A 72,089-nucleotide genomic window follows, 5' to 3' on the forward strand; every position below is an offset into this window, starting at 1 on the left:
AATCTTTCAAAACTCTTTAGATTCTGGAGTAGTTCCTGAGGATTGGCGGGTAGCAAACGTAACCCCACTTTTTAAGAAGGGAGGGAGAGAGAAAACGGGGAATTACAGACCAGTTAGTCTAACATCGGTAGTGGGGAAACTGCTAGAGTCAGTTATTAAAGATGGGATAGCAGCACATTTGGAAAGTGGTGAAATCATTGGACAAAGTCAGCATGGATTTACAAAAGGTAAATCATGTCTGACGAATCTTATAGAATTTTTCGAGGATGTAACTAGTAGCGTGGATAGGGGAGAACCAGTGGATGTGGTGTATCTGGACTTCCAGAAGGCTTTCGACAAGGTCCCACATAAGAGATTAGTTTACAAACTTAAAGCACACGGCATTGGGGGTTCAGTATTGATGTGGATAGAGAACTGGCTGGCAAACAGGAAGCAAAGAGTAGGAGTAAACGGGTCCTTTTCACAATGGCAGGCAGTGACTAGTGGGGTACCGCAAGGCTCAGTGCTGGGACCCCAGCTATTTACAATATATATTAATGATCTGGATGAGGGAATTGAAGGCAATATCTCCAAGTTTGCGGATGACACGAAGCTGGGGGGCAGTGTTAGCTGTGAGGAGGATGCTAGGAGACTGCAAGGTGACTTGGATAGGCTGGGTGAGTGGGCAAATGTTTGGCAGATGCAGTATAATGTGGATAAATGTGAGGTTATCCATTTTGGTGGCAAAAACAGGAAAGCAGACTATTATCTAAATGGTGGGCCGACTAGGAAAAGGGGAGATGCAGCGAGACCTGGGTGTCATGGTACACCAGTCATTGAAAGTGGGCATGCAGGTGCAGCAGGCAGTGAAGAAAGCGAATGGTATGTTAGCTTTCATAGCAAAAGGATTTGAGTATAGGAGCAGGGAGGTTCTACTGCAGTTGTACAGGGTCTTGGTGAGACCACACCTGGAGTATTGCGTACAGTTTTGGTCTCCAAATCTGAGGAAGGACATTATTGCCATAGAGGGAGTGCAGAGAAGGTTCACCAGACTGATTCCTGGGATGTCAGGACTGTCTTATGAAGAAAGACTGGATAGACTTGGTTTATACTCTCTAGAATTTAGGAGATTGAGAGGGGATCTTATAGAAACTTACAAAATTCTTAAGGGGTTGGACAGGCTAGATGCAGGAAGATTGCTCCCAATGTTGGGGAACTCCAGGACAAGGGGTCACAGCTTAAGGATAAGGGGGAAATCCTTTAAAACCGAGATGAGAAGAACTTTTTTCACACAGAGAGTGGTGAATCTCTGGAACTCCCTGCCACAGAGGGTAGTCGAGGCCAGTTCATTGGCTATATTTAAGAGGGAGTTAGATGTGGCCCTTGTGGCTAAGGGGATCAGAGGGTATGGAGAGAAGGCAGGTACGGGATACTGAGTTGGATGATCAGCCATGATCATATTGAATGGCGGTGCAGGCTCGAAGGGCCGAATGGCCTACTCCTGCACCTAATTTCTATGTTTCTATGTTTCTATGTATTGATTTCCAACTCGTACTTGTATTGACCTCCCAAATAAAAAATCCTTAATCCATTTAAATATACGACCTTTAATCCCCAATTTACCTAGTTTCACTAATAACCCTTCTCCCCACATCATATCATATGCTTTCTCAATATCAAAAAATACAGCTACTACACTTTCTCTATTAATTTGTGCTCTCCTAATTTCAAGTTCTAAACATATAGCTGGATCCATGGTGTTTCTCCCCTTCCTAAAACCACTCTGGTAATTGGATAAATATCCTTTATTTTCTACATAATATGTTAACCTTTCATTTACCATTTTTTCCATTACTTTACATATGTTGGATGTTAATGCAATAGGCCTATAATTCCCTGGGTTTGTCAGATCTTTACCTGGCTTTCCTATTGGGATTACTACTGCCTCCTTCCACCTTTGCGGTAATTTCCCACCCTCCCACACTTTATTATAAAATTCTAACAAAAATCCTTGGATGTTTCACTGAGATGGTTTAACATGGTGTAACAAATCTGATCTTTACCTGGTGCTGACATCTTGGTTTTTCTAAGAGCTCGGTTGAATTCTGTCTTTGTGAATGGTTTGTTTAGAACATCGTTAGTGTCTTCCTCATGTCGTATTAACTGTCTATTCTCTGCTATGGTATTTTCTTTTCCTTTTCTTCCTTCTTCACTAACATTGTCTGAACTGTGAATTTTAGCAAAAGATTTTGCCAACATCTCTGCTTTCTCTTCGTCTTTCACTGCTGTAATTTCACCGTCAGTTAGGATTGGATATTTGTATTCTCTTTTAATTCCTTTCATTCTCCTTATCATTCCCCAAACTTGACCTACTTTTGTCTCCCTTCCCACTGAGTTACAAAATGTCCTCCAAAATTCCCTCTTTGCATTTTTTATTACTCTTCTTACACTTGCTTACAACCTTTTGTATTCAATAAGATTCTGAAAATTATGATTTCTTTTCAAAATTTTAAAAGCTTTATTTCGACACTTAATTGCTTTGTCACATTCCTTAGTCCACCATGGTACACTCTTTTTGTTGTGCTTACCTCCTTTCCTCTTAATGGACTTTGTTGCTGCCTCTAAAATGGCTTCGCAAACAGAAATATTTAAATTATCCACATCTTCATAAATATCAATTTTTTCCATTTCTTGATCACTAATAGTCTTAAACTTCTCCCAATCAGCACCACTAAAAGACCACTTTGTATTCTCTCTGTATTATACTCCTCTAAACTCACTCCTACTACTATTTCTATCGGGTAGTGGTCACTTCCTACCGTTGTTCTTCGAATTACTTCCCATGAACAAACACCCGCCAATGAGTCTGACACTAGTGTGAGGTCTATGGCTGATTCTGACCCTGTTCTGATGTTGATTCGTGTCCCACTTCCATCATTAAGACACACAAGGTTATTCTTCTCCATTAAATCCTCAATCACCATCCCATTTTCATCATTAGAATCATCCCACAACGTGCTATGAGCATTAAAATCACCACAACATATAACTTTCCCCCCTAAATACCCAGCAAGTTCATCCATCAACTCCAATGAAAGCCTTTTACACGGATTATAAAAATTAACAATTTTAACCTTACCTTCTCTTATCCAAATTTCCACCACTAAATATTCTAATTCTGTTCCTTTCACCAACAATCTATTCTGTATTCCTTGCTTTATAAATATTACACATCCCCCTCCACTTCCCTCCCCCCTATCTCTACGGATACTATCATAACCTTTGATGACAAAGTCTAATGAAGGCTTAAGCCAGCTTTCTTGAATACATATGACTTCTGGTTTCTTCTTTAACTCTTTAATGAATCCTTTAAACTCTTGTCCATTTGCTATTATGCTCCTTGCGTTCCATTGTAATATAATCAATTTGACCTATCACCAGAACCTTCCTCCCTTCCATCTCCTTCAAGCTTTTTATTGATACTCTCCCATGATACTTCTTTTAAACCCAAAAACATCTCTGCTCCCTTAACAATGATTTTTATTTTTTCTGTTTTGTGTTTAACCTGATCAGTACAGTTGATTACATATGCAATGAAAACAATTAGCTTATCAGCTGTCAGTTATGTGTGAGTTTTGACTGCTTGACTTTCCTCTGATCTCAAAAACGGATGATTCTCTCTCCCATTAATATCCACTCTTCCCCTTTGTCCTTGCACCTTCTTCACTGCCTCTGAGTAGCTTATGTTACTTACTGTTTTCACTTGCTGAATCTCCACAGCCCTCTTCCTGACTTCACATCCCCCATACGTTACCCTGTGCGGTCCTCAGCAATTGCAGCATTTATCCTGCATATTTTCTCTGCACTCTTCAAATCTATGCTCTCCTCCACACTTGGGACACCTCTGATTCCCCTTACACACCGCTGCTATATGTCCATACCTCTGGCATTTATAACATCGGAGCGGTGGAGGGATATAAGGCCTCACTGGAAAGATCATGCATCCGATTCTCACTTTTTCTGGTAGTTCAGTCTTCTGAAACTCCAGAAGCACAGACAAGCTCTCTACCCTCTTACCCTCCACTGTCCTTAACAATCTCTTAGCTACACTCACCTGGCCACCAAAAATACTCCGTTTGAGTTTCTCCAGGTCTTCATCTACCGGAATACCTGTTATTACTCCCCTTGTCACTCTACTCTCACCCAGAGTCTTTCTTTCACTAACCATCTTCTTGCAAACACTTTCAATCTTCAGAGCCTTATTTTTCTGCTCCTCCGTTTTACATATTATTAACAAGTTCCCGTCTCTCAAAATCTTAGCTGTTTCCACCTCTCCTACCTTCTTCTTTAGCTCCCTGGATAAAGCTATCGGACTTAAATTGACATGCTCATCTTCCTTTCTAAATTTCAGTATTATTTTAACCTCCTTCCTTTCAACCTTTTTCCGAACCGTTCTCCTATCCTCTTCTTCTGAACTGTTCCCTTCAAAACTCCTTTTGCTGTTTTGGCCGAGCTCGTTTTGCCTGATTCCTCCTTCTCCTTGATCCCTCCCTACTCTCCGACTAGACACTGACGTCCAGTCACCAAAAGCCCTATCATCTTGATCTTCGTCATCCTCTAATCCTACTTGAGTTGCCATTTGATCCAGTCACAAACCAGTTTATGCCAACCGCCAACTCCTAGTCCCTCTCTCCCTTCCACACGGGAGCCCCGCGGCGGCGCTGAATGAATGACCGCCGACTCTGCCGACGAGCCGAGACTCCTCCTCCGGCTAGCCCCTCCGCCTCCGTCGAGTGTTAACCCAGATGAATTCACTCTCATTAACTACAGCCACTCCCACACCAGCAGCAGCATCTATGGTCTTGCCCCGCTTTATAATCTCTGCCCTCGCCCACGGCTCGGCTCATCCCGCCTGGAGGGCCACGGGCGCTCATCACGGAGTGATAATAAAGGTACACGCCGAAACGTTGCCTATTTCCTTCGCTCCATAGATGCTGCTGCACCCGCTGAGTTTCCCCAGCAATTTTGTGTACCTTCGATCTTCCCGCATCTGCAGTTCCTTCTTAAACACGGAGTGATAGTAGGCAAAGCTCCGCTATAAGATCTTTGATAGTAGGTGTGTTGCAAAGGTTAGGTATGTCGATGTTGCGATAGTAGGTATGTCGCTGAAAATCTGTCCCAGCCCGTGTGCGCGATTTTTGGCGCCGTTTCGAGGGGGGCGGGTTTAATACCCATTCTTAAGGGGTTGGACAGGCTAGATGCAGGAAGATTGTTCCCGATGTTGGGGAAGTCCAGGACAAGGGGTCACAGCTTAAGGATAAGGGGGAAATCCTTTAAAACCGAGATGAGAAGAACTTTTTTCACACAGAGAGTGGTGAATCTCTGGAACTCTCTGCCACAGAGGGTAGTCGAGGCCAGTTCATTGGCTATATTTAAGAGGGAGTTAGATGTGGCCCTTGTGGCTAAAGGGATCAGAGGGTATGGAGAGAAGGCAGGTACAGGATACTGAGTTGGATGATCAGCCATGATCATATTGAATGGCGGTGCAGGCTCGAAGGGCCGAATGGCCTACTCCTGCACCTAGTTTCTATGTTTCTAATACGCGACTCAGCCCATTGCATTTTGCAGGAGTAGCCTATCTTGCTCTGCTGTAAGATCTTTGAGTTCCCCTAGGCTGTTCAAATCGAGGATGTTCAGCCTAGTTAATTATTAACGAAAAATCGCTGGAAGATTCCCTCGCTTGAGCTATTATTAGTTTTAAGGGCTTTATTAAATTGTTATAGTAGGTTAAAAATTAACCTCTAGACCCCCGACCGCCGGCAACCGGCCGGATCTCATACAGGGGGAAACGGAAGGTAGGCTGTTTATTTTTACGTTAAAAAGGGCTTCTTAAGATCCCTTTATACAAAGTTTAAAGTTGCGAGAAGCTAATTTTGGGCCCATTATATCCCGCAGTATCATCCAAGTAAGATTATTTTATATTTGTTTCAGAATGCTTCAATCTATGATAACTGAAAATTTCATTCAGTTCTTTTAATTTTTAAGATAGTTATGGGCTTTTGACTGTCCACGATCACAGCTTTTTTGTTATGTCCATAGAAAATCAATAGAGAACAAGATGCTAATTTCCGAGTATGAAAATGGCCATAACTTTTTAAATACTTGAGATATGAAAGTGAATTAGGTGTCAAATTAAACTTCTTTTTATGCTTTATCTGATGGGATAAATTACAGACTTGATTTTTAAAATCTCAAAATTTTGTAACATTGCTAGTGATAGGGTTCTGTATCGTCCGGTATCCTTCACTCTCCCTCTTCTCCTCCACCTCCACCCTCTCTCCCCCTTCCTCTCTCTATCTCAAACCCCCCTCTCTCCATCCCTAACCTGTTCCCACAATCCCTCTCCCACTGTCCCCCCTCTCTCCCACTGTCCCCCCTCTCTCTCCCACTGTCCCCCCTCTCTCCCACTGTCCCCCCTCTCTCCCACTGTCCCCCCCCTCTCCCACTGTCCCCCCCCCTCTCCCACTGTCCCCCTCTCTCCCACTGTCCCCCCCCCTCTCCCACTGTCCCCCCCCCTCTTCCCCACTGTCCCCCATCCCACTGTCCCCCCCTCCCCCCCTGTCCCCCCCCCCCTCCCACTGTCCCCCCTCTCTCCCACTGTCCCCCCTCTCTCCCCCTCTCTCCCACTGTCCCCCCCCCTCTCCCACTGTCCCCCCCCCTCTCCCACTGTCCCCCCCCCTCTCCCACTGTCCCCCCCCTCTCCCACTGTCCCCCCCCTCTCATTCCACTGTCCCCCACCCCTCTCCCACTGTCCCCCCCCCTCTCCCACTGTCCCTCTCTCCCACTGTCCCCCCCTCTCCCACTGTCCCCCCCTCTCCCACTGTCCCCCCCCTCTCCCACCTGTTCCCCCCCCTCTCCCACGTTCCCCCTCGCTCCCACTGTCCCCCCCCTCATCCCACTGTCCCCCCCCTCTCCCACTGTCCCCCCTCTCTCCCACTGTCCCCCCCCTCTCCCACTGTCCCCCCCCTCTCCCACTGTCCCCCCTCTCTCCCACTGTCCCCCCTCTCTCCCACTGTCCCCCCCCTCTCCCACTGTCCCCCCCCCTCTCCCACTGTCCCCCCTCTCTCCCACTGTCCCCCCTCTCTCCCCCACTGTCCCCCCTCTCTCCCCCACTGTCCCCCCTCTCTCCCACTGTCCCCCCTCTCTCCCACTGTCCCCCCTCTCTCCCCCACTGTCCCCCCTCTCTCCCCCACTGTCCCCCCTCTCTCCCACTTCCCCCCCTCTCTCCCACTGTCCCCCCTCTCTCCCCCACTGTCCCCCCTCTCTCCCCCACTGTCCCCCCTCTCTCCCACTGTCCCCCCTCTCTCCCACTGTCCCCCCTCTCTCCCACTGTCCCCCCCCTCTCCCACTGTCCCCCCTCTCTCCCCCACTGTCCCCCCTCTCTCCCCCACTGTCCCCCCTCTCTCCCACTGTCCCCCCTCTCTCCCACTGTCCCCCCTCTCTCCCCCACTGTCCCCCTCTCTCTCCCACTGTCCCCCCTCTCTCCCCCACTGTCCCCCCTCTCTCCCCCACTGTCCCCCCTCTCTCTCCCACTGTCCCCCCTCTCTCCCACTGTCCCCCCTCTCTCCCCCACTGTCCCCCCTCTCTCTCCCACTGTCCCCCCTCTCTCCCCCACTGTCCCCCCTCTCTCCCCCACTGTCCACCCTCTCTCCCACTGTCCCCCCTCTCCCACTGTCCCCCCCCTCTCCCCCACTGTCCCCCCTCTCTCGCAGTGTCCCCCCTCTCTCCCACTGTCCTCTCTCTCCCACTGTCCCCCTCTCTCCCACTGTCCCCCCCCCTCTCCCACTGTCCCCACTCTCCCATGGTCTCTCCCACAGTCTCTCCCCCTTCCCCCCTCACTCTCACTGTTACCTCAATTCCTCCCTCCTCTCTAGTCCTCCATACCCTCACTCCCTCCACAAGTTGCTTCCCTCACTACTCCCGTTCCTTCACTCTCCTCGTCCCTCCCTCCCTCCCTTCACACCAGCCTGTTCACTCCCTCTACTCCCACTGTATTCCCTCATCCCCCTGCTCCCTGCATCCCTTCACTCCCTCCCACCTCTCTAGTCCACCTCACTTTTCCCCTCCCCCCTTTCTCTCCCTCATCTCTCCACTCTACTGCCACTGGGTTCCCTCACTCGCCCTCTCTCTAGTTCCCCCCTCCACATATTCCCTCACCCCCTTCAACGACTCGCTCTCTGCTTCAGTTCGCAGCTTTATTTTAATTCAAAAAATACTTTATTGAGGTTATAAAAATTATAAAGACAGAATATTCACCAACTTGCACAAGTACTGAAGTGTTTCCATCACCATTCTTTGGCAAAGGGAACGCCAATAGGCGCTGGGTTTTAAAATTAACTAGACTACGTTGGGTCCCTGTCACACGGGAGGCCTGGTCCGCCAACAACGCAATATTCCCTTCGAGCCTGCACCGCCATTCAATATGATCATGGCTGATCATCCAACTCAGTATCCTGTACCTGCCTTCTCTCCATACCCCCTGATCCCTTTAGCCACAAGGGCCACATCTAACTCCCTCTTAAATATAGCCGATGAACTGGCCTCAACTACCTTCTGTGGCAGAAAATTCCACAGATTCACCACTCTCTGTGTGAAAAATGTTTTCCTCATCTCGGTCCTGAAAGATTTCCCCTTTATCCTTAAACTGTGACCCCTTGTTCTGGACTTCCCCAACATCGGGAACAATCTTCCTGCATCTAGCCTGTCCAACCCCTTAAGAATTTTGTAAGTTTCTATAAGATCCCCCCTCAATCTTCTAAATTCTAGCGAGTACAAACCGAGTCTATCCAGTCTTTCTTCATATGAAAGTCCTGACATCCCAGGAATCAGTCTGGTGAACCTTCTCTGCACTCCCTCTATGGCAAGAATGTCCTTCCTCAGATTAGGAGACCAAAACTGTACGCAATACTCCAGGTGTGGTCTCACCAAGACCCTGTACAACTGCAGTAGAACCTCCCTGCTCCTATACTCAAATCCTTTTGCTATGAATGCTAACATACCATTCGCCTTCTTCACAGCCTGCTGCACCTGCATGCCTACTTTTAATGACTGGTGTACCATGACACCCAGGTCTCGTTGCATCTCCCCCTTTCCTAATCGGCCACCATTTAGATAATAATCTACTTTCCTGTTTTTGACACCAAAGTGGATAACCTCACATTTATCTACATTATACTGCATCTGCCATGCATTTGCCCACTCACCCAGCCTATCCAAGTCACCTTGTAGCCTCCTAGCATCCTCCTCACAGCTAACACTGCCCCCCAGCTTTGTATCATCCACAAACCTGGAGATGTTGCATTCAATTCCCTCGTCCAAATCATTAATATATATCGTAAATAGCTGTTAATGATTTGGACGAGGGAATTTTGTCCCTTAATTCTCAAATCATGTCCTCTTGTTTGAATATTCCCCACTCTCAATGGAAAAAGCTTATCCACATCAACTCTGTCTATACCTCTCATAATTTTAAAGACCTCTATCAAGTCCCCCCTTAACCTTCTGCGCTCCAAAGAATAAAGACCCAACTTATTCAACCTTTCTCTGTAACTTAGGTGCTGAAACCCAGGCAACATTCTAGTAAATCTCCTCTGTATTCTACATCGGTGAGACTATGCGGAGGTTGGGCGGTCGTTTCGCCGAACACCTCCGCTCGGTCCGCAAGAACCTACCTGACCTCCCGATGGCTCAGCACTTCAACTCCCCCTCCCATTCCCAATCCGACCTCTCTGTCCTGGGTCTCGTCCATTGCAAGAGTGAGCAACACCGGAAATTGGAGGAACAGCACCTCATATTCTGCTTGGGGAGCCTGCATCCGGAGGGCATGAACATTGAATTCTCCCAATTTTGTTAGCCCTTGCTGTCTCCTCCCCTGCCTTAGCCCTCGAGCTGTCTCCTCCCATCCCCCAACCCTCGGGCTCCTCCTTTGTTTCCTTCCTTCTCCCTGCCACCCCCTATCAGTCTGAAGAAGGGTTTCGGCCCGAAACGGTACCTATTTCCTTCACTCCATAGATGCTGCTGCACCCGCTGAGTTTCTCCAGCATTTTTGTGTATCCTCTGTACTCTCTATTTTGTTGACATCTTTCCTATAATTTGACGACCAAAACTGTACACCATACTCCAGAATGGCCTCACCAATGCCTTGTACAATTTTAACATTACATCCCAACTTCTATACTCAATGTTCTGATTTATAAAGGCCAGCACACCAAAAGCTTTCTTTAACACCCTATCTACATGAGATTCCACCTACAGGGAACTATGCACAGTTATTCCCAGATCCCTCTGTTCAACTGCATTCTTCAATTCCCTACCATTTACCATGTACGTCCTATTTTGATTTGTCCTACCAAGATGTAGCGCCTCACACTTATCAGCATTAAACTCCATCTGCCATCTTTCAGCCCACACTTCCAAATGGCCTATATCTCTCTGTAGACTTTGAAAATCTATTTCATTATCCACAACACCACCTATCTTAGTATCATCTGCATACTTACTAATCCAATTTACCACACCATCATCCAGATCATTGATGTACATGACAAACAACAGTGGCCCAACACAGATCCCTGTGGCACCCCACTAGTCACCGGCCTCCAACTTGACAAACAGCCATCCACCATTACTCTCTGCAATCTCCCATTCAGCCACTGTTGAATCCATCTTGCTACTCCACTATTAATACCCAGCAATTGAACCTTCTTAACCAACCTTCCATGTGGAACCTTGTCAAAGGCCTTACTGAAGTCCATATAGACAACATCCACTGTTTTACCCTCATCAATTTCTCATGTAACCTCTTCAAAATATTCAAGAAGATAAAAGGGGAGGTCATTTAAGACTGAGGTGAGAAAAAACTTTTTCACCCAGAGAGTTGTGAATTTATGGAATTCCCTGCCACAGAGGGCAGTGGAGGCCAAGTCACTGGATGGATTTAAGAGAGAGTTGTATAGAGCTCTAGGGGCTAGTGGGGTCAAGGGATATGGGGAGAAGGCAGGCACGGGTTATTGATAGGGGATGATCATCCATGATCACAATGAATGGCGGTGCTGGCTCGAAGGGCCGAATGGCCTCCTGCACCAATTTTTTATGTTTCTAAGATTAGTCAAACATGGCCTTTTAGGCACAAATGGCTGATCTCTTTGATATGCAAGTATCTTATACCAAATGTCCGATGCCTTTGATATGTAAAGTCCTTGTACCATATGACAAGATGCCTTTGATGTGACGAGACCACAGGCGCATCCTGTAGTAATCTTTATTCTCTGTACCTCTGACCATGACTAATGTTTGTGGAATGTGCTAAGGTGACAAAAAAACACTTTAATACGATGTAATTCTGTGGTTCAGGGAAGTGGATGAGGACAGTGAAGTGTCTGTGTTGCTCACTTGATTAGAGTTCTCCCTCCCTTCCATCGGCCGATAATAAGTAAAGTTTTGAACTGGTCTACCAAATGTTTGTGAGTTGTCTGTGTATTAAGAAGCGAACCTGTTTAGTTATATGAGTAACTTTTTAATAAAGATTCTGTACTCTTAAAATGTCACCTTTAAATGTCCTCCATTTCTCTACTACATTCTTCCCATAAAACAAAATGTCCCAATTCACTCCTTTTAAATCCTTTCGCATCTCCTCAAAGTTAGCCTTTCTCCAATCAAAAATCTCAACCTTTGGTCCAGTTCTGACCTTCTCCATAATTATATTGAAACTAATGGTATTGTGATCACTGGACCCGAAGTGCTCCCCAACGCATACCTCCGCCACCTGTCCCGTCTCATTTCCTAACAGGAGGTCCAGCACCGCCCCCTCTCTAGTAGGTACGTCTATGTATTGCTGCAAAAAACTATCCTGCACATATTTTACAAACTCCAACCCATCCAGCCCATTTAGAGAATGTGTTTCCCAGTCTATGTGTGGAAAATTGAAATCTCCCACAATCACTAGTTCAAGTTCACGTGAGTTTATTGTCATGTGTCCCTGTATAGGACAATGAAATTCTTGCTTTGCTTAAGCACACAGAAAAATAGTAAGACATTTACTACAGTACAGATAAATGTGTCCATACACCATGATATATATAGCTTGTACTACCTTGTGCTTACTACTAATATCTGCTATCTCCTTACATATTTTCTCTTCCAATTCTCGCTCCCCATTTAGCGGTCTATAATACACCCCTATAAGTGTTGCTACACCTTTCCCATTTCTCAGTTCCACCCAAATAGCCTCCCTAGACGAGCCCTCTAATCTATCCTGCCAAAGCACTGCTGTAATATCTTCCCTGACTAGCAATGCAACACCTCCACCTCTTGCCCCTCCAATTCTATCACACCTGAAGCAACGAAATCCTGGAATATTTAGTTTCCAATCAGAGCCATCCTGCAACCATGTTTCACTGATCGCCACAACATCATACTTCCAGGTGTCAATCCAGACTCTAAGCTCATCCACCTTTCTTACAATGCTCCTAGCATTAAAATATGCACATTTAAGAAACCCCCCGCCTCTTATTCTCTGTTTATTATCTTTTTCTTCTTTCTCCCCTACATGTTGGGACTGAGTGCTTCCTTTGCCTCCTGCCTCACACACTGACTGCTAGCTTTCCCTATTTGAGTCCCTCTCCCCAAAAGTTCTGGTTTAAAGTCTCCCCAGTAGCCTTTGCAAATCTCCCCGCCAGGATATCGGTTCCCCTCGGGTTCAAGTGCAACCCGTCCTTTTTGTACAGGTCACACCTTCCCCAAAAGAGGTCCCAATGATCCAGAAACTTGAATCCATACCCACTGCACCAGTCCCTCATCCACTCATTTATCCTCCACCTCGCTCCATTCCTACTCTCACTGTCGCTTGGCACAGGCAGTAATCCTGAGATTGTTACCTTTGCAGTCCTTCTCCTTAACTCTCTACCTAACTCCCTAAATTCTTCTTTCAGGACCTCTTCTCTTTTTTTACCTATGTCATTAGTACCTATATGTACCACAACCTCAGGCTCCTCTCCCTCCCATTTCAGGATATCTTGGACATGTTCAGACACATCCCAGACCCTGGCACCAGGGAGGCAAACTACCATCCGGGTCGCCTGTCTGCATCCACAGAATCGCCTATCTGACCCCCTGACTATAGAGTCCCCTATTACTATTGCCCTCCTCTTCTTTTCCTTACCCTTCTGAGCAACAGGACCGGTCTCTGTACTGGAGGCCCGGCCGCTGTCGCTACCCCAGGTAGGCTGTCCCCCCCAACAGTACTCAAACAGGAGTACTTATTGCCAAGGTGTACAGCCACCGGGGTACTCTCTAGTCCCTGCCTCTGCCCCTTGCCCCTCTACCTCCCGTGGTCTTGGAGTGACCACCTCTCTATAACTCCTCTCTATGACCTCCTCACTCTCCCTGAGCAGACAGAGGTCATCCAGCTGCTGCTCCAGGATCCTAATACGGTCCCTTAGGAGCCTCATCTCGACGCACTTGGCGCAGATGTGGACGTCTGGAAGGCTATCAGACTCCATGACTTCCCACATCTGACATCCAGAACAGTGAACTGCCCTGGCACACATACTCCCCCCTTACCTTAATTAAGGAGTGCAAAAAGGAACTGCAGATGCTGAACCCAGGAACAAAATACAAAGTGCTTCCCCTTCTATCCCACCTTGCCCATCACCCCAGACCCCTTCTACCTCCCCTCCCTACTATCCCTACTCCACCACCCCTCTCTTCCCTCCTCCCTGTCTCTTCCCTCAGCCCGGCCGCTGCCTGGGCTCCCCCCTTAGGGCGGGGCTGCTGTGGGTCCGTCCAAAAGTAGAAGAGATACATCTGCGCACTCGCGGTTTTTAAGATTTTTAAACCTCGCTAACTTTTACGACATTCAACAGATCGGAAGGAAACTTGGTGGACTCGCAGCAGAGGAGAACGGTGAATGAACTGGCGAATAATCGTAGCGCTGTCGCAAACCGTTTTTGCGCAAATAGTAAGACCGCGCAAACCGGAAGATAACACGATCAGAGTTTTAGTTATGTTCAGATTGTAACCGGTTTGTGTGCAGAGACGAGAGGGTGCTCTGTCCCCTCCCCCACCCGTCTCTCCACACTCACCCCCTTCCGTCACCCCCACTCCTCTGTCATCCCACCCTCTCACCACCTCTCAATCTCTCACCTGATGTCTCTCACTCCTCTCTCTGTCTCCCCCTACCCCCCTCTCCCCCATTCCCATCCGTCTCTTCACCCTCCCATTTCCCCCCCTCCCCGCTAGTCTCTCCCCCTCCCCCTCCCTGCTAGTCTCTCACAGCTCTGCAGCGTATTTATATGCAGCAGCTTCTCCATGTATTTACAGATGCTGGTTGACCACAGATTTGTTGATGCTTAATCCATTCCTTGGGGCAGCGGCTATTACAACTGTTCCTGGAGAACATGGATAGGTGACATTTCGGGTCGGGCTCCTTCTTCAGACTGACACTATATTAACAGAAGAGGGGGTGATCAGGAGATGAGTGGAGTAAGTGACAGAGGCTCGGGAACATAAGGAGATAAAATAGTGTCAGATAAGGAGAGCGGAATCTATATGTGCAGCTTTAAGCGACATTGGTCAGGTAGCATTTGGAGTATTGCATACAGTTCTGGTCACTCCATTACAGGGCTGATGTGGAGGCTTTGGGGAAGGTGCAGAAATGGTTAACCAGAATGGTTTACAAACAAGGAACTGCAGATGCTGGTTTACAAAAAAGGACACAAAATGCTGGAGTAACTCAGCGGGGACAGGCAGCACCTCTGGAGAGAAGGAATGGGTGATGTTTCTGGTCGAGTCTGAAGAATGTCTGGACTCGAAACGTTACCCATTCCTTCCAGCATTTTGTGTCTACCTAAACAGCTCCTATTCACGTGGTGGTGTGCCAGCAGGCTGGAGGAGCGGGCAAAGGCCTTGCCACAGAGCGGGCAGGTTAAGGGGCGCTGGCCGGTGTGGCCTCGCCGGTGCTCCAGCAGGTGGTCAAGGCAGGTGAAGCCCTTACCACAGGATGGGCAGGGGAAGGGATGTTCACCGCTGGGTTGAGGGGACTGTGGGGTTGGAGCGCCACGTCTGGCTTCGCCTCACCCTCCCAACGTAGTGCAGCCCATGTAGTGCCACAGGAGCGCCTCGCCCGTGGCCCCGTCGGTCAGTCGGCAATCTGGCCATCTGTCCGACCTTCGGACTATTGCTTACCGACGACACCAACACCCCTCCCTCCTTCTCATGGCCGATCAGCGGTTCATGAGTTGGATGGGGTGCCGGACTTTGTGAGCGTCCCGGGCAAAAGCTCTGTTGGCCCACCGGCTGAGCTTTGTGTGTAGTCCAGCACCCGGGCCAACTCATCATTCACCCAGTCATGGCCGAGTAACTCAATGAATTGCCGTCGGGAATGTGTCCCGTATTTTGATCATTTGTCCCTTATTTGGAAGTGAGAAAAAGTTGGCAACCCTAATATATACACACTGTACCTTGTTTGTCTCTCTCGTTGTGTACTATGTTTACATATTCTGTTGTGCTGTAGCAAGGGAGAATTTCATTGTTCTATATGACAATAAAACACTCCTGACTCTCCCCCCCCCCACTCCCCATCTCTCCCCTCATAGTGGAGAGGAGGAGGTGGGGAGGTAAGAGGGGTGGGGTGGAGGGGGGAAGGGGGAGTGGAGGAGGAGTGGAGGAGGGGGGGAGTGGAGGAGGGAAGAGGGGAGGGTCAGGCAGCATCTATGGGGAAGATAGACACAAAGGACCAGTACTTCTTAAACTATTTCAGTGTCATTCACCCTTGAGTCTTTGTCACAACATTTCATTCACCCTCGACGTAATTTTCATCTTATTCTCCCTTGTGTGTAATATCTGAATAACTTAAGCCATTCACCCTTCATTCACCCCAAAATAATTTAATTCACCCTTGCGTGAACCATTCACCAGTTTAAGAAGCACTGGATTACAGGGTGTGAGCTACAGGGAGAGGTGTTGAGTAGGCTGGGTCATTAATCCTTGGAGCGCAGGAGGATGAGGGGTGATCTTGTAGAGGTGTACAAAATCATGAGGAGAATAGATCGGGTAGATGCACAGAGTCTCTTGCCCAGAGTAGGGGAATCGAGAACCAGAGGACATAGGTTCAAGCTGAAGGGGAAAAGGTTTAATAGGAATTTGAGGGGTGAATTTTCATACAAAGGGTGGTGGGTGTATGGAATGAGCTGCCAGAGGAGGTAGTTGAGGCTGGGACTATCCCATAGTTTAATAAACAGTTAGACAGGTACGCGGATAGGACAGGTTTGGAGGGATATGGACCAAGAGCAGGCGGGTGGGACTAGTGTAGCTGGGACATGTTGGTTGGTGTGGGCAAGTTGGGCCGAAGGGCCGTTTTCCACACTGTATCACTATGACTATGAGAAAATGCTGGAGTAACTTGGCAGGTCAGGCAGCATCTGTGGAGAAGATATACACAAAAAGCTGGAGTAATTCAGCGGGTCAGGCAGCATCTGTGGAGAGAATGAATGTGTGACATTTTGGGTCGAGACCCTTCTTTGGTTTAGTTTAGTTTAGATGTGCAGCGCGGAAACAGGTCTTTCAGCCCGTGGAGTCCGCGCCGACCAGCGATCACCCCGTACACTAGCACTATCCTACGCACATTAGCGACAATTTAATAATTTTGCGGAGGCGATTAATCTACAACCCTGAACGTCTTTGAAATGTTGGAGGAAACCGGAACACCCGGAGTAAAAACCCACGCAGGTCAAGGGGAGAACGTTCAAACTCCGCACAGGCAGCAACCGTAGTCAAAGGTTCAAAGGTTATTTTATTGGTCACATACATCTAGGTGTAGTGAAATGCTTCTTGCCAATGTAGCACATAAAGAAAGAATACAGACATAACAATAATAAAGAAATTTAAACATAAAAACATCCCCCCACAATGGTTCCCATTATGAGGGAAGGCACAGTGTCCAGTCCCCATCCCATGTCCACCCATAGTCGGGCCTATTGAGGCCTCCACAGTTGCCTTTCAGGAGGCCCGATGTTCCAGGCCGTTCTCGCAAATGATTGTACTCCGGCGTCGGGAGAGTCCTCTCAGCGGCATGGGAACCCTGGAACGGCTGCTTCCCTTACTAGAGACTGCGGCTTCCGAAGCCAACAAGGCCGCGCCGGTTGGAGCTCCACCACTGGCGATCTCATCGAGAGATCCCAGACTCCCGATGTTTAAGTTCAGCGCCGCCGCCCGCAGTCAGGATAGAACCCGGGTCTCTGGCGGTGAGGCAACAACTGTACCTCTGTGCCAGTGTGCCCCGTAGAATTATATAACGTTTTCCTCCACCATAAACGCACCCAATATGTGCTGGTAATGTCCTGTTTGCCAGCTTGTTAACCCTCTGTGTTCCCCTCCTGCAGGGTTTATGAGCCGTTACTGTGGACGGAGAGACGGGGACGTGAGCGGCCATTGAGGGCAGCCAGGGTGCCGGTGAACCCCCCACATCTGCTCGGTGTGCGGGCTGAGCTTCGATGGAGGACCACATGACGGGGCACCACAAGGGGAAGCATTGTGAGTGCGACGTGTGTGGCAAGGCCTGGCAGTTCCCGAGCCAGCTGGAGATCCATCTGCGGGTTCACACGGGAGAACGCCCCTTTGTCTGCTCAACGTACGGCAAGAACTTCGCCCACTACAGCAACCTGATGCGCCACAACCGCGTGCACTCTGAAGAGAGGCCCTTCACTTGCTCCGACTGCGGCAAAGGCTACAAGTCATCCACGGAACTGAAATCGCACAGGTTCCTGCACACCGGGGAGCGGCCCTACACCTGCAGCGACTGCGGCAAGGGCTTCGCCCGCTTCGACAGCCTGCAGAAGCACTGGCGCTCCCACACTGGCGAGCGCCCCTACACCTGCGCCCAGTGCGGCAAGGGCTACACCCACTCCTCCAGTCTGCTGTACCACCAGCGCACCCACACCGGCGTGCGCCCCTACACCTGCGCCCAGTGCGGAAAGGGCTACACCCATTCCTCCCGTCTGCTGTACCACCAGCGGGTGCACGCCGGCGACTGTCCCTTCCCCAGCCCGGTGTGTGGAGAGAGCTTTGCCATGGCCTCACACGCCCTGTCTCACCAGCACGTGCACACCAGTGGCCAACCCTACGACTGCCCGTACTGCGGTGAGGAGTTTGACAGCTCGCGGGGGTTGCGGCAGCACCGGCGGGCCCACGCCGGCGATCAGCTGCTCCCACTGTGACAAGAGAGCACGGGGGCTGGGGGGGCACCAGCGGAAACACACCGGAGAGAGACCCTTTGTGTAGCAAGGGTTTCACCCGCATGTCCAGCCTGTGGCAGCACCGGCGTACTCACAGCGGTGACCATACCTTCCCCTGCCCGTCCTGTGGTAAGGGCTTCACCCGCCTTCCCAAGCTGCTGAAGCACTGGCGAGTCCACACCGGCCAGCGCCCCTTCACCTGCCCACTCTGTGGCAAGGCCTTTACCCGCTCCTCCAGCCTGCTGGCACACCACCACATGGATAGGTGCTGTTTAGGTAAACACAAAATGCTGGAAGGAAGGGGTAACGCATCGGGTCGTTTCTTCAGTTACCCTTTCCACCTCTCCAGAGATGCTGTCTGTCCCGCTGAGTTACTCCAGCACTTTCTCCCTGTAAATAAGTGATCAAACACACGTACTTTACACTAGACTTTAATGAGAACACAGGGTTAAACACACATCAGCAGTCACTGTCTCCAGTCTGCTACTGTACCACGCAGAAGGAGAAGAAGGCGTTATTATAATTGGTAACTAAGGCGTGGTTAGTGGTATTGAGGTAGCTATATTATTGGTGGCATGCATAAACCATCTACAGTGTCCATTTTTGTAAACTTGCATCTGCAGTTCCTTGTTTTTAAACCATTCTGGTTAACCATCTCTGCACCTTCCCCAAAGCCTGCACATCAGTCCTGTAAAGGAGTGACCAGAACTGTATACAATACTCCAAATGCTACCTGACCAATGTCCCTTAACATAGAAACAGAAAATAGTAGATGTACAGAGTAGGTGAATCGAGGACCAGAGGACATAGGTTTAAGGTGAAACATAGAACATAGGTGCAGGAGTAGGCCATTCGGCCCTTCGAGCCTGCACCGCCATTCAATATGACCATGGCTGACCATCCAACTCAGTATCCTGTATCGGCCTTCTCTCCATACCCCCTGATCCCCTTAGCCACAAGGGCCACATCTAACCCTCTTAAATATAGCCAAATGAACTGGCCTCAACTACCTTCGGTGGCAGAGAATTCCAGAGATTCATCACTCTGAAAAATGTTTTTCTCATCTCGGTCCTAAAAGACTTCCCCCTTATCCTTAAACTGTGACCCCTTGTTCTGGACTTCCCCAACACCGGGAACAATCTTCCTGCATCTAGCCTGTCCAACCCCTGAAGAATTGTTTAAGTTTCTAAAAGATCCCCCTTCAATCTTCTAAATTCTAGCGAGTACAAGCCAGTCTTTCTTCATATGAAAGCCCTGACATCTCAGGAATCAGTCTGGTGAACCTACTCTGTACTCCCTCTATGGCAAGAATGTCTATGGCAAATATTATACTGCATCTGCCATGCATTTGCCCACTCGCCCAACCTATGCAAGTCACCTTGCAGCCTCCTAGCATCCTCCCCACAGCTAACACTGCCCCCCAGCTTTGTGTCATCCGCAAACTTGGAGATGTTGCATACAATTCCCTCGTCCAAATCATTAATATATATTGTAAATAGCTGGGGTCCCAGCACTGAGCCTTGTGGTACCCCACTAGTCACTGCCTGCCATTCAGAAAAGGACCCGTTTACTCCTACTTTTTGTTTCCTGTCTGCCAGCCAGTTCTCTATCCACATCAATACTGAACCCCCAATACCGTGTGCTTTAAGTTTGCATACTAATCTCTTATGTGGGACCTTGTTGAAAGCAAAGATCCTATAGCGAATCAAGATGGCCTACTCCTACGCAAAACACGTAGTACGGTCATGGGCAAATTCATGGGTGATTATAGGACCTATTTTAGCAACCAGCCTCTGCCATCTTGCTTCTGGCCAAAGATCGGATCTTTGCTTCCGCCTCTGCTCCCGTATCTTCGCTTTGGTCTTTAACTTGGACGTGGAGAGGGGGGTGCGCGGCCCGTGGCAGTGGGGAGGCCTGGGACCTAGGCGGGGAGAGGGGGTTCGCGGCCCGAGGCAGCGGGGAGAGAGGAGGGGGGTAGTGCAAGTGCGGTAGTGGTGGCGCAGGAGGGTAGGGCCGGGCCGGGGGAGGGAGAGAGCAAAGATCTTATAGCGGAGCTCCGCTATAAGATCTTTGGGAGAGAGAGGTAGGGTAGGGGTCGGGGTGCAGAGAGCATGGGAAGAGATGTGGGGGCTGGTGGGTTAAGGGACTACAGCATAGGAGGGGTAGGAGACATTGTAGTGTAGGGGGAGGCGAGGGAGTGCCGGGGGGGGGGGGGGGAAGAGTTGAGGGGTGAGAAAGGGCCTAGTGTGTGTGAAGTTGCGGGGAGGTTTACATTGTTTATTATTTAATGTCCCTTGTCTAGTCTGAAATAAAGTTCATCATTGGATATAAAAATCAGAATTGTGGGTGTTATATGATTATATACATCTATATCACATTCATGTATGTGTGTTCTTTCCCGCACAATCTAGTCAGTTGTATGCTTATGGCATAAAACCATCCTTAAGTTATACATCTTTTCAAACTTGCTCAAAACAAAGTTAATTTTGTGAAATTCTTCAATTAGATAACCCCACCATTACAGGCAGATCTCATTCCCCTCTCTGGCGATTGGGAAGACCAGAACCCTTTTTATTTGTGGAGAAACAACTACATAGAAAATAAGCACAAAAACATGAAGTAACAAAAATGTGTTCCCTCGCAACGTTGATTACCCTGCGGGTTGGGTAGATACGGTTACTATACACACACAACTCAAACACAACTTATGAGCCATTTAAATAGAAATTATTTAAAAAAACATTAAAAAAAGACAATTACCAGAGTCAAATTTTATTCTTGACAAGAATTAACAGAAGTATGAACTAACAGAATTATGAATCTAACCCTATATTACACACACAAACTGTTCCCCCGCAACGTTGATTACACTGCGAGTCGGATCGGGACGGGTAGGTTCCGGTTACTAAAATGGGCGGAGAAAAATGCCCAGGATCCCCTCCGTAGCGTACTACACGTCAGCCCATTGCTTTTCGCAGGAGTGGCCTATCATGCTCTGCTATAGGATCTGTGGTCGAAAGCCTTCTGAAAGTCCAGATATAACACATCTACTGGTTCTCCCTTATCCACTTTACTAGTTACGTCCTCGAAAAATTCTATAAGATTCGTCAGACATGATTTACCTTTCATAAATCCATGCTGACTTTGTCCAATGATTTCACCACTTTCCAAATGTGCTGCTATCCCATCTTTAAAACTGACTCCAGCAGTTTCCCCACTACCGACGTTAGACTAACTTGTCTGTAATTCCCCGTTTTCTCTCTCCCTATTTAAAAAGTGATGTTACATTAGCTACTCTCCAATCCTCAGGAACTACTCCAGAATCTAAAGAGTTTTGAAAAATTTGCTTAAAGCTGCACATATACATTCCTCTCTCTCCCCCTCCCTCCACTCTCCCCCCCCACTCGTACACAAATTCCACTGCACACTCTCGTGCCCCCCTCCGACACACTCGCTCCCTGTCTCTCTCACACTCCCTCTCTTGCTCCTTGTCTCTCTCACACACACACACACTCCCTCTCTCTTGTTCTCTCTCACACACAACCCCCTCTCTGTCCCTCTCACGCGCGCACACACATTCCCTCTCTCTCACACACGCACCCCTCTCTTGCTGTCTCACACACCATCTCTCTTGCTCTCACACACTCCCGTTCTCTCTCACTGCCTCACTCTCCCACACACAAATCTCTCTCCCTTGCTCTCACATGCATCATCTCCCACACGCTCTCACACACACTCTCTCCTTGTATCTAGTCTAGGTGTGCATTTCACACTACACTTGCACTCAGTCCGCCAAGGCCTGCTGGATCTCCGGGTTGCCAACCATTTTAACTCCCCTTCCCACTCCCACACTGATCTTTCTGTCCTGGGCCTCCATTGCCAGAGTGAGATTGAAAGAGCTAAAAGACAAATCTAAAATGGAGTCGTTCTTCTACAAAACCATGGTCTAGTAGAACAAAAGAATAGCTCGGTGCCAAGTCTGAATGACTTTGCAAATTATATTGAACACAATATGGAGGATGTTGTTTTTTTAATAAAGATATTAAGATGGAAGCCTGCGTAATAACATTTACTTCTTTCAAGGCCATAAAGAAGCCAAGATTGAAAAAAAATGTGATTCTCCAGAGATAAGTAATAACTTGTTATTGGATGAGCTTGATTTGGACCCAGCTTTTCCTATATTCTGAAAGGCTACAACATCTTTCAGTCATGCCATATTCAGACTTGGTAGGAGTGTTTTACTGCTAAGAAAAATGTATAATTGTGCTAACTTTCCTTTGTTCTGAGAGTGGAGCCCGAGAAGCACTGAGCAACTTTTGTGCTCATTGTAGATCTTGCCACTCCCGTCTGACGAATCAATTAAAGATTGCCATGGTTTATCTTTAACAATTTTGTTGCTGTCTGGTTTTTAAGAGACAAACTTTGACAAGGTGACACGCAAGTGTTCGGCATGGACTAGAAGGGCCGAGATGGCCTGTTTCCGTGCTGTAATTGTTATATGGTTATAAGCTGGAGGAACAGCAGTGTCCAGACCTGACACGTCGCCCGTCCATTCCCCTCCAAAGTGCTGGTAGAGCTCAGCAGGTTAGCCATCCGTGGTGGAAAACGGATGGAGAAATTGATTGATTGATTGATTGATTAATTGATTGATTGATTGAATTGATTGATTGATTGATTGATTATACCTTTAATAATCCTTTACAGGAAATTACAGTGCCACGACAGCTTCAAGACAGACATAACACCACACATTCCTCAAATAGCTTCCATACTTAACAAGTTAAAATACAAGTTAAAATACAATGAATGGAAAAAAGTGCAGTTATTTATGCGCATTATATAACCTTATAGCAGCTGGTATACAAGACTTCTTATGTCTCTCAGTTTTGCACATTGGTGCAATCAGTCTCTGACTGAAGATGCTGCTCTTGATCACCTTCAGGGCATGGAGTGGGTGAGTGGGGTTGGTCAATATTGAACCCAGTTTGTTCAGAGTTTTGGCCTCTGCCACCTGCTGGACCGTTCGTTGCTCAGCCCCGACCACTGAGCCGGCCTTCCTGATCAGCTTGTCCAGTCTGTTTTTGTCCGCTATGCTCGAAATGTTCGAAATGTTCCTAATATAAGCCCTCCTTGCCCCTGTCGAGGAGTAGACAATCAACAGTACCAGCATCTTCTCATTCATACTGTACCCAAGTGAAAATGTTAAAAGTGAGCCAAGCTGCACACAGCTGACTGCTCATAGTACCCAGCTGGCTGCCACTGGCCCAAAAACATAAAGGCATTTTAAAGTGTTTTCTTAAAGAAAGTTTTGATGCATTTGTGCCTTATGTAACAAATAAAGCAAGTTTATCCTGACCTCACTGTGAAAGAGTTTAATTTGGTCAAGTTTGGTTCGTAAATTAAAAATGGAGATTTGCTGAAAATCAGAAAGCAGTCAAATTTAAAAGAGAATTTTCCCAGCAGAATAAAGTCAAGGAAAATCTTAGAAGCTTGGTTTATACTAATTGAAACAATGTATTAACATAGAGATGCATTGTCTGGGCACAGCACCATCTATCTATCTATCTGTATACTATTAAAACTCTGTGGCTGCCGCCTGCCGTCCGGCTGCCTTTCTGCCTTTGATTCATTGCCACGCTGAATCCAGACGCACAATCGCCGAGATTTTTTCCATTTTGGTAGAGATTTCACTTTTCTTTCTAAGTATCCGCTCCTCATTACATTTCGTCATGTTTAAGTACACGTTTTTAAACAAATCCTTCTCCCCCCCCCTCCCCCACTCACTCATTTTGTCGGCTCCTGCTGGCCAGCGACCATAACGGCTGCTGGCGCCCGCATCTCGCCTCAAAGACGCCATTTAAAACCAGCCACACTGCTCATTCCTGAGCCGCTTGAGTTGGAGGACCATGTCTCCCGTGGGGGCTACGGGTAGGGAACGGCTGCGCTGGGGGAGCAGACCCAACGGGTCTGCCCTTGGTCTAGTATTATATATCTGTCCGAACTGCCTGTTCCTGCTAAGGTAGTGGCTTTCATCCAAGTCTCACAAGCTTGTTTTAGTTCACAGATGGATGGAGTTAGTTGTCCTTCGGGAATGGGCAGCTGTACTGAGGCTGTGCCAAGTTTTGAGAATAAGGCTGACATTGCAAATATATGGGTCCAGCCTCCCTTGTTTCCCTTCGGCTACGGATCTTTCACTCAGATTTAGAAGGTGTGTTTTATTGATAAGAAAATGACACTGACTTTCCTTTGTTCTTTGAGTGGAGCACGAAGCTACGTGTATGCTCTTTGTAGATCTCGGCACTCCCATCTGACATATTGATTAAAAGATTGCTTTGGTTTACCTTTAACAATTTTGTTGCTGTCTGCCTTCGTTATGAGCCGAACTTTGACAGCTGTGCTCTTCGGAATTCTTCAGAATTCAGGTTGTACTATTAACAATGGAAGAAAATGCCAACCATCTCCAGAAATGAGGGAGGGACTATAAAACCAGGAAGTGTCGTGCCTCACTCAGACTCTGCCAAACCCAGGAAGCGAGAGGGTCACGGATCTCTGAGCTGCGAGTAACACTGAATGCACATCAGCTCCACGGTGAGTTCCCTCGATGCGGCTGTAAGGTGGCTGCAGCCCTTTTTAAACAAGTTTGTGTTCACAAAATGAATTTTTGTTGTCGGGTGTCTGCAACCCAATTGTTTGCCTCGCCTTTTTAACAAGTTTGTGTTCACAAAATGAATTTTGGTTGTCGGGTGTCTGCAGCCCAATTGTTTGCCTTGGCTTGGCTTTTAAAATCGTTGCAACACTTGGATGGCAGCCCAAGCATCCATACGGCCCACAATGTCTATACTAGCCCTCTGGAAACCAGTACCTCAGCCCACAACACCCATACTAGCGCAACAGACACCCCCCCCCCCCCCCCCACTTGCGAGCAATATTGGAATTGGTGCAGAGGTGGAATATTTTGTTGGTGACCAGCCCTCCCGTGTGATGCCGGGACCCAACGGGTCCCACTTAGTCTAGTATATATTGTAAATAGCTGTAGTCCCAGCACCGAGCCTTACGGTACCCCACTAGTCACTGCCTGCCATTCTGAAAGGGACCCGTTAATCCCTACTCTTTGTTTCCTGTCTGCCAACCACTTCTCTATCCATGTCAGCACTCTACCCCCAATACCATGTGTCCTAATTTTGCCCACTAATCTCCCATGTGGAACTTTATCACTGCTCCTTATCACTGGGTTTTCCCCTTCCCCCTTGAACCAGCTGACCGCGGCTACTCCCCACCCACACCATCAGTCTGAAGAAGGGTCTCGACACGAATCATCACCTATTCCGTCTCTCCATCGATGCTGCCTCACCCACTGAGTTACTTCAGCATGGGGGAGGCGGAAAGATGCAAGGAGGGGGCGTGACCTGGTCTTTTATGACCTCAGGCCAGGGAGGTGGGACCTGCTCCCATTGGCCGCTGGCGCTGCACATCAGAGGTGGAGGCGGGACACGGTCCCATTGGCCGTTAAAGCTGCCCGTCAGAGGGGTGGGGGAATGCGGGACCTACTCCCATTGGTTGCTGGCACTGCCCGTCAGAGGGGGGGAGGCGGGACTCGGTCACATTGGCCACTCCTGGATCCCTCTGCTGATCCTGAAATATCGCCCATTCCTTCTCACCAGAGATGCTGCCCGTCCCGCCCAGTTACTCCAGCCCATTGTGTATATCTTTTGTTTAAACCAGTATCCGCAGTCCCTTCCTCCATGCTTAGGTCTTTCTGAACCTTCTGAATTTGTAGTTGGCAGGGCAGTACTCTGCATATCGCCAACTTGGATGTTGTGCATACTGACGTGCTGTTAGTGCCCCCTTAAAAATGTCTAGTGAAGATGATTGGACTATTTAGAAACATAGAAAATAGATGCAAGAGGAGCCCATTCGGCCCTTTGAGACAGCACCGCCATTCATTGTGATCATGGCTGATCCTCCCCAATCAATAACCCGTGCCTGCCTTCTCCCCATATCCCTTGATTCCACTAGCCCCTAGAGCTCTATCTAACTCTCTCTTAAATCCATCCAGTGATTTGGCCTCCACTGCCCTCTGTGGCAGGGAATTCCACAAATTCACAACTCTCTGGGTGAAAAAGTTTTTTCTCACCTCAGTCTAAGACTGTGGTCCCTGGTTCTGGACTCACCCAACATTGGGAACATTTTTCCTGCATCTAGCTTGTCCAGTCCTTTTATAATTTTATATATTTCTATAAGATACCCACTCATCCTTCTAAACTCCAGTGAATACAAGCCTAGTCTTTTCAATCTTTCCTCATATGACAGTCCTGCCATCCCAGGGATTAATCTCGTGAACCTACGCTGCACTGCCTCAATCACAAGAATGTCCTTCCTCAAGTTAGGAGACCAAAACTGTACACAATACTCCAGATGTGGTCTTACCAGAGCCCTATACAACTGCAGAAGAACCTCTTTACTCCTATACTGAAATCCTCTTGTTTTGAAGGCCAACATTCCATTAGCTTTCTTTACTGACAGCCCGTTTAACCAGGTTACTGGACCTGGTGGAATTCTTGGACAGGGAAGTACGGAAAATGTTAGAGCCACACTACGGGAATATTGAAGACTACAAACCGATGGCAACTAACAAAGGTTCTACCTTTACCAAAACTGAAGAAAGATCTGAACCTAAGAGAAATAGTTTTGCTGTCACGACCAGACCTGTGGAAATGTGTCTACTAGCAGGAGAATAGTATTTTGTTTGTTATGTGATGAAGTTGGTCACACCATAAGATGGTGTCGAAGATTCAAGATGAAAGAATATGAAGACAAGATGGATTTCTTGAAAGAGAAGGGAATCTGTTTTGGATGTTTGAAAAAAGGACATATGGTGAGAGACTGTAAGAGTCCTATAATTTGTTATAAGTGTAAACAATATCATCCTGAAGCACTTCACATTGAAGAAGAGCTACCAGAGCACTGGGAAGAAGAAGATCTGGAACCAATGGATGATGAGTTACCGGAGCAAATAGAAGAAGATGAATCGGAACAAACAGGGCGAGAAGCCAACTACTAGAAATGCTATCACTTCGCCTCAGGTAACTGCTCATATTGGGGCCGGGGTTGAAGCTTGTAATTTTTCTATCTTTCCTGTACAAGTAAGGAACAGCAAGACAAATACAGTGTTGCAAACATATGCTTTTCTGGTTCGAATACCTTTTGCACAAAAAACCTGATGAGAAGATTGAATATCACTGGAGAAGAGACTAAGATTCGATTACGTACCATGAATAAAGATAAAGAGAGCATGAGTCATTACATTACGAGTGTGGAGATATCCAGTTTGGATGAAGATAATTTCATACGGATATCTGAAGTGTTTACACATGGAACTATGCCTGTTGGTCATCAGAATATACCAAGACATGAAGACATAGATACATAGATACATAGAAAATAGGTGCAGGAGTAGGCCATTCGGCCCTTCGAGCCTGCACCGCCATTCAATATGATAATGGCTGATCATCCAACTCAGTATCCCGTACCTGCCTTCTCTCCATACCCCCTGATCCCTTTAGCCACAAGGGCCACATCTAACTCCCTCTTAAATATAGCCAATGAACTGGCCTCAACTACCCTCTGTGGCAGAGAGTTCCAGAGATTCACCACTCTCTGTGTGAAAAAGTTCTTCTCATCTCGGTCCTAAAGGATTTCCCCCTTATCCTTAAGCTGTGACCCCTTGTCCTGGACTTCCCCAACACCGGGAACAATCTTCCTGCATCTAGCCTGTCCAACCCCATAAGAATTTTGTACGTTTCTATAAGATCCCCTCTCAATCTCCTAAATTCTTGCGAGTATAAGCCAAGTCTAACCAGTCTTTCTTCATATGAAAGTCCTGACATCCCAGGAATCAGTCTGGTGAACCTTCTCTGCACTCCCTCTATGGCAATAATGTCCTTCCTCAGATTTGGAGACCAAAACTGTACGCAATACTCCAGGTGTGGTCTCACCAAGACCCTGTACAACTGCAGTAGAACCTCCCTGCTCCCATACTCAAATCCTTTTGCTATGAAAGCTAACATACCATTCGCTTTCTTCACTGCCTGCTGCACCTGCATGCCTACTTTCAATGACTGGTGTACCATGACACCCAGGTCTCGCTGCATCTCCCCTTTTCCTAATCGGCCACCATTTAGATAATAGTCTGCTTTCCTGTATTTGCCACCAAAGTGGATAACCTCACATTTATCCACATTATACTGCATCTGCCAAACATTTGCCCACTCACCCAGCCTATCCAAGTCACCTTGCAGTCTCCTAGCATCCTCCTCACAGCTAACACTGCCCCCCAGCTTAGTGTCATCCGCAAACTTGGAGATGTTGCCTTCAATCCCCTCATCCAGATCATTAATATAAATTGTAAATAGCTGGGGTCCCAGCACTGAGCCTTGCGGTACCCCACTAGTCACTGCTGGCCATTGTGAAAAGGACCCGTTTACTCCTACTCTTTGCTTCCTGTTTGCCAGCCAGTTCTCTATCCACATCAATACTGAACCCCCAATACCGTGTGCTTTAAGTTTGTATACTAATCTCTTATGTGGGACCTTGTCGAAAGCCTTCTGAAAGTCCAGATACAACACATCCACTGGTTCTCCCCTATCCACTCTACTAGTTACATCCTCGAAAAATTCTATAAGATTCGTCAGACATGATTTACCTTTCGTAAATCCATGCTGACTTTGTCCAATGATTTCACCACTTTCCAAATGTGCTGCTATCCCATCTTTAATAACTGACTCTAGCAGTTTCCCCACTACCGATGTTAGACTAACTGGTCTGTAATTCCCCGTTTTCTCTCTCCCTCCCTTCTTAAAATGTAGGGTTACGTTTGCTACCCTCCAATCCTCAGGAACTACTCCAGAATCTAAAGAGTTTTGAAAAATTATCACTAATGCATCCACTATTTCTGGAGCTACTTCCTTAAGTACTCTGGGATGCAGCCTATCTGGCCCTGGTGATTTATCGGCCTTTAATCCATTCAATTTACCCAACACCACTTCCCGACTAACCTGGATTTCACTCAGTTCCTCTATCTCCTTTGACCCGCGGTCCCCTGCTATTTCCGGCAGATTATTTATGTCTTCCTTAGTGAAGACGGAACCAAAGTAATTATTCAATTGGTCCGCCATATCCTTGTTCCCCATGATCAACTCACCTGTTTCTGACTGCAAGGGACCTACATTTGTTTTAACTAATCTCTTTCTCTTCACATATCTATAAAAACTTTTGCAGTCAGTTTTTATGTTCCCTGCCAGTTTTCTTTCATAATCTATTTTCCCTTTCCTAATTAAGCCCTTTGTCCTCCTCTGCTGGTCTCTGAATTTCTCCCAGTCCTCTGGTATGCTGCTTTTTCTGGCTAATTTGTATGCATCATTGTTAGGCACTTCCCCCCCCCTGGTGAATGCTATGTACTAACTTCTCTGTTTCTATCCCAAGTACAGGCCTCGTGGCTGTGAGTCTGGAATCGAGGGGTTAAAGGCTCCTGTACCCGATTGGCCCAGCTGCGTCAGGTGACGGGTGACTCATCTGGAGTATAAAGACCAGAGCTTCCCAGAATTCTCTCTCTTCGTCGTGGACTCTGACTGAAGCAGTCTGTTGGTGGGGGCCGAGGCAGCCTGACCACATGGCATAGAACTTTGTGTATTTTCACCATTCCGTGTTATCAGATATTGTGTTGGGACGGATAAGGGCTGACCTTAGAGTTTACATGTATTTTGGTTTCAGGGTTGTATCTCTTTGGGCAAGTTTTGGAATCTCCGGTTCGACGGCCCATGGTGTGGTTGGCTGGAGCATTGTTAAATTGTTTGTCGGTTTATCCATATCCCTGACTGGGTTGTTTATATCAGGTTTGAGTTTTGTGTTCAAATGAATTATTAAAACTGTTTTTGAACCTGAACCTGGTTTTTGACTTGTGTTACGTGGCTCTGAAGTACTTGCATTCGGGAGTCGTAACAAAATGGGGGCTCGTCCGAAGTTTTGAGGACCCTAGACGTTTTTAGAGGGTTTTTTTGGTAGGCTTCTGGACTGAGGAAGTCTGTGTGTTGTAAGGGAATTTTTTCTTCCCTGTTTGTGGTAGCATTAGTGCCCAGGTTTTAGCTGGTGGTTTAGGGCTACTTTAGAATGGAATTTAAGGTGAAAGAATTTGTTGAGGCTCCTAGTCAGGAGTTGTTTGATAGATGTACGAAGGAGCATTTGATTTTGCTGGCTGAGAACTATGCCGAGACTATTGACAAGCATTCAAAGAAACACTCCATTAAATCGGAGTTGTGGGCTGCGTTGGTGGAGGCTGGGGTTTTGCCTGGTGGGGCAGACAGTCCCCCACCTTCTGTTCAGCCAGTTCAGAACATGGAGGTCATCATTAAACTGAAGGAGATGGAGCTTGAGTCACAGAGAATTGCCTCTTTGTTAAAAGAGAAAGAGCTCATGCATGTTCTTGAAATGAAACGGCTTGAGGAGGAAACCAAAAGGGCTGAATTTCAGCTGCGGGCAAAAGAAATAGATAATTCCCGGGTTTCTTCTAGGGAACGGGAGTTTGATATGAGCAAGAACATCCGCCTGGTTCCTCCATTTCATGAGGAGGATGTGGACAAGTATTTCACAGTGTTTGAACGGGTGGCTTTGTCCTTGAAGTGGCCTAGGGACGTGTGGACCTTGCTATTGCAGTGTGTCTTTGTGGGTAAAGCACGGGATGTGTACTCGTCTTTATCTGTTGAAAGCAGTCTGGACTATGAGTGTGTGAAGTCTACAGTATTAAGGGCTTATGAATTAGTTCCAGAGGCGTACCGGCAGAAGTTCCGGCGCTTTAGGAAGTTTGATAGTCAGACTTATGTGGAGTTTGCTAGGGAGAAGGAGGCACTTTTTGACAGGTGGTGCGCTTCTCAAGGAGTGAAGGATTTTGAGCTACTGCGGGCCTTGATAATTATGGAAGACTTTAAAAACTGTCTCCCTGAAAGGGTTACTACTTACCATAATGAGCAGAAGGTGAATGAGGTGTCTAAGGCTGCGGTGTTGGCAGATGAGTATGTATTGACTCATAAATCTGATTTTGTTGGGCGATCCTATAGTATTGGTGCACGGCCGGTTGATCGTGGTGGTGTCGCCGGTGGCAGTGTCAAAGCTGTTTCTGTGCCTGCAAAATGCAGCACGTTGATACAGGGGGAGGTCCGAGCTGATAAGGTTGACGGAAAAGTAAGGACTGATGAAGGTCCTGTGTGCTACTATTGTAGAAGGAGAGGGCACATGTTAAAGTCGTGTCCCGTTCTGAAGCAGAAAAATGCAAAGCCTGTGGCTTTGGTGGGTGCACAGAAGGCACCTGTCGTACCTGAGGTGCCTGAGTCTGATGAGTGTAGGAATTATTCTGCGTTCATCATGAATGGTTTTGTTTCTCTAGAGGATGGGGGTGATAGAGTTCCAGTATCCATCTTGCGTGATACTGGTGCTACTCAGTCCTTTATATTGGATGATGTACTGCCGTTTTCTGGGGAATCATCGGTTGGGTCAAGTGTCCCAGTGGTAGGATTCGGGATGGATGACATGTTAGTGCCTTTGCATACCGTGCGTCTCGAGTCCGAGTTGGTTTCAGGCCGGGTAACTGTTGGGTTACGGCCGTGTTTTCCCTTTGAGGGAGTTTCTGTGATTTTGGGGAATGACTTGGCAGGAGGTAGGGTTTTAGTCACTCCTGAGGTGACGGCTGTTCCGATGGTGCAGAGTCCTGATAAATTGGCTATGCAGTATCCAATGGTCTTCGCAGCTTGTGCTGTCACGAGGGCTATGGCTAAGAGCCAGGCGAAGTTTGAGGATGTGGTGGACCTGAGTGAGAGCATTTTTGGGGATCAGGATGATAGATCCTGTGTTGTGAAGGGTGTTTCTCCATCTCAAGATGGGATAGTGTCTGGAAATGTGCCGGTGTCACTGTCACGTGACCGGCTGGTTGAGGAGCAAAAGAGTGATCCAGGTTTATCTGATCTGTGCGACTGCGCAGTGCCTGAGGGGGATATGGATTCCACAGCAAAGGGGTATTTTCTAAGGGATGGCTTACTGATGCGAAAGTGGTCTCCCTTGGATATATCTGGGCATGATGATTGGAGCGTGGTTGATCAGATTGTGATGCCTCGTCGGTATAGGGACGAGATACTCTGTTTGGCTCATGATGGTCCTCTGGGTGGACATTTGAGGGTCCTGAAGGAGAAATGGTTGCAGGATACAAAACGTAGTGTTTTAGACCACGTTTGTACTTTTCGCTCTAGATTGAGGAGGGCATGCGAACTGGCAATGGGTGATCTTGCCTCTGCTCAGTCTAGGATGAAGAACTGGTTCGACAGGAAGGAGCCTGTGGAGGTTGATGGGTCGGAGCTAAGTCCTTCTAAGCATGTTTTGGCTGCAGTGGTGCTGCCCCCTGACACAGGTGGTGATGTGGGGGAGGCACGGTTGTCTGTGGCAGTAACGCAGGGAAAGCTGAGTAACTCTGAGGCTTTGGAGACGCTTCCCTTGCGGTTGTCTCATTTGACTGGCATATCCGTGGCAAGGATGATGTATTGGCTGATGCATTGTCGCGCCAGTGATGTCTGTGTTACTGAATAGTTGCTGAAATTTGGTGGTGTTTTTTTTAGTTCATTTTCAGAAACTTATTCAGTATATTTGGGTGGGGGTGTTAGGCACTTCCCCCCCCCTGGTGAATGCTATGTACTTACTTCTCTGTTTCTATCCCAAGTACAGGCCTCGTGGCTGTGAGTCTGGAATCGAGGGGTTAAAGGCTCCTGTACCCGATTGGCCCAGCTGCGTCAGGTGACGGGTGACTCATCTGGAGTATAAAGACCAGAGCTTCCCAGAATTCCTTCTCTTCGTCGTAGACTCTGACTGATAAGCAGTCTGTTGGTGGGGGCCGAGGCAGCCTGACCACATGGCATAGAACTTTGTGTATTTTCACCATTCCTTGTTGATAGATATTGTATTGGGACGGATAAGGGCTGACCTTAGAGTTTACATGTATTTTGGTTTCAGGGTTGTATCTCTTTGGGCAAGTTTTGGAATCTCCGGTTCGACGGCCCATGGTGTGGTTGGCTGGAGCATTGTTAAATTGTTTGTCGGTTTATCCATATCCCTGACTGGGTTGTTTATATCAGGTTTGAGTTTTGTGTTCAAATGAATTATTAAAACTGTTTTTGAACCTGAACCTGGTTTTTGACTTGTGTTACGTGGCTCTGAAGTACTTGCATTCGGGAGTCGTAACAATCATCTTTTGCTTTGATACCATCCCTGATTTCCCTTGTTATCCACGGATGCACTACCTTCCCTGATTTATTCTTTTGCCAAACTGGGATGAACAATTTTTGTAGTTCATCCATGCAGTCTTTAAATACCTTCCATTGCATATCCAGCAAAGACATGAAGCAATGGCCTTACCTGAAGGATGTCAAAATATCTGAAATAAATTCTAGTGTTGATCTACTTATTAGAATGAATGTTTTGAAGGCTTTGGAACCTGTACAGATTGTTAGGAGCCAAGGTGAAGGACCGTATGTTACCAAAACTCGATTTGGATGGGTTATCGCTGGCTCCTTGAGGAGGAACCATAAAAACAGAAATCAGAAGAATTGTCCAGCCATTGCTGTTAATCAAATGTCTACTAATGAATTAGAAAAGCCGGTGATGAAGCCATACAATCATGACTAATGAAAGTACCAGCAAGGAATCTGAAGCGATGTCGAATGAAGAGTTGAAGTTCATGGATGTTATGAACTACTCAGTGAAAACTGATGGACACTGTTGTGTGGACTTGCCTTTCAAACAAGAAAGTGTTAATCTGCCGAATAATCATTGTATGGCAGAGCAACGTACCCAGACTTTGAAACACAAGTTTGACGAGAATACTAAGTTTCATGAAAGAAGAATCTCTTTGAAGAATAATTTCCACAAGGATGATTGCTTGAGATACCATTGCTTGAAATACAAAGACACGATGGCGGGCTGCAGGAGTGGGGCACCATTGTGCTGCTCCACCTGCAGGAGTGGGGCGCCACTGTGCTGCTCCACCTGCAGGAGTGGGGCGCCATTGTGCTGCTCCACCTGCAGTCTGCCCTTTCACCCTTTTTTATTTTTATTTTTAGTCCTGTTAAAACAAAATGATTGTTGGAAGTCTTCTTTTATGTGGTGGGTGGGGGAGGGTAAGGGGGAAACTTTATTTCCTGGTCCCTGCCTGGTCGGAGAGGCGGCTTCCCTCCGAGCTGTTTCTTCGCCCCTTCCTCGCGGCCTACCATCGGACTGGAGCAGCGTTTCCTGTCATGAACGGCCGGGACTACAGCTTCGGCGGCGGCACAGCGCTGGGACACCATCACAGAGCGGGCGATGCCTTACCGGGTCGCCGTGCGGTAAGCTCGAGTGCTGTGACCGCCGACTCCAACATCCGAGGAGCTGTGGCTGCGTAGCGTCCAGCTGCGGGCGGCGCTGGATTTAAAAACACCGCGGAGCCTGGGATTCGAGATCGCCAGAGTCGGAGCTCTATCCAACGCGGCCTGAGGACTTCAGGAGCCGCGGTCTCCAGGGAAGGAGCGGCCGCTCCAGACATTTCCAAGCCGCCGAGGAGTATTCACCCGACGCCGGAGTTCCATCTTCCCGGCAAGAGGACCTGAAAACATCGGACTGGCTGCGGAGGCCACAAATAGGCCCGACCTCGGGTAATCAGAGGAAGAGGACTGAAACTTTCTGATGCCTTTCCCCACAGTGGAAAATTTTGATTCTGTTGTGGGGGGATGTTCATGTTGAATTCTATAATGTGTTGTGTCATTTTTCTTTTTTTAAAGTTTTTCTAAGGATGTACGGAAACGTAATTATTTATTTTATGTAAAGCACTTTGGTTTCAACGCGAGTTGATTTAAATGTCTATCTATATTACTAAAAGTCTGATCTTGACCGTTTTTGGCTCGATGTGGTGCGATTTCCGAGAGAACACCGCCACCTACGGCCGTCATTTTTGGCTACCACGCTCAGAGCCCCCCTCCGCTTTCCGGGCCCAGAGGATTTTTTCAATCGATGAAAAATCAGAGAGATATTAATGTTTTTTTTAAATCCCCCATTCTCTCTGCAGGGAGGGGGGAGGGACTATAAAACCTGGAAGTGTCGTGACTCACTCAGTCTCTGCCAGACCCAGGAAGCGAGAGGGTCACAGACCTCTGAGCTGCGAATAACACTGAACGCACGTCTACTCCACACTGAGTCCCCTCGATGTGGCTGCTGCCAAAATAGTTGTCGTGTGGCTGCTGCAGAATTGTTTGCCTCGCCTTTTAAAAACATTTGTGTTCACAAAATGAATTTTGGTTGTAGTGTGGCTGCTGCCCAATTGTTTGCCTCGCCTTTTTAAAAAGTTTGTGTTCACAAAATGAATTTTGGTTGTCGGGTGGCTGCAACCCAATTGTTTGCCTCGCCTTTTTAAAACGTTTCTGTTCACAAAATGAATTTTTGTTGTCATGTGGCTGCAACCCAATTGTTTGCCTCGAAAGAGCTTTGGGAGTTACTAATGTTGTACAATTGAAATATGTTAACACACAAGAAAATCCTGGGATAGAAGTTTCCAGAGAACTGACTGTGAACTGTTTCTTAAGCGAGAAGAGATTGATCAATGAACTAAGGAGTTTTCTAATGTCTAAAGTAATAAGCTGGAGTTCGAAGAAGATTGTAGTAATGAGTCGGAAGAAACTTGGATGTATCTCACTGTTTTCTATCAACAATAAAGCATTTATTCTTCAAAAGACTGTTTTGAAGCCATATCTGTGAAGAAGCACTGAAGGTCTCTGTGAGTGAGCTCACATGCGTTTATAAGCCATTCTCATCCATTTAGCGGCTAAGGTGCTAATTACCTGAAAGATATAAAAATCTGCCGCTACATCACAAACTAATCCTTCCTCATTACACAATACCCAGTCTAGGATGGCCTGCCCTCTAATCGGTTCCTCTACATATTAGTCTAAAAACCATCCAGTATACATTCCAGGAAATCCTCCTCCTCAGCGCTGCTAGGTTGGCCCAATCTAAATGTAGATTAAAGTCACCCATGATAACTGCTGTACCTTTGCTACACGCATCCCTAATTTCCTGCTTGATGCTATCCCCAACCTCCCTACTGCTGTTTGGTGGTCTGTATACAACTCCAACAACTGTTTTCTGCCATTGGCTATTTCACAGTTCTACCCAAACCGATTCTACAGGATCCAAGCTAATGTCTCTCCTTGCTATTGTATTCATCTCCTCTTTAACCAGCAATGCCATCCCACTTCCTCTTCCTTTCTGCCTATCCTTCCTGAATATTGAATACCCCTACATGTTTAGCTCCCAGCCTTTGTCACCCTGGAGCCATGTCTCCATGATTCCAACCATATCATATTCGTCTGTCTGTCTGTCTGTCTGTCTGTCTGTCTGTCTGTCTGTCTGTCTGTCTGTCTGTCTGTCTGTCTGTCTGTCTGTCTGTCTGTCTGTCTGTCTGTCTGTCTGTCTTTAAAACTCTGTGGCTGCCGCCTGCCGCCCGCCGTCCGTCCGGCTGCCTTTCTGCCTTTTGATTTGTTCCATCGTGTGATGTCATAATGCCCAATGCTCGCAGATGTCCAATCGGAATGGATCCATTTACATATGCCTTTGCACCAGCCCCAGCCCCTGGTGAACGTTCCATCGTGTGATGTCACAATGCCCAATGCCCAAAGACATTCTTGCCATAGAGGGAATACAGAGAAGGTTAACCAGACTGATTCCTGGGATGTCAGGACTTTCATATGAAGAAAGACTGGATAGACTCGGTTTGTATTCGCTAGAATATAGAAGATTGAGGGAGGATCTTACAGAATCTTAAGTTTCTATGTTTCCCTCTCCTCACCCCTCTCCCACTCCCACCCATCCCTCTCTCCCCCACCCCCTTCACTCTCTACCCCACCCCCTTCCCTCTCCTCCAGCCCCCTTCCCCTTCCCCCTACCCCTCTGTCCCTCTTCAACCACTCCCCCTACCCCTCCCTCCCGACTCTTCCACTCCCCCCCTCCCGCTCCACTCTCCCTCCCCACTCTTTCCCCTCTCTCCCCCCACCCCTCTCCCCCTCCCTCCCTCCTCCCTCCCTCCCCATCCCCCCCCTCCCCCACATCTCTCTCCCATCCCCCTCTCTCACCCCCTACCCCGCTCTCCTTTCCCTCCCAAATCTGTCTCGTTTCCTCCTCCTCCTCTCCCGTCCCTCCCCTCTTCTCACCCCCGCTCCCCCCACCTGTGTGTTTGGGGGGTGGTTAATGTTAGTGTGATGCCGCAACCCCCCCCCCCCCCCCCCCCGCAAACGCCGTTGGGGAAACAGACCCAACGGGTCTGCACTTGGTCTAGTTATTATATCAAACTGTGCCTGCCACCGTCCGTCCGGCCGGCTGCCTTTCTTCCTTTTGATTCGTTCCTTCGTGTGATGTCACAATGCCCAATGCTCGCAGATGTCCAATCGGAATGGAGCCATTTACATATGCCTTAGCACCAGCCCCAGCCCCTGGTGAACGTTCCATCATGTGATGTCACAATGCCCAATGCCCACAGACATTCTTGCCATAGAGGGAGTACAGAGAAGGTTAACGCCGTTGGGGAAACAGACCCAACGGGTCTGCATTTGGTCTATTTATTATATAATCTATGTGGCTGCTGCCTGCCGGCAGCCTTTCTGCCTTTGGTTCGTTGCTACGCCGACACCAGACGCAGAATCGCAGAGGTTTTTTCCATTTCGGTAGAGATTTCACTTTTCATTCTAAGTATCCACACCTGATTAAATTTCGTCGTGTTTATGTACACGTTTTTAATCAAATCCTTCTACCCCCCCAAATCTCACCCATAGAACCAGCCCCAGCCGCAGCCCCTGGTGAACGTTCCATCGTGTGATGTCACAATGCCCGATGCTCACAGATGTCCAATCGTAATGGAACCATTTACATATGCCTTTGCACCAGCCCCAGCCCCTCCCCCCCCCCCCCCCCACCCCCGCAGCCTTTGTCGAAGCTCGGCATCACGAGTGCGGGAATAGAGAAAGAGGATTGGGGGTGAAAGGTAATGGGGAACAGATGGACTGTCCCTACCCCTCCCCCTTCCACTCTCCCTCCCCACTATTTCCCCTCTCTCCCCCCACCCCTCTCCCCCTCCCTCCACACTCTTATCCCTCCCTCCCCTACCCCATCCCGCCCCCCCTCCCCCACACCTCTCACCCCCTCCCCATCCCTCTCTCCATCTCCCTCTCCTCACCCCTCTCCCTCTCCTCCCCCTCATTCGCCCACCCCCTTCCCTCTCTCCCCTTCCCCCCTGTCCTTCTTCCACCACTTCCCCTACCCCTCCCTCCCCACTCTTCCACTTCCTCTCTCTCCCCCCTCCCTTCCCTCTCCCTCCCCACTCTACCCCCTCTCTCCCCCATACCCCTCTCCCCCTCCCTCCACACTCTTCCCCCTTTTCCTCCTCCCTCCCCTCCATCCTCCCCTCCCTCTCTCCTCTCCCCTTCCCCCACCCTCTTTACCCCCAACCCCCACCTTCTCTCACCCCCTCCCGCACCCCTCTCTCCTCCTCCCTTTCCCTCCTCTCTCCCCTCTCCCCTCACCCTTTCTCCCCTCTTCCTCCTCTCTCCCCTCTCCCTCCTCCCCTCCCACCAACCCCCACCCCAACCCCCACCCCAACCCCCACCCCTCTCTCCCCCCTCTCTCCCCTCACCTCTCCCCCTACCCATCTCTGCCTCTTCCACCACTCCCCCTACCCCTCTGCCCCTCTTACGCACTCTTACCCTCCCCTCTCCCTCACCACTATTTCCCCTCTCTCCCCCTACCCCTCTCCGCCTCCCATCCCACTCATCCCCCGCCCCCTACCACTCTCCCCCTCCCACCCCACTCTTCCCCCTCGCTCCCCTTCCCCTTCTCACTCCTCCTTCCCCTCCCTCCTCCCTCTCTCCCCTTCCCTCACCATCTCTCCCCCTCCCTCACCCCACTCTCATCCTCCCCTTCCCCCCTCTCCATCTCCCTCTCTCCTCACCCCTCTCCCTCCTCCCCTCCCACCCCATCTCCCCACCACCCCCTTCCCCTCTCTCTTGCACCACTCCCCGCTACCCCTCTCCCACCCCCTACCCCTCTCCCTCCCTTCCTGCCCTCCCCACTCTCCTCCCACTCCTCACTCTCCTCCCCTCCCCTCCCCCCCCTCTCTCCCCCTACCCCGCTCTCCTCACCCTCCCAAATCTCTCCCGTTTCCTCCTCCCCCTCTTCTCACCCTCCCCTCTCCCCACCCCCCCCCCCCCCCCCCCCACCTGCGTGTTTGGGGGGTGGTTAGTGTGAGTGTGATGCCGCAGCCCTCCCCGCAAACACGCGTTGTTTAGTTAACTACTAACTGCGCATTCAATTCATCCACCTTAGTACAAATACTCCTCGCATTAATACACAAATCTGTCAGGTTTGTTTTTCTTATCGCCCATCTGCCATTTGCTTCTGCTCCTACTACAACAGTGGGTGGTTTTACAGACAGTGAAGATGGTTGTGAAAAATTGCAGCAGGATCTGGATCGATTGGCCAGGTGGGCTGAGGAATGGTGATGGAATTTAATACAGAGAAATGTGAGGTTTTGCATTGTGGAAAGTCCAACTAGGGCAGGGCCAATACAATGAATGGTCGGGCTCTGGGGAGTGTTGTAGAGCAGAGGGATCTGAGAGTGCAGATGTATGGTTCCTTGAAGGTCAGGTCGCAGGCAGATAAGGTGGTCAATAAATTGTTTGGCACTTTGCTCTGCATCAGTCAGCGTATTGAGTATAGAAGTTGGGAGGTCAGTTGCAGTTGTATAAGATGTTTGTGACACTGTATTTAGAATATTGTGTTCAGTTCTGGGCACCATGTTATAGGAAAGATGTTGTCCAGTTGGAAAGGGTTCAGAGAAGAATTACGAGGATGTTGCCAGGACTAGAGGGTGTGAGCTATGGGGAGAGGTTATAGAGGTGTATCAAATCATGAGAGGAATAGATTGGGTAGATGCACAGTGTCTTTCCCCGAGTAGGTCAATCGAGGACCCGAGGACATTGGTTTAAGATGAAGGGAACAAGATTCAATAGGAATCTGAGGGGTAACTTTTTCACACAAAGGGAGGTGGGTGTATGGAACAAGCTGCTGGAGGAGATAGTTGAGGCTGGGACTATCACAATGTTTAAGAAACCTTTAGACATGTACATGGATAGGACAGGTTTAGCTGGGCTGACGGGCTGGTTTCCATGCTGTATATGACTCTAATACTCTATCCAAGCATCAATATAAGGACAAAGCTGTCGTGACCTACTGACCAGCACCATCTTTGTTCCCAACATCCAACCCAGTGCAGCAGAATAGTAAGCTATCTGTCACACTACTCTGTATTTAAGCACGGCTACTGGAATACAATGACATTTCTAGTTCTAGACACATGTCTTACAGCAACTATAAACAATCTTCAGGGCAGAAAGCACCGGCCGACATTTGTTTACAAGAAGTTAACTCCCAAAAAGTTAATTTGCAAGTCGAATCGGTAGTCAGGAAGGCAGATGCATTGCTGACATTTATTTTGAGAGGGTTAGAATACAAAAACTGGGATGTTATACTGGAAAGGAATACTCTAGTATGAAAGAACTGCGTTGTACAGGGCCCTAGTGAAAACACAGGAGTCGGCCATTCGGCCCTTCAAGCCAGCACCGCCATTCAATGTGATCATGGCTGATCATCCCCAATCAGTACCCCGTTCCTGCCTTCTCCCCATATCTCCTGACTCCGCTATCATTCAGAGACCTATCTAGCTCTCTCTTGAAAGTATCCGGAGAACCAGCCTCCACCGCCCTCTGAGGTAGAGAATTCCACAGACTCACTACACTCTGTGTGGAAAAGTGTCCATTCTAAATGGCTTACCCCTTATTCTTAAACTGTGACCCCTGGTTCTGGACTCCCCCAACATCGGGAACATGTTTCCTGTCTCTAGTGTGTCCAAACCCTTAATAATCTTATATGTTTCAATAAGATTTCCTCTCAACCTTCTAAACTCCAGATTAGGGTTGAGAGGGAACGATAGATCAGCCATGATTGAATGGCAGAGCAGACTTGATGGGCTGAATGGCCTAATTCTGCTCCTATCACGAACTTGGAAAATGATCACCATTCTACTCAACTTCACCACAAGGATGGCAGCAGTTCGTGATGTTGATAATACCAAGGATGAATCTTGACCTACCAATGTCCGGTGAATCTCTGGAATTCTCTGTCCTTTTGGACATGTGGAGGGTAAATCATTTGTAATATTTAAAGAGGAATGAGACATTTTACTGAGAGATCGGAGAATTCCGGGCTATGGCGATTTGGCACAGGAAAGGAGAAAAGGTCTGTGGTAGAAGACACTTTATTGGAATTCATCAGTGCATGGTTTGAGAACAACAGCATCCATGAATTGTGGACGAGCCCAGACCATCACACAAACCAACCTCCCTTCCATCGACTCCATCTACACCTCGCGCTGCCTTGGCAAGGCCAGCAGTATAACCAAGGACCAGTCACACCCCGGTCACTCCCTCTTCTCCCCTGTCCCATCAGGCAAGAGGTACAGAAGCGTGAAAACATACACCACCAGATTCAGGGGCAGTTTCTTCCCGGCTGTTATCAGGCAACTGAACCGTCCTCTCACCAACTGGAGAGCGGTCCTGACCTCCCATCTACCTCATTGTAGACCCTCGCACTATCTTTAATCGGACTTTACCTTGCACTAAACGTTATACCCTTTAACATGCATCTGTACACTGTGGACAGCTCGACTGTAATCATGTATAGTCTTTCTGCTGACTGGATAGCACGCAACAAAGCTTTTCACTGTACCTCGGTGCGTGTGTGTGTGTGTCCTAACCTTGTACCTTGAGATCCCTCTGTTCCTCCACACTGTTCATTCTCTCCCTCTCTCCTTCCCATCACATCTCCGTCCCACCTTCTCTCAACCCTTTCCTCCTCCCCTTCTCCAACCATTATCTCTCTTCCTCCCCTCTTTCTCTCTCCCTTCTCTCTCTCCCTCCCTGTACTCTTCCCTCTCTCCCCCACTGCACTTTCTCTCTACCCCTATCTTGCCCTCTCTCTCTCTCCATTTCTCTCATACACCCTCTATCTCTCCTTCCTCTCCCCTCCCTTTCTCCTTCCCCTCTATCCTCCCACCTTCCTGGCAACCCTTCCCTCTCCCTCCCAATGTCACCCTCTCTCTCTCTCTCTCTGCTCTCCTTACCTCCCCCTCTCCCTTCTCTCTCTCTTCCCCTCGCCCCCTCTCTCTTCCCACCTTTCCCCCTTCTTTCTCTCCCTTTCTCCCTCCCTCCCCCCACCTCTCTCCCACACAGACAGACACCAGACATTATTTTCATGATGCTGGGGAGGTTTTTATTTCATATCCATTGGCGGGCGTCCCGTCTCAGGGTGGAGGAGGGGGAGGGAGGGAGGGGGAGCGGGCAGGGATCCTCTAGTTAGACGTTACAGCAGTAACCTGAGTCATAGGTCAAGTCGGGGGTGAAGACGTCTCCGGGTTCACAGGCTCCTTCACGACACTCATGAACATACCCACCCAGAGTATTCAACACGACTGTGGAGAAACAAGACTGTCAGACCCTCGCCCAATCTCCCTCTTCCCCCCTCCCCCCCCCTCTACACCCATCACCCCCCTCCCTCCCTCCCTCCCTCCCCCCTCCCTCCCTCTACACCCATCACCCCTCCCTCCCCCCTCCCTCCCTCCCTCCCTCCCCCCCTCTACAACCCATCACCCCCCTCCCATCCCCCCCCCTCTACACCCATCACCCCTCCCCCCTCCCTCCCCCCCTCTACACCCATCACCCCTCCCCCCCTCCTCCCCCTCCCCCTCCCCCCCCCCCTCTACACCCATCACCCCTCCCCTCCCTCCCCCTCCCCCTCCCCCCTCTACACCCCATCACCCCTCCCCCCCCCCTCTACACCCATCACCCCTCCCTCCCTCCCTCCCCCCCCTCTACACCCATCACCCCTCCCTCCCTCCCTCCCCCCCCCTTTACACCCATCACCCCTCCCTCCCTCCCTCCCCCCCCTCTACACCCATCACCCCTCCCTCCCTCCCTCCCCCCCCTCTACACCCATCACCCCTCCCTCCCTCACCTCCCCCCCCTCTACACCCATCACCCCTCCCTCCCTCCCTCCCCCCCCTCTACACCCCATCACCCCTCCCTCCCCCCCTCCCTCCCTCCCTCCCCCCTCTACAACCCATCACCCCTCCCTCCCTCACTCTCACCCCCTCTTCTCTCCTACTCTCCCTCCCTATTTCTCACCCCCTCTCTCTTCTCATTTTCTCCCACTTTCCAACCCTCATCCTCTCTCTCTCTTTCTGTCTCCCTCTCTCCTTCCTCTCCCTCCCGTCTCTTTCCTCCCCCTGTCTCTCTCCCCTCTCCCTCCCCATTCTCCCTCTCTCAGTCCCTCTCTTTCTCTTTCCCATTCTCTCCCTCCCCCTTTCTCTCAGTACCCATCCCCCACTCCATCTACTGCTCTTTGCTCTCCCTCTCTCTCTGTTTAAGCTCCTCTCCCCTCTCCCTTGATGGATTCAGAGAAAGGTGCGGGGGAGAGAGATGGGCGAGGAAGGGGGGGGGGGGGGGAGAAAAAGGGGAGGGGGCAAGGGGTGAGGGAGAAAATGCAAGTGGGGAGAGAAGGGGGAGAGAGAGGAGTGGAGAGAGAGAGGAGTTATGGAGAGCGTGGAGAGAAAAAGGAGGGACGGAGAAATAGAGAGGGTGAGAGGGAAAGGAATAGAGTGAATGGGGCGAGGGAAAGAGGAAGAGAGGGCGAAGGGGAGTGAGAGAAAGAGGAGGGAGAAGGAGCGGGGAGAGGTAGAGTGAGTGGGGAGAGAGAGAGAGGGTGGGGAGAGAGAGAGGATGGGGAGAGAGAATTACCAGGTGCGTCCAGGGTCGGGTCCTGGGTTGGGTCCAGGGTTGGGTCCAGGGTTGGATCCAGGGTTGGGTCCAGGGTTGGATCCAGGGTTGGGTCCACAGGGTTGGGTCATGGGTTGGGTCATGGGTTGGGTCATGGGTTGGGTCATGGGTTGGGTCATGGGTTGGGTCATGGGTTGGGTCATGGGTTAGGTCATGGGTTGGGTCATGGGTTAGGTCCTGGGTCGGGTCCACAGGGTTGGGTCATGGGTTGGGTCCTGGGTCGGGGGATCCAGGGCTGGGTCATGGGTTGGGTCATGGGTTGGGTCATGGGTTGGGTCATGGGTTGGGTCATGGGTTGGGTCATGGGTTGGGGCATGGGTTGGGTCTAGGGTTGGGTCCTGGGTTGGATCCAGGGCTGGGTCATGGGTTGGGTCATGGGTTGGGTCATGGGTTGGGTCATGGGTTGGGTCATGGGTTGGGTCATGGGTTGGGGCATGGGTTGGGTCTAGGGTTGGGTCCTGGGTTGGATCCAGGGTTGGGTCATGGGTTGGGTCATGGGTTGGGTCATGGGTTGGGTCATAGGTTGGGTCTAGGGTTGGGTCCTGGGTTGGGTCCAGGGTTGGGTCATGGGTTGGGTCATGGGTTGGGTCATGGGTTGGGTCATGGGTTGGGTCATGGGTTGGGTCATGGGTTGGGTCCTGGGTCGGGTCCACAGGGTTGGGTCATGGGTTGGGTCCTGGGTCGGGTCCACAGGGTTGGGTCCTGGGTTGGGTCATGGGTTGGGTCATGGGTTGGGTCATGGGTTGGGTCATGGGTTGGGTCTAGGGTTGGGTCCTGGGTTGGATCCAGGGTTGGGTCATGGGTTGGGTCATGGGTTGGGGCATGGGTTGGGTCATGGGTTGGGTCATGGGTTGGGTCATGGGTTGGGTCATGGGTTGGGGCATGGGTTGGGTCTAGGGTTGGGTCCTGGGTTGGATCCAGGGTTGGGTCATGGGTTGGGTCATGGGTTGGGTCATGGGTTGGGTCATGGGTTGGGTCATAGGTTGGGTCTAGGGTTGGGTCCTGGGTTGGGTCCAGGGTTGGGTCATGGGTTGGGTCATGGGTTGGGTCCTGGGTTGGGTCCTGGGTTGGGTCATGGGTTGGGTCCTGGGTTGGGTCCTGGGTTGGGTCCAGGGTTGGGTCCTGGGTTGGGTCCACAGGGTTGGGTCATGGGTTGGGTCATGGGTTGGGTCATGGGTTGGGTCCTGGGTTGGGTCCTGGGTTGGGTCCTGGGTTGGGTCCTGGGTTGGGTCCAGGGTTGGGTCCTGGGTTGGGTCCTGGGTTGGGTCATGGGTTGGGTCATGGGTTGGGTCATGGTTTGGGTCATGGGTTGGGTCCAGGGTTGGGTCCAGGGTTGGGTCATGGGTTGGGTCCTGGGTTGGGTCCTGGGTTGGGTCCTGGGTTGGGTCCTGGGTTGGGTCATGGGTTGGGTCATGGGTTGGGTCATGGGTTGGGTCATGGGTTGGGTCCTGGGTTGGGTCCTGGGTTGGGTCCTGGGTTGGGTCATGGGTTGGGTCATGGGTTGGGTCATGGGTTGGATCATGGGTTGGGCCATGGGTTGGGTCATGGGTTGGGTCATGGGTTGGGTCCTGGGTCGGGTCCACAAGGTTGGGTCCTGGGTTGGGTCATGGGTCGGGTCCTGGGTTGGGTCCTGGGTTGGGTCCTGCATGGACAGTTCCCTGGGTTAGCAGTGTCGCTTCCACCATCACCAGTAGCAGTGCTCCCCACATCTCGTCCGGGCTCTGCTCAGTTTCTGGATCCTTCTGTCTGTGGCCACCGGGGTGGGAACAGTTGTGTCTGTAGATGGGACGGGAGTCGGTCTTTATGTCCGTCCTAGTCCCACCCCCTCCCGCCCTCTCTCCCTCCTTCTCTCTCTCCCACCTGACTCACCTGACAATGTTTATCATTCAGTTCATCGCTCCAGGCCTGGGCAGAGTTTGAGCGCTGGGCAAATTTCCCTGGAACTTTGAATAATGTTCGTGACTGCACTGCTGAGCAAGTCTCCCTCAGGGAGAGATCACGTGGAGAGTTTGTGAGTAACCAGGCAAATGTGAGTTGTTGCACTTTAGGAGGTCGAATGTAAGGAGAAAGTCCACAGTGAAAAAACGGCAAGATCCTGAACAGCATCGATGTACAGAGGGATCTTGGGGTCCAAGTCCACAGCTTCTTGAAAGTAGAGCAGAGCGATCTAGGAGCGCAGGTACACAGTTCCCTGAAAGTGTTGGCCAGAGTGATCGCTACAAATACATCTCTTGATGCTCCTGAACACATCATCAGTGATGTAACCTGGGGTCATTGGGTGTTTCGGGTCTTTCAACATCAGACACCCTCACCCAGGCGACCCAGCCGTGGTTGATCAGACCACGACGTGTTCACGTGTCATTCGCTCCTCCCCATGGACCTCATCTCCTGATCCAGAGACATCTCGAGGTTTTCTCCACTACCTCTGTGGTATTCTTGATGGCTCTTCTCCTCACCACTCCGTTGATGCCCAGTGCACTCAAGGCTTTGTAGAGTGATTGCCCTGCAAAACCTCTGCAGCCAACCTCGATGGGCATACACCTTGCCTTCCAGCCCTGCTTACAATAGACAATAGACAATAGGTGCAGGAGTAGGCCATTCGGCCCTTCGAGCCAGCACCGCCATTCAATGTGATCATGGCTGATCATCCTCAATCAGTACCTCGTTCCTGCCTTCAGCCCATATCCCCTGACTCTGCTATTTTTAAGAGCCCTATCTAGCTCTCTCTTGAAAGTATCCAGAGAACCGGCCTCCATCGCCCTCTGAGGCAGAGAATTCAACAGACTCACCACTCTCTGTGAGAAAAAGTGTTTCCTCGTCTCCGTTCTAAATGGCTTACTCCTTATTCTTAAACTGTGGTTCTGGACACCCCCAACATCGGGAACATGTTTCCTGCCTCTAGTGTGTCCAAGTCCTTAACAATCTTATATGTTTCAATGAGATCACCTCTCATCCTTCTAAACTCCAGGGTGTACAAGCCCAGCTGCTCCATTCTCTCAGCATATGACAGTCCCGCCATCCCGGGAATTAACCGTGTAAACCTACGCTGCACTCCCTCAATAGCACGAATGTCCTTCCTCAAATTAGGGGACCAAAACGGCACACAATACTCCAGGTGTGGTCTCACTAGGGCTCTGTAAAACTGCAGAAGGACCTCTTTGCTCCTATATTCGATTCCTCTTGTTATAAAATTCAGAAAATTCCAGAAGATTAGTCAAGCATGATTTCCCCTTCGTAAATCCATGCTGACTCGGACCCATCCTGTTACTGCTATCCAAATGTTTGGCTATCTCATATTTTATGATTGACTCCAGCATCTTCCCCACCACTGATGTCAGGCTAATTGTTCTATAATTCCCTGTTTTCTCTCTCCCGCCTTTCTTAAAATTCGGGCTACAGATGGCACAATGGGCTAAGTGTTCGGCTGGCAACCGGAAGGGAGCCGGTTCGAATCCCGCTTGGAGTGCACACTGTCGTTGTGTCCTTGGGCAAGACACTTCACCCACCTTTGCCTGTGTGTGAATGTGTGTGAGTGATTGGTGGTGGTCGGAGGGGCCGTAGGCGCAGATTGGCAGCCACGCTTCCGTCAGTCTGCCCCAGGGCAGCTGTGGCTACAGAAGTAGCTTACCACCACCGAGTGTGACTGAGGAGTGAATGAATAATGTGATGTAAAGCACCTTGAGTATTAGAAAGGCGCTATATAAATCCCATCCATTATTATTATTATTAAAAAGTGGGATAACATTAGCTACCCTCCAATCCACAGGAACTGATCCTGAGTCTATTGAACATTGGAAAATTATCACCAATGCATCCATGATTTCTAGAGCCACTTCCTTAAGTACCCTGGGATGCAGACCATCAGGCCCTGGGGATTTATCAGCCTTCTGTCCCATCAGTCCCAACATTTCCTGCCTAATGTGGATTTCATTGTTCATTGATTTCAGCTCTGCCTTTAACACTGTCATCCCCGCCAGCTTGATCACCAAACTCAGTGGACTTGGCATCTCCACCTCCCTCTGCAATTGGACACTGGATTTCTTCACCAACAGACCACAGTCTGTTAGGGTCAACAACCTCACCTCCTCCACTATAACACTGAACACCGGCGTGCCACAGGGCTGTGTGCTCAGCCCTCTCCTCTACTCCCTCTTCACCCATGACTGCGTCCCTAAGAATGGCTCCAACGCCATCATTAAATTTGCCGACGACACCACGGTGGTAGGACTGATCAGTGACAACGACGAGTCAGCCTATAGGGATGAGGTCCAGCACCTGACAGCCTGGTGTACCAATAATAACCTCGTCCTCAACTCCAAGAAGACGAAGGAAATTATTGTTGACTTCAGGAAGAACAGAGGTGGCAGACATACCCCCATCCATATAAACGGGACTGAGGTGGAGCGCGTCTCCAACTACACATTCCTCGGGGTACACATCTCAGAGGATCTGTCCTGGTCCCTCAACACCTCCAAACTGATCAAAAAGGCACAGCAGCGCCTTTACTTCCTGAGGAGGCTCAAGAAAGCCCACCTGTCCCCCCATATACTGACCAACTTCTACCGCTGTACCATCGAAAGCATCCTGACCGCCTGCTTCACGGTATGGTACAGCAGTTGCACCGTAGCGGACAGGAAGGCACTACAACGGGTGGTGAAAACCGCTCAGTACATCATCGGTGCCCCGCTCCCTGCCATGGATGCCCTCCACCGAAAACGGTGTCTGAGACGGGCCGGGAAGATCATCAAAAACCCATCCCACCCCAACCATGGACTGTTTGCCCTCCTCCCATCAGGGAGGCGGTACAGGAGCCTCAGGTCTCGTACTAGTAGGATGAGGAACAGCTTCTACAACAACATTATCACATTGCTGAACTCGGAGTCCCGCCGATAGATTTCTCCAGTCTCTCCGTCCACATTGTTTGCTTATTCTGTATTTTTATTTCTATATTGCACTATTACTGTGGACTGACGCTAAACTGCATTTTGTTGTACCCATACTTGTATCTGTGCAATGACATTAAAGTTGAATTGAATTTCCTTCAGTTCCTCTGTCACCCCAGATCCTCTGGCCACTACTAGATCAGGAAGATTGTTTGTGTCCTCCTTAGTGAAGACAGATCCAAAGTACTTGTTCAACTCATCTGCCATTTCCTTGGTCCCCATAATAAATTCACCTTTTTCGGTCTTCAAGGGTCCAACTTTGGTCTTAACTAATTTTTTCCTCTTCACATACCTAAAGAAGCTTTTATTATCCTGCTTTATATTCTTGGCTAGCTTACCTTCCTACCTCATATTTTCTCCCTGTATTGTCTTTTTGGTTATCTTCTGTTGTTCTTTAAACATTACCCAATCCTCTTGCTTCCCGCTCATCTTTGCTACGTTGTACTTCTTCGCTTTAATTTATATACTAACCCTGACGTCCCTTGTCAGCCATGGTCGTCCCTTTCTCCCCTTGGAATCTTTCTTCCTCCTAGGAATGAACTGATCCTGCATCTTCTGCATTATTCCTAGAAACACCTGCCATTTATGTTCCACTGTCATCCCTGCTAGTGTATCTTTCCAGTCAACTTTGGCCAGCTCCTCCCTCATGGCCCCATAGTCCCCTTTATTCAACTGCAACACTGACACCTCCGATCTACGATGCATGTTGAAATCTCCCATAACAACCACAGCATTACTTTTGCTACATGCCAATTTTAACTCCCGATTCAACTTGCGCCCTATATCCAGGCTACTGTTTGGGGGCCTGTAGATTAGCCCCATTTGGGTATTTTTACCCTTGCAATTCCTTAGTTCTATCAATACTGACTCCACATCTCCTGTTTCAATGTCACCTCTTGCAAGGGACTGAATTTCATTCCTCACCAACAGGGCAACCCCACCCCCTCTGCCCACCTGTCTGTCTTTTCGATAGGAGGTATACCCTTGAATATTCAGTTCCCAGCCCTGGCCCTCTTGCAGCCATGTCTCAGTAATTCCCACAACATCATACTTGCCAGTTTCTAACTGGGCCTCAAGCTCGTCCACTTTATTCCTTATACTTCGCACATTCATATACAGCACTTTGACCTCCGTATTCACTTCCCCCCTCGCAATTGGCCCTGACCTTACTCAGATGCTTTTCCTCTTCACCTTCCCCTTTCCCCTTCCCCTTATTGGCTATATTTAAGAGGGAGTTAGATGTGGCCCTTGTGGCTAAAGGGATCAGGGGGTATGGAGAGAAGGCAGGTACGGGATACTGAGTTGGATGATCAGCCATGATCATATTGAATGGCGGTGCAGGCTCGAAGGGCCGAATGGCCTACTCCTGCACCTATGTTCTATGTTTCACCTTAAACCTATGTCCTCTGGTCCTCGATTCACCTACTCTGTACATCTACCCGATCTATTCCCCTCATGATTTTATACACCTCTATAAGGTCAAGTCTCATCCTCCTGCGCTCCAAAGAATAGAGTCCTAGCCAGCCCTAATCTTTCCCTGGAGCTCAGGCCCTCGAGTCCTGGCAATATCCTCGTTAATCTTCTCAGTACCCTTTCCAGCTTGACAACATCTGCCTTATAACACGGAACTGAACCCAGAACTGAACACTCTAAATGTGGTCTCACCCACGTCTTATACAACAGCAACATGACCTCCTAACTTCTATTCTCAATACCCTGACTGACGAAGGGCAATGTGTCAAAAGCCATTTGACCACCCTATCTACCTGTGACGCCACTTTCAGGGAACTGTGTACCTGCGCTCCTAGATCCCTCTGCTCTACAACTCTCCCCAGAGCCCGACCATTCTCTGTGCAGGTTCTGCCCCAAAATACAACACCTCACATTTCTCAGTATTAAATAACATCAACCATTCCTCAGCCCACCTGCCCAACCGATCAAGATCAATAGCAGAGGGATCTAGGAGCACAGGTACACAGTTACCTGTAAGTGGCGTCACAGGTAGACAGGGAGTGTTGTAGAGCAGAGGGATCCAGGAGCGCAGGTACACAGTTCCCTAAAAGTGTTGTAGAGCAGAAGGATTTTGTTTAGTTTAGAGATACAGCATGTAAACAGGCCCTTCGGCCCAACGAGTCAACACTGACCAGTGATTCCCGCACACTAACACTATCCTGCACACTGGGAACAATGTACAATTATAACGGCCAATTAACCTACAAACCCGCACGTCTCTGGAGTGTGTGTGTGGCCCCGATAAGTGTGCGATGGGACAGTACTGATGTCTCTTATTACCCCGCACCCCCTCCCCTCCATAGATGCGGATGGTACAGAAGTGATCCCACTAACTCTAAATCATCTGAATTTGTATATCCTGCAGTCGATGCCTCCAGGTGTTGGTAGAGTTTGGGCGCTGTGCAAATCACCCTGGAACTTTGAATAATGTTCGGGACAGGGCTGCTGAGCAAGTCTCCCTGTGGGGGAGGGAGGGTGAGGTCATGGGGTTTGAGGATAGACACATGACACAGAGCACGATGGCACAGAGTTGCTGCATCACAGCGTGACATCCTGCGCTGTCTCTCGCTCTCTATCTCTCTATCTCTCTTTCATTACATTTATAAAACTGGCATTTCTTTATTTTTTCCTCTGGCCCGCAAAAATGTGGCAAATATATAATGTGGCCCTCATGGTGAAAGGTTTGGAGGCCCCTGTTGTACAGCAGAGGCATCTTGGAGCGCAGGTACACAGTTCCCTGATACTGGCATCACAGGTGGGTAGGGTGGTCAAAAAGGCTTTTGACACATTGGTCTTCATCAGTCAGAGTATTGAGGAGAGAAGTTGGGAGGTCATGTTGCAGTTGTATAAGACGTGGGTGAGGCCACATTTAGAGTATTGTGTTCAGTTCTGGGCACCGTGTTTTCAGCAAGATATTGTCAAGCTGGGAAAGGTAATGAGAAGATTTAAGGTGAAGGGGAATAGACTTAATAGAATCTAAGGGGTAACATTTAACACAAAGGGTGGTGGTTGCAAGGAACGAGCTGCCGGAGGAGGTAGTTGAGGCTGGCACTATCCCAACTTTTGAAGAAACAATTAGACAGATACAGGGATAGGACGGGTTTGGAGGAATAGTCGTCAAGTCACTTTTATTTCTATAGCACATTTAAAAAACAACTCTCGTTGACCAAAGTGCTTTACATTGGTGGAGGTACTAACGTTATACAACATTGGTTCATAGATTAAATACAAACATCACTACATACATATAGCCCTCACTCAGAGGACGTCAAGAAAGGCTTGCGAGTAGAGATGTGTTTTAAGTCTCCACTGAAAGGAGTTGATGGAGGGGGCAGTTCTGAAGTTGAAAGGCACTACATACTGCAAATGGTGGCATGACGTTGAAAGGCACTTCTTACTGTAAATGGTGGCTTGGGTGCTTTAGCTTGAAGTTGAAAGGCACTACTTATTGCAAATGGTGGCTTGGGTGCTTTGGCTTGAAGTTGATAGGCACTACTTACTGCAAATGGTGGTTTGGGTGATTTGGCTTGAAGTTGAAAGGCACTACTTACTGCAAATGATGGCGTGGATGCATTGACTTGACGTTGAAAGGCACTGCATACTGCAAATGGTGGCATGAAGTTGAAAGGCACTACTTACTGCAAATGGTGGCTTGGGTGATTTGGCTTGAAGTTGAAAGGCACTAATTACTGCAAATGGTGGCTTGGGAGCTTTGGCTTGAAGTTGAAAGGCACTACTTACTGCAAATGGTGGCTTGGGAGCTTTGGCTTGAAGTTGAACGGCACTCATTACTGCAAATTGTGGCTTGGGAGCTTTGGCTTGAAGTTGAAATACACTACTTACTGCAAACGGTGGCTTGGGTGATTTGGCTTGAAGTTGAAAGGCACTACTTACTGCAAATGGTGGCTTGGGAGCTTTGGCTTGAAGTTGAACGGCACTACTTACTGCAAATGGCGGCTTGGGTGCATAGGCTTGAAGTTGAATGGCACTACTTACTGCAAACGGTGGCATGAGGTTGAAAGGCACTACTTACTGCAAATGGTGGCTTGGGTGATTTGGCTTGAAGTTGAAAGGCATTACTTACTGCGAATAGTGGCTTGGGTAATTTGGCTTGAAGTTGAAAGGCACTACTTACTGCAAACGGTGGCTTGGGAGCATTGGTTTGAAGCTGAAAGGCACTCATTACTGCAAATTGTGGCTTGGGAGCTTTGGCTTGAAGTTGAAATACACTACTTACTGCAAACGGTGGCTTGGGTGATTTGGCTTGAAGTTGAAAGGCACCACTTACTGCAAATGGTGGCGTGGGTGCATTGACTTGACGTTGAAAGGCACTACTTAATGCAAATGGTGGCATGAAGTTGAAAGGCAATACTTACTGCAAATGGTGGCTTGGGTGATTTGGCTTGAAGTTGAAAGGCACTACTTACTGTAAATGGTCGCGTGGGTGCTTTGGCTTGAAGTTGAAAGGCACTACTTACTGCAAATGGTGGCTTGGGTGCTTTAGCTTGAAATTCAAAGGCACTACTTACTGCAAATGGTGGCTTGGGTGCTTGGGGAGTTTGTGGAGTGCCTCCGTGATAGATTCTTAGAGCAGCTTATATTGGAGCCTACCAGGGAGAAGGCAATTCTGGATTTAGAAACATAGAAATTAGGTGCAGGAGTAGGCCATTCGGCCCTTCGAGCCTGCACCGCCATTTGATATGATCATGGCTGATCATCCAACTCAGTATCCCATCCCTGCCTTCTCTCCATACCCTCTGATCCGTGGGCGGCGCGACTTTCGTCAGCAGCGGCCTCTGCAGTCCGTCTGCGTTTTTATTATTTTATGTCTATGTTTTTATGTAGTTTTTGTTATTTTTTGTTGGGGTATGTGTGTGGGGGGGTGGGGGTGGTGTGGGGGGGGGAGGGGGTAACTTTTAAATCTCTCCCTGCACGGGAGACCCGACCTTTTCTTTGTCGGGTCTCCGTTGTCGTTGGGGCTGCAACGAGGAGCGGCCTCCAACAGGAAGACCGGGGGCTGTGGTGCCGACTACTCACCTCACCATCGCAGAGCTGGCCGAGTCCAGAGCGGGTGGAGCGGTGGTGGACGCTGCTGCGACCCGACCTCCGGAGTTTCGGTGGCTGCAACTGCGGGTTTGGCGGACAGTGACACCGGGAGCCCGCGGGTCCCTGGAGGGAGACCGCTTTTCGGGGCTTCCGCAACGGAGACTTCTCCCGCCCGAGTTGCGGGGTTGAAGAGCTCCTGGAGCGGGGCTTTACACCATCGCCCCGCGTGGCTTGGAATGGCCGCGGGACTGCGAGCGCACGCCGGGGGCTCTAACACCAAGACCCGGTACGCGACCTTGCATCACCCGGCGTGGCTTTAATGGCCGCGGGACAATCGCCATCGCCCGCCGGGGGCTTTGACTTTGACTCTGACATCGGGGGGGAGAGTGCAGTGGAGAGATAAGTTTTTTTGGCCTTCTATCACAGCAATGTGATGGATGTTTATGTAAATTATGTTGTGTCTTGGGTCTATTTGTTTGTAATGTATGGCTGCAGAAACGGCATTTCGTTTGGACCTCAAGGGGTCCAAATGACAATAAATTGAATTGTATTGTATTGTATTGTATTGTATCCCTTTAGCCACAAGGGCCACATCTAACTCCCTCTTAAATATAGCCAATGAACTGGCCTCAACTACCTTCTGTGGCAGAGAATTCCACAGATTCACCACTCTCTGTGTAAAAAATGATTTCCTCATCTCGGTCCTAAAAGTCTTCCCTCTTATCCTTAAACTGTGACCCCTAGTTCTGGACTTCCCCAACATCGGGAATAATCTTCCTGCATCTAGCCTGTCCAACCTCTTAAGAATTTTGTAAGTTTCTATAAGATCCCCCCTCAGTCTTCTGAATTCCAACGTGTACAAGCCGAGTCTATCCAGTCTTTCCTCATATGAAAGTCCTGCCATCCCAGGAATCAGTCTGGTGAACCTTCTCTGTACTCCCTCTATGGCAAGAATGTCTTTCCTCAGATTAGGAGACCAAAACTGTACGCAACACTCCAAGTGTGGTCTCACCAAGACCCTGTACAACTGCAGTAGAACCTCCCTGCTCTAATATTCAAATCCTTTTGCTATGAATGCTAACATACCATTTGCTTTCCTCACTGCCTGCTGCACCTGCATTCCTACTTTCAATGACTGGTGTACCATGACACCCAAGTCTCGTTGCATCTCCCCTTTTCCTAATCGGCCACCATTCAGATAATAACTACTTACTGCAAATGGTGGCATGAAGTTGAAAGGCGCTACTCAATGCAAATGGTGGCTTGGGTGCTTTGGCTTGAAGTTGAAAGGCACTACTTACTGCAAATAGTGGTTTGGGTGCCTTAGCTTGAAGTTGAAAGGCACTGCTTACAGCAAATGGTGGCTTGGGAACTTTGGCTTGAAGTTGAAAGGCACTACTTACTGCAAATGGCGGCTTTGGTGCTTTGGCTTGCAGTTGAAAGGCACTACTTACAGCAAATGGTGGCTTGGGTCATAAGGCTTGAAGTTGAAAGGCACTACTTACAGCAAATGGTGGCTTGGGTCATAAGGCTTGAAGTTGAAAGGCATTACTAACTGCAAATGGTGGCTCGGATGCTTTGGCTTGAGGTTGAAAGGTCCTACTTACTGCAAATGGTGGCTTGGGTGCTTTGGCTTGAAGTTGAAATTACTACTTACTGCAAATGTTGGCATGTAGTTGAAAAGCGCTACTTACTGCAAATGGTGGCTCGGGTGCTTTGGCTTGAAGTTGAAAGGCACTACTTACTGCAAATGGTGGCTTGGGTGCTTTAGCTTGTAGTTGAAAGGCACTGCAAATGGTGGCTTGAGTGCTTTGGCTTGATGTTGAAAGGCACTACACTGCAAATGTTGGCTTGGGTGCTTTGGCTTGAAGTTGAAAGGCACTACTTACTGCACAGTCCATCATCGGCTCTGACCTTCCTTCCATCGAGGGGATTTATCGCAGTCGCTGGCTCAAAAAGGCTGGCAGTATCATCAAAGACCCACACCATCCTGGCCTCACACTCATCTCCCTGCTACCTTCAGGTAGAAGGTACAGGAGCCTGAAGACTGCAACAACCAGGTTCAGGAATAGCTACTTCCCCACAGCCATCAGGCTATTAAACCTGGCTCGGACAAAACTCTGATTATTATGTACCCATTTTCTGTTATTTGCACTTTATCAGTTTATTTATTCATGTGTGTATATATTTATATTATGGTATATGGACACACTGATCTGTTTTGTAGTAAATGCGTACTATGCTCTGTGTGCTGAAGCAAAGCAAGAATTTCATTGTCCTATACAGGGACAGATGACAATAAATTCACTAGAACTTGAAATGGTGGCTTGAGTGCTTTGGCTTGAAGTTGAAAGGCACTACTTACTGCAAATGGTGGCATAAAGGTGAAAGGCATTACACTGCAAATGGTGGCTTGGGTGCTTTGGCTTGAAGATGAAAGGCACTACTTACTGCAAATGGTGGCTTGGCTGATTTGGCTTGAAGTTGAAAGGCATTACTTACTGCAAATGATGGCGTGGGTGCATTGACTTGACGTTGAAAGGCACTGCATACTGCAAATGGTGGCATGAGGTTGAAAGGCACTGCTTACTGCAAATGGTGGCATGAAGTTGAAAGGCACTGCTTACTGCAATTGGTGGCTTGGGTGATTTGGCTTGTAGTTGAAAGACACTACTTACTGCAAATGGTGGCGTGGGAGCTTTGGTTTGAAGTTGAAAGGCACTAATTACTGCAAATGGTGGCTTGGGTGCTTTGGCTTGAAGTTGAAAGGCACTACTTTCTGCAAACGGTGGCTCGGGTGCTTTGGCTTGAAGTTGAAAGGCACTACTTACTGCAAATGGTGGCTTGGGAGCTTTGGCTTGAAGTTGCAAGGCACTACTTACTGCAAACGGTGGCGTGGGTGCATTGACTTGACGTTGAAAGGCACTACTTACTGCAAATGTTGGCATCAAGTTGAAAGGCATTACTTACTGCAAATGGTGGCTTGGGCGATTTGGCTTGAAGTTGAAAGGCACATCTTACTGCAAATGGTGGCGGGCGCTTTAGCTTGAAATTGAAAGGCACTACTTACTGCAAATGGTGGCATGCAGTTGAAATGCACTACTTGCTGCAAATGGTCGTTTGGGTGCTTTGGCTTGAAATTGAAAGGCACTACTTACATAGAAACATAGAAACATAGAAAATAGGTGCAGGAGTAGGCCATTCGGCCCTTCGAGCCTGCACCGCCATTCAATATGATCATGGCTGATCATCCAACTCAGTATCCCGCACCTGCCTTCTCTCCATACCCTCTGATCCCCTTAGCCACAAGGGCCACATCTAACTCCCTCTTAAATATAGCCAATGAACTGGCCTCGACTACCCTCTGCGGCAGAGAGTTCCAGAGATTCACCACTCTCTGTGTGAAAAAAGTTCTTCTCATCTCGGTTTTAAAGGATTTCCCCCTTATCCTTAAGCTGTGACCCCTTGTCCTGGACTTCCCCAACATCGGGAGCAATCTTCCTGCATCTAGCCTGTCCAACCCCTTAAGAATGTTATAAGTTTCTATAAGATCCCCTCTCAATCTCCTAAATTCTAGAGAGTATAAACCAAGTCTATCCAGTCTTTCTTCATAAGACAGTCCTGACATCCCAGGAATCAGTCTGGAGAACCTTCTCTGCACTCCCTCTAGGGCAATAATGTCCTTCCTCAGATTTGGAGACCAAAACTGTACGCAATACTCCAGGTGTGGTCTCACCAAGACCCTGTACAACTGCAGTAGAACCTCCCTGCTCCTATACTCAAATCCTTTTGCTATGAAAGCTACCATACCATTCGCTTTCTTCACTGCCTGCTGCACCTGCATGCCTACTTTCAATGACTGGTGTACCATGACACCCAGGTCTCGCTGCATCTCCCCTTTTCCTAGTCGGCCACCATTTAGATAATAGTCTGCTTTCCTGTTTTTGCCACCAAAATGGATAACCTCACATTTATCCACATTATACTGCATCTGCAAAACATTTGCCCACTCACCCAGCCTATCCAAGTCACCTTGCAGTCTCCTAGCATCCTCCTCACAGCTAACACTGCCCCCCAGCTTAGTGTCATCCGCAAACTTGGAGATATTGCCTTCAATTCCCTCATCCAGATCATTAATATATATTGTAAATAGCTGGGGTCCCAGCACTGAGCCTTGCAGTACCCCACTAGTCACTGCCTGCCATTGTGAAAAGAACCCGTTTACTTCTACTCTTTGCTTCCTGTTTGCCAGCCAGTTCTCTATCCACATCAATACTGAACCCCCAATGCCATGTGCTTTAAGTTTGTATACTAATCTCTTATGTGGGACCTTGTCGAAAGCCTTCTGGAAGTCCAGATACACCACATCCACTGGTTCTCCCCTATCCACGCTACTAGTTACATCCTCGAAAAATTCTATATAGGTGGACTACAGAGGATGCTATTTCCTCTGTAGTCCACCTGAGCCTACAACACCTGGAGGAGAGGAACACCCACGTGCGGATGCTGTTTGTTGATTTCAGCTCAGCATTTAACACGATAATCCCCCAGCATCTGGTGAGCAAACTGGCACCCCTAGGTTTCAATACCATACTATGCAACTGGATCTTGGATTTCCTTTCTGAAAGACCCCAGTCTGTGCGGGTGGGGAAGAACACCTCCTCGGTCATCACACTGAGCACCGGATCCCCTCAGGGCTGTGTCCTGAGTCCGCTGCTCTTCACATTGATGACACATGACTGTGTCACCAGGTCCACAACTAACCATATCATCAAATACGCGGATGACACAACAGTAGTGGGCCTCATCCGCAATAACGACGACCAGGCATATAGAGAGGAGGTGGAACAGCTCGTGAGCTGGTGCAGCAGGAACAACCTTCTCCTAAATGTGAACAAAACCAAGGAGATTGTCGTCGATTTCAGAAGGAAAATTCAGCCCAGTCACACTCCACTTTGCATCAACAACTCAGCAGTGGAGCAGGTGAAAAAGATCAAGTTCCTGGGGGTGCATATAACGGACACCTTAAACTGGTCCACAAACATTACATCTCTGGCAAAACGGGCACAGCAGCGGTTGTACTTCCTCCGCAGGTTGAGAAGTTTACACCTCCACCCTCCCATCCTCGCCACCTTCTACAGAAGCACAATTGAGTCGGTCATGACCAGCTGCATCTCTACGTGGTGCGGCAGCTGTACAGCTGCGGACTGGAAGTGCCTTCAGAGAGTGGTGAGGACAGCGGAAAAAATCATTGGGACTTCTCTTCCTTCAATCATGGACATGGGGTACAAGCGCTGTCTGGTTAGAGCTAAGGGCATTACCAGAGCCCCTACACACCCACAATTCGGACTGTTTATACTGCTTAACTCTGGGAGGAGGTACCGCAGCATGAAGAGCGGGACAACCAGGTTCTGCAACAGCTTCATCCCCCAGGCCATAAGATTACTGAACAATCAACAAAACTGAGGCTAGAACTTTTAAAATATCGACACTTTTTAAAAAAAACTTTTTATATATATTTATTTTACAGAACCATGCACATGAGGCATTTTTATGGACGCACCTAGCACTTTTACTTTTACTATTTACCTGATTGGAGAGTCAAATGCAACGAAATTTCGTTCAAGGTGCACTGTGTCTAGGTGTATATCTGAATGACAATAAAGTTTTCATTCATTCATTCATTCATATATGATTCGTCAGACATGATTTACCTTTTGTAAATCCATGCTGACTTTGTCCAATGATTTCACCACTTTCCAAATGTGCTGCTATCCCATCTTTAATCACTGACTCTAGTAGTTTCCCCACTACCGATGTTAGACTAACTTGTCTGTAATTCCCCGTTTTCTCTTTCCCTCCCTTCTTAAAAAGTGGGGTTACGTTTGCTACCAGCCAACCCTCAGGAACTACTCCAGAATCTAAAGAGTTTTGAAAGATTATTACTAATGCATCCACTATTTCTGGAGCTACTTCCTTAAGTACTCTGGGATGCAGCCTATCTGGCCCTGGGGATTTATCGGCCTTTAATCCATTCAATTTACCCAACACCACTTCCCGGCTAACCTGGATTTCACTCAATTCCTCCAACTCCTTTGACCCGCGGTCCCCTGCTATTTCCGGCAGATTATTTATGTCTTCCTTAGTGAAGACGGAACCAAAGTAGTTATTCAATTGGTCCGCCATATCCTTGCTCCCCATGATCAACTCACCTGTTTCTGACTGCAAGGGACCTACATTTGTTTTAACTAATCTCTTTCTTTTCACATATCTATAAAAACTTTTGCAGTCAGTTTTTATGTTCCCTGCCAGTTTTCTTTCATAATCTATTTTTCCTTTCCTAATTAAGCCCTTTGTCCTCCTCTGCTGGTCTCTGAATTTCTCCCAGTCCTCCGGTATGCTGCTTTTTCTGGCTAATTTGTACGCATCATCCTTCGCTTTGATACTATCCCTGATTTCCCTTGTTATCCACGGATGCACTACCTTCCCTGATTTATTCTTTTGCCAAACTGGGATGAACAATTTTTTTAGTTCATCCATGCAGTCTTTAAATGTCTTCCATTGCATATCCACCGTCAACCCTTTTAGAATTAATTGCCAGTCAATCTTGGCCAATTCACGTCTCATACCCTCAAAGTTACCTTGCTTTAAGTTCAGAACCATTGTTTCTGAATTAACAATGTCACTCTCCATCCTAATGAAGAACTCAACCATATTATGGTCACTCTTGCCCAAGGGGGCACGTACAACAAGACTGCTAACTAACCCTTCCTCATTACTCAATACCCAGTTTAAAATAGCCTGCTCTCTCATTGGTTCCTCTACATGTTGATTTAGATAACTATCCCGCATACATTCCAAGAAATCCTCTTCCTCAGCACCCCTGCCAATTTGATTCACCCAATCTATATGTAGATTGAAGTCACCCATTATAACGGTTTTGCCTTTGTCGCACGCATTTCTAATTTCCTGTTTGATACCATCTCCAACTTCACTACTACTGTTAGGTGGCCTGTACACAACACCCACCAGCGTTTTCTGCCCCTTAGTGTTTCGCAGCTCTACCCATACCGATTCCACATCCTCCAAACTAATGTCCTTCCTTTCCATTGCGTTAATCTCCTCTCTAATCAGCAATGCTACCCCACCTCCTTTTCCTTTCTCTCTATCCCTGAATGAAGTTGAAATGCACTATTTGCTGCAAATGGTGGCTTGGGTGCTTTGGCTTGAAGTTGAATGACACTAACTGCAAATGGTAGCTTGGGAGCTTTGGTTTGAAGTTGAAAGGCACTACTTACTGCAAATGGTGGCTTGCGACCTTTGGCTTGAAGTTGAAAGGCACTACTTACTGCAAATGGTGGCTTGGGTGCTTTGGCTTGAAGTTGAAAGGCATTACTTTCTGCAAATGGTGGCATGAAGTTGAAAGGCACTACTCAATGCAAATGGTGGCTTGGGTGCTTTGGCTTGAAGTTGAAAGGCACTACTTACTGCAAATAGTGGCTTGAGTGCTTTGGCTTGAAGTTGAATGGCACTACTTACTGCAAATTGTGGCATGGGGTTGAAAGGCACTACTTACTGCAAATGGTGGCGTGGGTGCATTGACTTGACGTTGAAAGGCACTACTTACTGCAAATGGTGGCTTGGGAGTTTGCTTTGAAGTTGAAAGGCACTGCTTACTGCAAATGGTGGCATGACGTTGAAAGGCTCTATTCAATGCAAATTGTGGCTTGGGTGCTTTGGCTTGAAGTTGAAAGGCACTACTTACTGCAAATGGTGGCTTGGGTCATAAGGCTTGAAGTTGAAAGGCACTACTAACTGCAAATGGTGGCATGCAGTTGAAAGGCACTACTTACTGCAAATGGTGGCTCGGGTGCTTTGGCTTGAGGTTGAAAGGCATTACTTACTGCAAATGGTGGCTTGGGTGCTTTGGCTTGAAGTTGAAAGGCACTACTTACTGCAAATGTTGGCATGAAGTTGAAAGGCACTACTTACTGAAAATGGTGGCTTGGGTGTTTTGGCTTGAACTTGAAAGGCACTACTTACTGCAAATGGTGGATTGGGTGCTTTGGCTTGAAGTTGAAAGGCACTACTTACTGCAAATGTTGGCGTGGGTCCATTGGCTTGAAGTTGAAAGGCACTACTAACTGCAAGTGGTGGCTTGGGTGCTTTGGCTTGAATTTAAAAGGCACTACTTACTGCAAATGGTTGCTTGGGTGCTTTAGCTTGTAGTTGAAAGGCACTGCAAATGATGGGTTGAGTGCTTTGACTTGATGTTGAAAGGCATTACTTACTGCAAATGGTGGCATGGGTGCATTGGCCTGAAGTTGAAAGGCACTACTAACTGCAAATGGTGGCATGAAGTTGAAAGGCACTACTTACTGCAAATGGTGGCTCAGGTGCTTTGGCTTGAGGTTGAAAGGCATTACTTACTGCAAATGGTGGCTTGGGTGCTTTGGCTTGAAGTTGAAAGGCACTACTTACTGCAAATGTTGGCATGAGTTGAAAGGCACTACTTACTGCAAATAGTGGCATGGGTGCATTGGCTTGAAGTTGAAAGGCACTATTTACTGCAAAATGTGGCTTGGGTGCTTTGGCTTGACGATGATAGGCAGTACTTACTGCAAATGGTGGCTTGGGTGCTTTGGCTTGAAGTTGAAAAGCACTATTAATTATATTAACAATTTAATAAATACGGATCAAATGGGATTTATACCCAAAAGACAATCATTTAATAATTTGAGAAGGCTTTTCAATATAATGTACTCTCACAATGAGGACAATGAAGATATTTCAGTTGTTACGCTGGATGCAGAGAATGAATTTGATCAGGTAGAATGGCAGTATTTATACAAGGTACTCCAAAAATTTAATACGGTAGAGAATTTTATTAGATGGGTTAAACTACTTTACGATAGACCTACGTCAAGAATATTAACTAACAATATGCTATCTCCAAAATTTTACTTATCAAGGGGTAATAGGCAAGGTTGTTCCTTATCACCATTGCTATTTGCTCTTATGATGGAACCGCTGGCCGAAAAGATTAGAAATCACCCGAATATTCACCGATATAACACTAAGGACTCAAAGAATAAAATGTCATTATATGCTAATGATATCCTTTTATATATTACTAATACACAAACGAGTATACCCACCTTATTAATTGAGGAATTCGGCTCTTTTTCAGGATATAGAATAAATTGGAATAAAAGCAAAATTATGTCTTTAAAACCACAGGATTCGAGACACTTACTAAAATTCCCCTTCAAAATTGCAACAGAAAAATTCAAGTATCTGGGTATTCAAATTACGAGAAAACACAAATCATTATTTAGTGCCAATTTTATGCCACTATTAAATAAACTGAATGATATGATTAAATTTTGGAAAATGCTCCCGCTCTCATTGATAGGTAGAATTAACGCTATAAAAATGACTTTCTTACCACAATTAATATATTTGTTTCAAGCGATCCCAATATATATTCCAAAATACTTTTTCAAAAAACTAGATTCTACTATCACTAATTTTATATGGGATTACAGAGCACATAGAATTCAACGAAAGCATTTGTGTAAACCTAAAGAAGTTGGGGGTTTATCATTACCTAACTTTATGTATTACTACTGGGCAGTGCATATTAAGAACATAATGTACTGGCTGGATAGTTCCACTCAGCAGTTGGAGTGGATAAGAATGGAGAAAGAGGAGTGCTATCCGCACGATATAGGAACGATCTTGCTCTCACCGATAAAATTGAATAGTATAATATATAAGAAGAACCCAATTATTCACAATACAATAAGAATTTGGAAACAAATAAAAGTATCCTTGAAATTAAATAATATATCAGTACTAACACCACTAGTGAACAACCCCGCATTCAAACCATCTCTCATCGACAAAACATATCAACAATGGGGTTGTTCAATAGTGGGGTTAGTACTGATAGATTATTTAATTTCTAATGGGGATATGGAAAGTAGGGGATATGTATGAATTGGGCAAACTGTTATCGTTTTAACATTTAAAATTTAAATTTAAACTGAAGGATAATCAATATTTTAAATATATACAGATATGTGACTTTATGAAGAAATATACACATAGATTTCAAACTATATTTTTAGACCCTTTAGAAGAAGCAATGAATATTAAGGCTGATTCACAAAAACTAATATCATACTTTTATAATAATATATTAAATAGAGAATTACCCTCAACAGAAGCACTAAGAGAAGATTGGGAACACGAGCTAATGATAAAGATCTCGAAGGATAGATGGGAAAAGTATCTGATGAACATACATAATTGTTCTATTAATGCAAGACAAAACGCTAATATAACACATTCATTTGTAGGATGTACAAAGTTGAATACATTTTGTAGCGATATATTTGATATATTTACAAAGCTTTTCAAGTCAAGAATAGAACCTAATACGGAATGGATTATATTTGGAATAATAGTAGAAGATATCAATTTAAATAAAGACCAAAACGTTTTTTTAAATTATGGGTTAATAATTGGAAAGAAATTGATACTTAAATCTTGGAAAAATACAACCATACCAACTGTTAAAATGTGGATTAGGAATATGATGGACATAGCACGCCTTGAAGAAATGAGACTCCGACTAATAGATAAATATGACCAATTCTTAAGGAGTTGGTCTCCTTTCATCGACTTTTTGGAATCATGTGATGCAACGGTACCGTAAAGATTGCTGATTTCAGTTCATGCCGTGGATAGATCTACATCTCCGAATAAAGATTTGAAAATTTCTCTTTTAAGGGGCCTTCTCTCCTATTTCTACTTTCCACTTTTTCTCTTTTTTATATACACACTTCGCGTTTTTCTATTCTCTACCATCTATTTTTCCTCTTTTTCCCCTTTCTATTGTTTTCTTTTTCTTGTCTTGCTTACTTCCTTCTCAAAACATAAAACTAGAGGTTGTACATGGAATGGATTACAGTATGACATAGTTGGCACCTAAAATTAGGTTCCACTGTATTGTTTTGTATTGTATTAACTTCTAATAAAAGAAAAAAGAAAAAAAGAAAAAAGAAAAGCACTATTTACTGCAAATGGTGGCATGAAGTTGAAAGGCACTACTTACTGCTTTGGCTTGAAGTTGAAAGGCACTACTTACTGCAAATGTTGGCTTGGCTGCTTTGGATTGAAGTTGAAAGGCAATACTTACTGCAAATTATGGCTTGGGTGCTTTGGCTTGAAGTTGAAAGGCAATACTTACTGCAAATGGTGGCTTGGGTGCTTTGGCTTGAAGTTGAAAGGCACTACTTACTGTAAATGGCGGCTTGGGTGCTATGGCTTGAAGCTGAAAGGCACTACTTACTGCAAATGGCAGCTTGGGTGCTTTGGCTTGAAGTTAAAAGGCACTACTGCAAATGCACTTACTTCCTGTTTGCACTGTATATTGATTTTAGATAAAACGCTACCACTTACGGCTGTGATTTTTGGCCATCTTTGTCCCCCTCCGCTGAGCAGATGCAGAGAATTCTACCCATCAATGAAAAATAAAAGAGTTATTAGTGTTTAAAAAATGTTGAGAATCTCTCTCCTGTCAATCACGCCATGAAAGCAACACCTTTTCCGGTGGGAGGGGGAGGGGTTATAAAACCCGGAAGTGTGGGTGTGGCTCAGTCTCTGCATGATGTGGGAGGGAGAGGTCACGACTCTGTCTGAGCTGTGAATCAACTGAACACACTGAATGTCTACTGAACTGTGAGTGTGGTGTTTTGTGTCGTTTTATGGTGGTTTCACCCTGCATGAAATGATATGAAGCTGCATTTGAATTTGGTGGCCTTGCACCCTGCTTGAAATGGTATGAAACTGCACTTGAATTTGGTGGCCTTGCACCCTGCTTGAAGTGGTAGGAAACTGCACTTGAATTCGGTGGCCTTGCACCCTGCTCAAAGTGGTAAGAAACTGCACTTGAATTTGGTGGCCTTGCACCCTGCTTGAAATGGTAGGAACATGGATTTGAATTTAGAAACATAGAAACATAGAAATTAGGTGCAGGAGTAGGCCATTCGGCCCTTCGAGCCTGCACCGCCATTCAATATGATCATGGCTGATCATCCAACTCAGTATCCCGTACCTGCCTTCTCTCCATACCCTCTGATCCCCTTAGCCACAAGGGCCACATCTAACTCCCTCTTAAATATAGCCAATGAACTGGCCTCGACTACCCTCTGTGGCAGGGAGTTCCATAGATTCACCACTCTCTGTGTGAAAAAAGTTCTTCTCATCTCGGTTTTAAAGGATTTCCCCCTTATCCTTAAGCTGTGACCCCTTGTCCTGGTGGCCTTGCACCCTGCTTGAAAAGGAATTTCAAGGAATAGTCATGAATCAACTGCCAGCCCACCAGCCGTGAATGAGCTGCCAGCAGATCAGGCTTGAGGGGCTGAGCTGCCACCCCAAGAACCCATACCTGTACTCCAGAGCGCCCCCCCCCACTGTCCACCAATATTGGAATTGGTGGAGAGGTGGAATATTGCACCAGGGGACCAGCCCTCCCGTGTGAACATGGGACCTAACGGGTCCCACTTAGTCTAGTATATATTGTAAATAGCTGGGGTCCCAGCACTGATCCTTGCGGTACCCCACTAGTCACTGCCTGCCATTGTGAAAAGCACCCGTTTACTACTACCCTTTGCTTCCTGTCTGCCAGTCAGTTCCCTATCCACATCAATACCGAACCCCCAATACCGTGTGCTTTAAGTTTGTATACTAATCTCTTATGTGGGACCTTGTCGAAAGCCTTCTGAAAGTTCAGATATAACACATCCACTGGTTCTCCCTTATCCACTCTACTAGTTACATCCTCGAAAAATTCTATAAGTTTCGTCAGACATGATTTACCTTTCATAAATCGATGCTGACTTTGTCCAATGATTTCACCACTTTCCAAATGTGCTGCTATCCCATCTTTAATAACTGACTCTAGCAGTTTCCCCACTACCGATGTTGGACTAACTGGTCTGTAATTCCCCGCTTTCTCTCTCCCTCCCTTTTTAAAAAGTGGGGTGACATTAGCTACCCTCCAGTCCTCAGGAACTACTCCAGAATCTTCTGTCCCGAGCAGGAACGGGGAGATACGGACCTGAATGTGTGGCTGAGGAACTGGTGCACAGGGCAGGGATTTAGATTCTTAGATCACTGGGATCTGTTTTGGGGTAAGGGGGACCTGTACAAAAGGGACGGATTGCATCTTAACCGGTGGGGGACCAGCATTCTGGCAGGCAGGTTTGCCACTGCTACACGGGTAGTTTTAAACTGAATACGGGGGGTGGGGTGTCAAATGGGATAGTCGAGGATGGAGTTATAGGGAAAGGGTTTCTTAAATGTGTGAGCGTAGAGACAGAGGGGTGTAAAATGAGGGTAGAAGCAATAGGTAGCAAGGTGAAAAGTAAAAGTGGCAGGCAGACAAATCCAGAGCAAAAATCAAAAAGGGCCACTTTTCAACATAATTGTATAAGGAGTAAGAGTGTTGTAAAAACAAGCCTGAAGGCTTTGTGTCTCAATGCAAGGAGCATTCATAATAAGATGGATGAGTTGAATGTGCAGATAGCTATTAATGACTATGATATAGTTGGGATCACGGAGACATGGCTCCAGGGTGACCAAGGCTGGGAGCTGACCATCCAGGGATATTCAATATTCAGGAGAATATTGGAAACAGAAAGGTAAAGGAGGTGGGGTAGCGTTGCTGGTTAGAGAGGAGATTAACGCAATAAAAAGGAAGGACATTAGCTTGGAGGATGTGGAATCGATATGGGTAGAGCTGCAAAACACTAAGGGGCAGAAAACGCTAGTGGGAGTTGTATACAGGCCACCTAACAGTAGTAGTGGAGTTGGGGATGGCATCAAACAGGAAATTAGAAATGCGTGCAACAAAGGTAAAACAGTTATAATGGGTGACTTCAATCTACATATAGATTGGGTGAATCAAATTGGCTAGGGTGCTGAGGAAGAGGATTTTTTGGAATGTATGCGGGATAGTTTTCTAAACCAACATGTGTGGAACCAATGAAAGAGCAGGCTATTCTAGACTGGGTATTGAGTAATGAGGAAGGGTTAGTTAGCAGTCTTGTTGTGCGTGGCCCCTTGGGCAAGAGTGACCATAATATGGTTGATTTCTTCATTCGGATGGAGAGTGACATTGTTAATTCAGAAACAAGGGTCCTGAACTTAAAGAAAGGTGACTTTGAGGGTATGAGATGTGAATTGGCCAAGATAGACTGGCAATTGATTCTTAAAGGTTTGACGGTGGATATGCAATGGAAGGCGTTTAAAGACTGCATGGATGAACTACAACAATTGTTCATCCCGGTTTGGCAAAATAATAAATCAGGGAAGGTAGTGCATCCGTGGATAACAAGGGAAATCAGGGATAGTATCAAAACAAAAGATGAAGCATACAAATTAGCCAGAACAAGCAGCCTACCAGAGAATTGGGAGAAATTCAGAGTCCAGCAGAGGAGGACAAAAGGCTTAATTAGGAAAGAGAAAATAGATTATGAAAGAAAACTGGCAGGGAACATAAAAACTGACTGCAAACATTTTATAGATATGTGAAGAGGAAAAGATTAGTTAAAACAAATGTAGGTCCCTTGCAGTCAGTAACAGGTGAATTCATCATGGGGAACAAGGACATGGCAGACCAATTGAATAACTACTTTGGTTCTGTCTTCACTAAGGAAGACATAAATAATCTGCCAGAAATAGCAGGGGACCGGGGGTCAAATGAGATGGAGGACCTGGTTAGCCGGGAAGTAGTGTTTGGTAAATTGAATGGATTAAAGGCAGATAAATCCCCAGGGCCAGATAGGCTCCATCCCAGAGTACTTAAGGAAGTAGCTCCAGAAACAGTGGATGCATTAGTGATAATTTTTCAAAACTCTTTAGATTCTGGAGTAGTTGCTGTGGATTGAGGGTAGCTAATGCAACACCACTTTTTAAAAAGGGAGGGAGAGAGAAAACGGGGAATTACAGACCAGTTAGTCTAACGTCGGTAGTGGGGAAACTGCTAGAATCAGTTATTAAAGATGGGATAGCAGCACATTTGGAAAGTGGTGAAATCATTGGACAAAGTCAGCATGGATTCCGAGGCTGAAGACGGCACGGTACTCACGTGAGGGTGGCTGGGACGGTGTTCTGGCGGTGGTGGCCTGAGTCCGGGGTTCGGCCGCGGGCCAGCGGCTGCCTGCAAGACTGGTGGGCGGCAGCTTCGACCACCCCGGGCCGCGGTGTTTGAGCCGCGGGACAGTTTGTTACATCGCCCGGGGGGTATCGCCTCAGCGCAGAGGGAGAAGAGGAGGGAAGAGACTGCAGACCAAAGACTTTTGCCTCCATCACAGTGAGAAGCTGCTGGGTGGACTCACTGTGGTGGATGTTAATATGTGTTTATTGTTGGGTTTTTTAAATTGTATTATATGTATGACTGCTGCAATTTCGTTCAGACTTCGGTCTGAATGACAATAAAGGCTATCTATCTATCTATCTATCTATCTATCTATCTATCTATCTATCTATCTATCTATCTGAAGGGTAAATCATGTCTGACGAATCTTATAGAATTTTTCGAGGATGTAACTAGTAGAGTGGATAAGGGAGAACCAGTGGGTGTGTTATATCTGGACTTTCAGAAGGCTTTCGACAAGGTCCCACATAAGAGATTAGTATACAAACTTAAAGCATACGGTATTGGGGGTTCAGTATTGATGTGGATAGAGAAATGGCTGGCAGACAGGATGCAAAGAGTAGGAGTAAACGGGTCCTTTTCAGAATGGCAGGCAGTGACTAGTGGGGTACCGCAAGGCTCAGTGCTGGGACCCCAGCTATTTACAATATATATTAATGATTTGGACGAGGGAATTGAATGCAACATCTCCAAGTTTGCGGATGACACGAAGCTGGGGGGCAGTGTTAGCTGTGAGGAGGATGCTAGGAGACGGCAAGGTGACTTGGATAGGCTGGGTGAGCGGGCAAATGTTTGGCAGATGCAGTATAAAGTGGATACATGTCAGGTTATCCACTTTGGTGGCAAGAACAGGAAAGTAGACTATTATCTGAATGGTGGCTGATTAGGAAAACGGGAGATGCAACAAGACCTGGGTATCATGGTACACCAGTCATTGAAAGTAGGCATGCAGGTGCAGCAGGCAGTGAAGAAAGCCAATGGTATGTTAGCATTCATAGCAAAATGATTTGAGTATAGGAGCAGGGAGGTTCTACTGCAGTTGTACAGGGTCTTGGTGAGACCACGCCTGGAGTATTGCGTACAGTGTTGGTCTCCTAATCTAAGGAAAGACATTCTTACCATAGAGGGAGTACAGAGAAGGTTCACCAGACTGATTCTTGGGTTGGCAGGACTTTCATATAAAGAAAGACTGTATAGACTCGGCTTGTACTCGCTAGAGTTTAGATGATTGAGGGGAGATCTTATAGAAACTTACAAAATTCTTAAGGGGTTGGACAGGCTAGATGCGGGAAGATTGTTCCCGATGTTGGGGAAATCCACAAGGGGTCACAGTTTAAGGATAAGAGGGAAGTCTTTTAGGACCGAGATGAGAAGAAAGAAAAATGTCACACAGAGTGGTGAATCTGTGGTATTCTCTGCCACAGAAAGTAGTTGAGGCCAGTTCATTGGCTATATATCAGAGGGAGTTCGATGTGGCCCTTGTGGCTAAAGGGATCAGGAGGTATGGAGAGAAGGCAGGTACAGGATACTGAGTTGGATGATCAGCCATATTGAATGGCGGTGCAGGCTCGAAGGGCCGAATGGCATACTCCTGCACCTATTTTCTATGTTTCTATCAAATCCGGTTCATTACATAGCTCTGTTAAAAATGCTGATGAATTAATTGTAGAATAGTGCTGAAAAGTCAAGTAGGGATTATTTAAGAGAGAAATTACCCAATGGTGCCTGGGTGAGATATTTGGTTTGGCCTGCATTCATCAGCGCAGCAACACAGTGAGTTGTACACACAGTTACTGGTTGATGCATTGTAATGTTGATGGCCATCGAGACAGCAGCATGTATGCCAGGCAAGATCTGGGTGCAGGGTGGACAGCATCTAACCTGACAGAGAAATAAGCCACTGGTCGATTAACATCGCCGTGGTGTTGTGTTAAACAGTCTTGGATTATGGTGACATATAGCTGGAAGAGTCTGTCATACAGTGGGCGTCCCACAGCGGGTGCCAAAGCCAGCGCTTGTTTCAAAGCTGCAAAGGCTTTTGTCTGCTCCTCAGTAAGTGTGAACTGCCGTGCTGCCTTAGCGGAGGCTAATGGTGATAGATGATTGGTGTAAAGAGCCACATCTGGGATCCATTGTCGGCAGAAATTTACTAACCCCAGGAATGCTCTCGTTTGTTTAAAGGTCTCTGGTGTTGGATGGTGGACAATGGGGTCCACTCTGGCAGGGGTGAGGGCTCTTTCCGTGGCACTAATCATCACCCCGAGAAATGTTACTTTTTTCTGCCCCTCAGTGACTTTTCGCTTTGGTATCACATGTCCCCATTTGTGTAAGGCTTTTATAGAGTGGTCGTGTCTTCAGCACTACTAGCCTCATCACTACTGGCCAATAGCAGGTCATCCACATACTGGACAATGGCTGAACCTTTTGGTAGGGCAAGAGTCTTTAACTGGTCTGCCAAGACCTGGGCGAAGATTGTAGGTGAATGTACAAGGCCCTGGGGTAACCGTGTCCATGTGTGTTGCTGTCCTTCATACGTAAAGGCAAAAAGGTGTTGGCAGTCGGGGTGCAATGTGTGGGTGTGGGAGGGGCTAGTGAT

The sequence above is a fragment of the Amblyraja radiata genome, chromosome 1 (genome assembly GCF_010909765.2).
Source record: "Amblyraja radiata isolate CabotCenter1 chromosome 1, sAmbRad1.1.pri, whole genome shotgun sequence".
In the NCBI taxonomy this organism is placed as follows: domain Eukaryota; kingdom Metazoa; phylum Chordata; class Chondrichthyes; order Rajiformes; family Rajidae; genus Amblyraja; species Amblyraja radiata.